Genomic DNA, 61,102 nt, shown 5'->3' with positions numbered 1-61,102 from the left:
CCCAGGTGGGAGGGAGCTGCGGGGTCCTTTGGGGATGGGGAACCCTCTCCCCGTTGCTGCACACGAGCAACAAAACCTCTGATAGAATAATAAAATAATAAATGTTATTAATGTTGTAATTACTAATTATTATTTTCCACTGAAATAATCATCACTTCAGGGGCAACCAAAGAGAAGTCGCTCATTCGCTGCCAGGAGAAAAGATATTTCACAGCCCAGCCTTCAAACCCACACTGCAATCCATACCCCTTCACACCCCCCCTCCAAATTAAAGAATGGGAGAAATGAAGAAAGATGAGACAAAGCGTGAGGATGTCTGTCTATCTATCCCTCTCACCCTCTTTTTGAGCAGCTTTCAGGGGCAACTGGGCTGTTTCACGGGAAATCTGGGCTTTGGGATGATCCATATACAGCAAGATGGATCAGGCAGATAGATCACATGCGAGATGCTTGGCTGCATCACAAACTCCACCGTGGTGTCAGAGCTGGTGGACTGCAGCTACCCGAGGTTGTGCAGTATCTCAGACATCTTTAACAGCAGAGCATGGGGTAACACATTGGAAAGCATCATAATTTAGGGTTCCTGACTTGCAATAGAGATAATCTGCACAAGCTGGATGTCTCTGGTGTTTCCAGTGACCTCACAGGGCAATAGCAGATACCCAAAGCCCAGCCACCTCACTGGATGCTGAAATCTTAGGAGTCATCTCATAAGGGCCAGGTGCTTCCATATGAACTCAACACTGCACAGGCAGCTTGGACATTACAGGCTGAAGCTGCAGCAATAGTTACAGGTCACTCGCCTGTCCTCATGCCGCTCAAGAGACACAGCATCAGGCAAAGACCGTACAGATGCTATAACTGGTGAGCAAAGGAGAGCTGACAAGCGTAGGAGCTCAGCAGAGCATTTTTGGGGTAAACGTGCAAACCACAGTCTCCCTGTGCCATAACTCTTTGCTCCTTCAACTGTGCACTTTCAAGCTCCCACAGCAGGATCTTCAAGCGCTGTTTCCCATTACAGCACCAGCTTCAAACCCTCCCTTCACTCAGGCTTGCCATCAGCTACCCATAAATTTGTCACTTCTCATCTACAGCATCATCTACTTCTCATCTACAGCAGTGAATGATATCTGAGCACAAAAAGGCACTACTTGATTCAAGCATCTTCTCAGCAGCCACACAGGCTACTGCAAACCCTTCCTGCCTCTCCCCCCATCCCCCTTTAATATTGGCTTCTCAGAAAATATAAACTCAGGAAATTCATATCCTCGCCAAACCTTCGTGGAGGTTGAAAATGCTGCATCAAACCCTGGCATGAAGACCACAGTGAAAAGCTCTGCTGATCGAATGCACTAGAGTTTTCTACAACGGGTGAAAAGCCCATCGGATAAAGACAGACAGCTGGCTGGGGAGCGTGGAAGAGGCTCTCTCCCATCAAGAAAGATAAAACCAGATGTCATGTAAACAGCTACCAGCAAGGTACAAGACATTACAGTAAGGGCACTCTAAAAATCTTTACAGAGGAAGCATTTTTGTGCACGACCCATCACGCCCATTGTTCTCTGCACAAGAAACACCCTGAGGAAAACTTCCAGCACCAATGTTTTTCTGTCTAATCTGCATTTTCCAGGGGCTGTAATTACAGTGATGGCAGTCAGGTATCCACCAACACCTCAGAATCTTTCTCCTGGTCTTCTGAACTGTGATGTGAGATGGAGCACGCTGGCCATTTATTTCTGTGGACCGAACGCAGCAGCTGGTCCATGCTAACACCCAAGACCTGCATTCAGCCTTTACCATCAGCAGCTTTGGCAATAGCAGAGCAGAAGACACGCTGCGTTTCCTTCACTTTGTGCTTCCAAGCAGGTCCCAGAGGATCAGAGAAGAAACCTGAAGGATAGGGATCTGCAGGTGGGGGAGTCTGAGTCACCCACGAAATAAAACCCAAGCTGTCACTCGCAGGGTAGGCAGAGAAAACATGCATGGGAAAAGGCTCAGATTTTCACTGGGAATGTGAAACACCCTTTTGCTCTACCAATCTTGGCAAAATCAGATGAAGTAGTAACAAGGAGTAACAAGAACATATATAAATGGACAAGGTTGTGACTAGGACTCACTGTTAACGCTGGACAACAAAACAGCTGCCTGGCCGTTTGTTTTCCCTGAGGATGCTCACTCAAGCGCTCTCAGCCCTCACTGATGGTAACCAAACTGGGGCTGTAACACCAAACCCACCTGCTGAGATCAAGCCTGGAGGATATGGGCGCTTTGAGCAGGAGCCCTAAATGAGTACATGTTCTCATCGAACTCATGAAGATTTGAAATGCAGCTGACCCATTCACTCCTAAGTGTCCTGAACAGAAACAATAAAATGAAAGGTAATTTTGGAAACTAGTCTAGCACTGGAGGCCTCATCCAAAAGCCTCAAAGAGGTATCTTGCTGCTGTTCTTAGCAAATTACTAGGGGCCTTAAGTACAACCCTGGAAGACCTAAGCTGAGACCTGCAGGGAGGACAGAGAGGAAGACAACATCCCTCTTCAAATATGTAAAGGAAGAATAAGCACTAGACAAAGGAAGATTTAGGTTTCAGGCAAGATTTCGATGAGTAAAACAGGGAAGCCCTAGAGCAGATTGCCATGAAGAATCAAGGGAGTTTTCATCACTGTAGGTTTTGTAAGTGGAACACAGACAAATATCCACTAACGCTAACAACTTCCACTTTTTCTGCGTGAAGTTGCTACTTTCTGTGACTTTGTCAGACAAAGAGCAGAGCCTAATAGTTATTTGAGATGGAAGGGCTGATGTCCTCCTACGCTTCAGAACTCCCAACTCCTGAGAGACAGGAGCACCAGGCGATCCTTTCTCTCCACTCTGTAGAGAAGGTCCTGGCAGTGTTAATTTTTGGAGAGTATGGGAGCCTGGAAATTAAAAGCTTGAATGCTTGCAAGGGTGGGTCCACAGCTTCCCTGACCAACATCATGGATCAGCAGAGCAAGCACTGCCTCTGTCAGCAGCATGGAGATTTGGGCTGTTATCCACTAAGAGCAAAGCCTTTTGACCTGACCACATGGAAATGGTTTGCTAAGCTCTTCCAGGATGGCAGCCTGTGTTGGGGAGCCCAACTTCTGCACATAGAAGCTCTGTTATAGACATGGATAGGCATACAAGAGGACATCCTATGGCTTTGAAGGAGGAAGAGAAATAAAATAAAATGTGGATCCTTAATTACACAACTAGAAATAGCCCGTAAGGGAGTTCAGAGGAGTCGATCACGATCATCCACACACAAACAGAAAAGTTCTCTCATTACAGCAGGCTCTTTCTGGGAGTCCATTTGCTAACGTGAGAGCTGCTTGACCCTCTACAAATGGCTCTCAGTAACAACCACAGCATTTTGCAAACAGCAGCCAAAGCAGTGCCTGCAGAGTAATGACTGCTACTCGGTGTTTAGAAGCTCGTGTCATCTTGACTGGCAGGTGCCACATCAGCGCAAACAAGGAATGTAAAAAGCCCTGTGAAAGCATCGTTTTCATCCGAGCTGGTAAAACAATCATTGAAGTTTCACACTGGCAGTACAACTCATGACAGCAACAGTTAAATATCTGAAAACAAACCAATCTATATCCATTGCTGTCAAAGGCAGCATTTTCCTCTGCAGAATCCCCTCTTGCCCAACACGCACAAAATCCATCGTCTTTTCAAGCCTCACTGAGCAAGAATGCACACGGCTCTTTCTGAACAGCCTGCACGAGCAAAGCTACGTGGGAGCTATTTAGTGCTGTTGGAATACACCTGCACACAACACGTCCTGAGGCCAAACCAGACACACACATGTTAGATTTTCCACAAGGCCTGCTCTTTCCCCCTTGCCAACACTTCACAGAATCCCAGAATGTTAGGGATTGGAAGGGACCTCAAAAGCTCATCCAGTCCAATCCCCCTGCCGGAGCAGGAACACCCAGATGAGGTTGCACAGGAAGGCGTCCAGGCGGGTTTTGAATGTCTCCAGAGAAGGAGCCTCCACAACCTCTCTGGGCAGCCTGGTCCAGTGCTCTGTCCCCCTCACTGAGAAGAAGTTTCTTCTCAAATTTAAGTGGACCCTCCTGTGTTCCAGTTTGTGTCCGTTACCCCTTGTCTTATCATTGTTTGTACTGAGCAGAGCCTGGCTCCATCCTCCTGACGCTCACCCTTTAAATATTTATAAACATGAATGAGGTCTCCCCTCAGTCTCCTCTTCTGCAAACTAAAGAGCCCCAGCTCCCTCAGCCGCTCCTCATAAGGGAGATGCTCCACTCCACACTTAGGCCCATCAAATCTTCCACCAAAGTGACTGAGGCACCACTGCTTTGGAGTCTGTCCCTCTGTGGTTTCCTCAGCCATCCCCAGGTTTACAAGCAGATTTCACTTCCTGGTCTCAGCTCCCCAAACATGCAAAGGTATTTCTTTCTCCATGTGCATCACCACTACAAAGGCAGATGGAATCCTGGAGATGTGGAGCACATCTCTCAACCTAAAGCATTCTCTTTTCTCTGCGTTTCCAGTACCCCTCACTTCTGCTCAGAATTATTTCATTGCTGCCTTTTTGGTAGGAAACAACCCCTACTGCGAGTGCCATGCATCACTTCCTAGAGGCACCACCAGCCGCTCTGCAGAGCCACCGAAGGCTCATTGACTCTGCTAGCATCATTACAGGCTTCCCACCCTGACAAAGCCTGTTCACTTTCCCCATCTTCTCTTGCCTATTTTCTCCATTTGGTTTTCTCTATCAGTCTATCACTCTCGACTCCTATCACTCCTAAAGCTGACCCCTCTTCCTTTCTTTATCAGCTTGATGACTGTCATCGACAAATCCAGGTGACAAAGTGAGTATCGACTCCTGCACCCTCTTCCTTCCCTCGCCCATTTTAGTCTCTCCTGCAGTAGGTTGGGGGTAGGTTGTTCTTTTTTATCAAGTTTATTGCATCGGCACCCAGGAAATAACTTCACTTAAGGTTAAACGATTCACTACCCAAAAGGAATCTTTAGAGGTGCTGACACGTACGTGCTTAAACATGTACCAGGACTCCAAAATCTGCTGTACAGAGCTCACTGCAGTCACAGGCGCGCGCGTGTTAACAAATCAATGCACATTCCAAAACGCAGCCCTGTTATACACAAGCAGTGACACTTCAGAAAGCTAGAAGTAGGCAACCAAGGGTTAGAAAATTACTTTTTGTTCAGCAAAGTAGCAGCAGACAGGAGTTTAGTTTATCCCATCTAAAAAAGTACCATTTCCCCATCATTACTGTGATCCTTGAACTGTGAGGGAAGCCAAGCTATTTCGGGTGGTTTTGAGCTGTAGTCAGAGACAAGCTACGGGAGATGGGGAGAAATCTCTTTTATCTGCAGGTATCACTACTGGCTTGACCAACTGGTTCCCAAAGCAAGGCATGTGAAACTGATGTTTCATCACTTCACTTAAAATCCATTTTCAGGGTTCATACAGGAGTCAACCATGCAGCCATTGAGGAAAGGTGGTGGTTTTGGTGATCTCTGCTGCAAGGTTAAGCAGGAGGGCATGGGCACATCTCTAGAAAAACATCTCTCGGGTTCAAAATCCTGCAAGGTGAATCCATTGGTCTTTCCACAGACATTTCTGTTGTAGGGAAAAAAAAAATTCTTAAGTAATTTTTTTTCTTTTTCCCAAAAGGGATGGATATGGGAAAGTAAAAACAGTTTTTCCAAGCCTCTGCTATAAAACAAATCTGGGATAGTTGCATTTACTTGTTCACCCACAGGTATCCAGCATACGCTACCCAAGTTTGGGCCGTTCCATAACGGTGAGTAGAATTTAATGAATCTGTCAAAGCAGCAGAGATGCTGCATCATGGAGAATTGCCTCAGAGAAGTTTCCCGATTACAGCTTCTGCCCAGGATTTCTGTACGTAGATTTATCTGTAGTAACATCTTCATCCAAATCACACATCTGGCTGTGTCACAGACCATGCAGGTATTTCCTCACATTAGGCAAACAATACTTTAAGTTAGGTTCACCTTACACATCACTCTTTAGACAATTAAAACCAGGAATAGCGAATTCTTTTTGGACTATTTATTTTGCCTGACGTGTCATTAATAAAAGTGGCACATTTCAGACTGAGACAAAGGTGAGTGTTAGATCCCTCGCTGGTAGTGAAATAAACAGGAAAAAAAAGTGTTCTCAACAAAAATAATCTTTCAGCTAAGCTATTCAGATTACTGAAAATTATTCTGCAGAGCCCAAGTGCAGACTTTAAATAACCTAATACTATCTCTTCAACATTTTCTAATAAAAAGTTCAATTCTCGCAGGTAAATGGGTGTCCATTTCTGTAAAAGTGTCAGATCTCTCTTTAAAAGCAGTAGGTAATGTCCGCTAATTCACTTGTCAACTTCTGGCCAGTCATTAGAAGGGAAATGAAGAGAAAATTTCCATCCCGTTCTTGTAGCTGCTCCTCCGTAGCGAAGCAGGAAAAGCGTCACACTAAGCTAATAACAGAATCCATTTTTCTCAGCCCAATAAAGTGGTGCAGCTAAATCAAGACTGTAGTGATTCAGAATGAAAAAATAGCAAAAATTAACTCAAAGAGAGCATTACACCTCTAGGAGTCCAGAAAACCACCGTGTCTTGTCTAATGCTTTAGTACATCACAAAACTCCAAAATTTCTGAGACAAACCTTTGGGAAATGAGAATGAGCATCCCCAAAAGTCTCCTTGAGTTCAGCATTGTATGTTTGGAAGCTTCTCAAGAAAGAGTTAGTTACTACAGCTCTCAAAACTTTTCAGAAGTCAAGTAAAAGTTTGTGACACGTGGCATTCACAAACAAACCCCAAAATTCACAGCGTGCTGCCTCACTGTAGCGTGTTTTTCTAGGTCGATCAGCTTGTTAGACAGAACTACCAGACCAGCCATTGTGGCCTAGACCCACCACAGCATTTCAAGTTCACAGGACTTAAGCCTATGCCTTGGTGAACTGGAATCTATCGAGGTAGCTACTGCACCATATGGGTAGGCAAGTCTCACAATATTAGAAGAGAGTATTTCTAAGTCACAAATACTTTGTAATAAAACGCTCCCCTAAAATAAAATAAAGTAAATCTGTAAATTTAAGTATTCTGTTTATCGCATATGAACTCCCCATTCTAAAAATGCATGCATTTTCTGGAATGCTGTAGCCATGTGATGCTAGCTGAAGGACAAAGATGAACTTGTATAGTTGTATTTTGGAATGCTCCAAGCCCAAGGTCTTGAAGGAGATCCTCTCCCTAGAACATAAGGCAAGTTCCTATGGGTTTGTTTTTCGTAAGAACTGAAGCCTCAGCATGGCAGAGCCTCCAGAGATATTCCACATATTGCTCTGTATTGTATTACTACTGTTATACTAGCGGGTGGTATTGTATTACCATCTGCTATAGTGAGAAAACGAACCCATCGACCAGCCAAAGACACTTAAAACAACTACCACCACCCCCTTTGCTCGTGACAGATGAACCCTTCAGTTTATTGCGAAAGCCTTACACCATGGCAAACACCCTGATGGAAGTGAAAAGGCTCTAACTGGTATGGGGCTGGGGGCAAATGATACCCCGATGGCCAATTTGTCTCCAGAGGCTTGCCTTGGAAATAGGTTAGTCCATCAGATAAAACAACTTCTTCTTACACTTTTCCCAATTGAGTTTCTGCCCTCTGAAGTGATTTTCTCCAAGAACTGCTTGAATTCACTGGAACTGCACAAAGCCTTCCAGATTTATGGGGTTTCCCTTCCCTCCCGCCCCCCCGTCTCCTTCCACATGCCATAACCCAAAAATTCCAGAACCCCATAGCTAGTCATAAAAGTAACTACTGCAACAGCCCCTTTCCCAGCTGAAAGCACCTCCTGGATAAAACCATGAGATGTGAACAACTATTTGCAGAACTCACACGCAGAAGTCCCCTCAGAAAATCAGGAAAATTTTCTCACCTAAGCTATTAGCAAAAAGCAGATGTTCCTTTGCGTGGCTCATTTCAGCATCTCTGCCTTTGGAAAATCACTGGCATCAAAACTTCCTTTTTTTTTTGAGAGGAGATGCTTCTGAAGAACGCAAGCCATAAATGTGCTGCTTCAAAATTGTAAAACGTGGCTTTATTCCATCAGAGGTCCAACAACAGCAGTGGTTTTCATGACTTCAGCGCTAACCCTGCTAGGAGAAAGCACTGCTTTAAACAGCAGCAGTGCTAACAGCCACTGCAAGACTAGTGCTACCACAGTGCACTTAGCTAGAAAAGATCCAAATAATCCAAAACCGCAATCCTCCAACATACCGTTCAAATCAACTCTTAAAATCAACCACAAGCTGCACAGTTGAGAGTTACTTCAAGATAAGAGGACTCCTCAACTGAACTATTCAGTTTACTTGCCCACACACTGGAGAGGAGGCTTCGTTTTTTCCTTAGTTTATGCTTTTAGGACACATTCCAGCAGAGAATTGCTGATGCACTCACAGTTAATGCAATTCTGCCGTCTTCAGTGAAGCTGTGTATGTACACTTCATTGGGCAGATCTGGCTGGATGCTGCTGGTGCTGAAGCCAGAGCAATATCTAACTTTCTCATCTGGGTTACCTCTGCAGCAAGGATAGTGATAAGAACGCGCCATCAATTTTACCCAGTTTTAGCATCCAAAAGTGTAAAATTCAGCAGTATTAGGCTTTTTTTTTAACCTGAAACTTGTTTAAGAAACACACCTAGACTATCATACGGAAAACAATTTAATTGTGTGCCCTTTACACACTTTGCAATGTAATTCTGGCGAGGAATTAGAAGACATTGTTGCTTCAAAACATTCAGATATCAAAAAAAGAGCATAATGTGATGTTTATTTGCAGTCTCCATTATCTCCAAACCAACGTTCCCCACTTTTCATACACGAAGTAGCAGAGGTGCTTTCTATACGCACTCTGCCTCAACTGAAAGTATTTACAATTTTATTTATCTAAAGCATTTGATCAACTCTGGCTATCGCTACACAACTATTTACCCAATTCTCTGGCCTCTGTACCAGAAGTGGGAAGAGAAGCACTGAGTGGCCAACTGAAGAGTTATCAAAAACTGCAAGAACCAGAAACTCCTAGGAAACAACCATGGAAAGAGGAGTGTTGGCTGTAAGATCTTTATTTCTTCCATAAAAAAGGAAGGACTACATCATCTAAGCAGAGAGCTTCCGAATTCTATTAAGAAAGATGGCTCAAGCTATATCCATAGTTTTTGGGAGGCAAATAAATAGTCTTGCCCCAAACAGCAACCATAAATACAAGCTCTTGAAAACTGGTCACATTTTCCACTCCTTCAGAAACCAAAAGGAAGGGGGAAAACACAGCAAACCCCCAACTTACTGATGTGCTAGGGCGGAAGTATAAAAATGTCAATTATTTAACCACAGTACTTCTCCAGAGGAACGTGCTCGCAGGAACAAAAGCAATGCCTGTGCAGTAAGTATCTTTTCAATGTCACTTTAAAAGCTATACAATCCTATCTGGATATGCAAAAGCTAATAATGCCAGAGGACAGAGAAAGCAAGTACGCAGCCCACCATTCTGCGGCATTAAAAAGTGATTAAATGAAATTCAGAAACGGCTCAGTGACATTTCTGATAGACTAATCACATAGCAGTGCTCTAAATAAACAGACCCGTTATCAAAATATTCCCTTGAAAATTCCCCTGTATCTCAGCAGGTACTTAATGTATTTATTGTGTGGAGATAATGGCTTCTCACTTCAGATTTAGAAGAACATGGAGGAAAAGAGGGCTTCCCACAGCTGTGTGCACTAGCAAGGACTAGTACAAAACCCATTCTTTAAGTCTCCATGTTTTGGAACAAAGGAAAACCAACTGTTGACCCAGTTTATAAGCTCATCCTAAAATCAGACCGCACTTAAAAAAACCTCTTCTGTTAAATGGCAGAGTATTCACTACAGACATCAACCATTCACTTGAACATTCACTTGAAGCAAAACTTCAATTATTTTCTGACAGGTTGGTTAAAACTGGCCAGGGAAATCAGAGCTGATAGCTCAAATACTCTTCAGAAGCCACATAGAGCAGGATGCATTGCTTCTCACTACTACCCATCCGTTCAGTTCCCTCAGCCTTCAACCTGACCCTGCCAAAATGCGGCTGTTTCTCACCGTGGCTACTGCATTATCAGTACTTTATATAGAAACAATCCAGTGCTAATCAATAGTATTACTTTGCTCATTTTTTAAATTCGGAAAGTTGTCTTCTCCATAGCAGGTGCTCCATTTCAGACAGCCACGCTGATGCAAACAACCCTATATGGCAGATGCCTACAAAATTTTAAAAATTAAAAAAAAAAATAATCAAGCCAACTGGCTCTCAAAACTGCCACAAAACACATTCAGGATATTTCTAGCTAAACACAGTGCATAATTAACAGTCATCTGAGAAAAAGTTAACCTTTATTTGCCCATTTATTTCAGTTCACACTTCCCCCCCCCCCCTTGTCTCAGTATACTACCTGGATCACAAAACAGATTTCTCCATGAACAGTTCAGCCAAGAAGAATCTCTGTGGGCTGGTCATCCACTTTGGAGCTGTATCGTACAACACAGTTGTAAGCAAATTCTAAATTCAAAGCATGGAGTTTTGATATTTGAAAACCACGCTGATACTGTATACAGAAAATGGTGTTCAGCTGTATTGCCTTTTCAAACAGTTTCAACTGCAAACTCATCTATTTTCACAATCAGAACAGTTTTGTCTGAAAAGTTTATTTTAGTTTTCTGAACACTCTAAAGCAACTGTGCTTTTGATGTTACACAAGTGTCCAGATAGGATTAACAAAAATTAAAGTGTTCTAAATTACAAATTTAATTCCTGTAAGAGCTTGAGAAAGGAAACAGAACAGAAAAGCATGACATACACACATTGTGAAGAAACCCCAACTTTTCATGCAATGGCAGGCAAGATGTAAAAAGCCACCCAAATTCACACATTTTTACACCGAATCATCAGAAAAGTACTCTGTAGTAAATCTGTACATCCAAATACATTTGGGATCTACACCTAAGTTACATTATTTAATGTTATATACACTTATTACCCCTTGTATAATGTCTAAAGGAAAATCTTCATTCAAATCCAAACCAAAAAAAAAAGCAAGACTAACTTGGAAAAAAGGAGAATCACTTTAGACATTCAGTTAAAATGTTGGTTTTGTTTTAATCTAGACCTCAAAGTGTTTATTAAAAAACAAACAATCCTCTTCATTTAACATTTTGCTTTCTAACTGTACAGTAAATTGCATTGCAGAGAACACATCCCGTCTTCAGACTGTATTTTCTTTGGATGGATTTAAAATGTAGTTGGATATTACTTTCAAGATAAATAAAGGGAAGTTGGTCCAACTAGAACAATAACTGATATATTACATGCATATGGGTTTTTTATATAGTTTTTAAATTATTTTTTAAACAAATGAGCGTAGGGTATTGTTGGTATCGCAAATAAACCAAAAAGCACCTGGAGTCAAAATACAAAACATACCTCCTATCCTGGCAATGGCAGTAAAAAACAGAAGAGTAATCTTTCTGGAACTGCATTTTTACATAATTTAGAAATGTTAAGTACCAGGAAGACTACTAATCAAGTCGTTTTAGCAGCCAAGTTTCCCTCTTTTTACTGAATGGAACAAATGCTTTAAATAAACCGTTTGTCCTCTTCACTGAAGAGAGCTAGTCTATTCATCTTTAATGAGCTAGGCTTTTTGTTTTTTGTTGGTTTTTTTTTGGGGGGGGGAAGATTAGCCACGTACTGTAGTAATGCCTACTGCATATAATCCAAGCATTTGCTGTGAACAGTTGGAGAAAGCAGTCAGTGAGAACCTAGGATCAATGAAATAGATGTTACTTTAAGCCATCCACAAAATGGAGACCCATATAGTGCCCAGTGTCAAAACCCAAATCTCTTCTCGCGCTTTTGTTGTGCAAGTTCATCCCCACGAAAACAGGAGCTGATCCATAGTTCAATTTTCTTATTTTCTTAGTCAATTTTCACATTAGTGTAGATTTTACGAACAAAGGCACTTGTTCCCATGTAACCAATAGCTCCTGCAAAAGAAACCGAAAACGTCAAACACGTTAGAAAGCTGATCTTCAAAATAAGCCAGCAATATAAAACGCATCAACAGAGAAAGTCACAAAGCATGCACTCCGCACACACAATTATTTACCTGCAATACTTGTTCTCAAGCTCTCATTATCCATGCTCCCAGTGAACGTCTGGCAAGGACTCTCCTAGTCTAGCAATCTAAATCCATTAAGCCATCTTACCAAGAGGCCATGCTCACTTGGCCTTGATAAATATAGCAGGCCCCCTACTGCTGCCAATAACTGGGTCCCTTTTTCTGAACAGAGGGTAAAAACCATACAATCGCCCACTCCGCAGGGAAGGTGGATGGGAGGGCAGGATTTTATTATACATTACATGCCTGCTGGATGAGTGTTTTATTGGCAGATGGCTTTTTCTTTCCCACAAGGCACAAATAATAATAGATCCCCATCTCAGGAGTCTTAAACTCCAAGGAGGTCTGTACAAAGAGATTAAACTAGTAGCAGTGAGTAGTTAAAGGAAATTGCAACCTGTGGTTTTCAAATTCGTAAGAGTCATGAGCAGAGTATGCATTGCCACAGCAGCAATAAGAGATCACTTGGTTTCTGATAAGGGAACAGTTTATGCTAAACCCAAAATACTGCAGGACTAAAACACCTAGAAAAATGAAAGAAATGCACTGGACCGAGACCTCTTCCAAGAAAGAGATTCAGCAACCCACGTGGTCAAACCCAGACACCAGGTTTGCCAGGCTCAGTAAATACTGCTGCCTCAGATATCAGTCAGGAATAGCCCAGTGCTTCTCCTTCACCTCTTCCAAGCAAAATGAGAGTAAATCAGCCCGTGAAAGGCAGCGTGGCTAACTCTCGTGTCAGAAGTGACGTTGAAAAATCAAGTAAGAATTAGAGAACCGCTGGCAGACTGCCAGGATAACACATCATAAAAAATGGGAAGAAAGGGATAGTGAAGTGAGGATCTGTGAGTCAGTACAGAGAAGAGAACCCCTAACATCAAACACTTGGATGCTCAGTAAAGAACGGACTCTAAACAGTTATTTTTGCTTCCCTGAAGCAATGAAACAACATTTTCAGTGATCTGGGATGCACCAGACTTGCGTAAGATGTGTTAAACACAAAAGCCTAACCAACACTAGAAGATTTCTGCCAAAACTTCATTCTTCAATAAAAAGAAAATTGTTTTGCCTTTTGAAATTAAGACCATACAGATCTGCAGCCTGCATTGCTGACCACAGATTTATTAAAAACCTGGAGAGTTCTTTAAAACCTGAGGACTGCTCAAACAATTCGTGAGGGTCAGCCATTAAACTCACACAGAATTTTGGGTTTTAGACCCCTAAAAGCCCAACATTCCTATCTAATCAGGAAATTTGCACAAGGCAAACCTGATGCATCGCTCCAATGTTATCAGAGCAGTAAAGAGCCTGTGGAGTCAGCTTCTGTAGCATTTCAAGCTCTATAAGTATCATGACAACTATTCCACTGGCCAGCAAACAAGGGATTTGTATTACTAACTTGAGCAAAGCAGAGTTTGATTAAAACAAATTACAGCACAGACGAGATCAGGTTGCTGCTTGCAAGAGTTAAGTGTGCTCAGGACATAGCAGGGGCCTCACAGTTCGGGAGAGATCAGTAAAGCATTTGGACAGAGGTTACATGAGCTTGGAGCCACACAGATTCTTCTGTAGCCTGTCAAGAAACCCAACTTCTGTCTTAGACAGCAAATGGACAAACTAATGGCACTGGACTCCTGTTTCAACACTCAGCATGTTTTGCCTGCAAAAGCTGACACTGATCAACAACTGATCCAACATCCGTTTTATTTGCTAAACTCAGATACATCCCAGCACTTGTTCTTTGAGGGTTTCTCTAGCAATGTGATGCCAGACATCACAGAGATTTGGAAGAACAAAGCACTAATTGTGTCTCATTTGGGATCTACAGAATGTGCACATGAGATAGAAGTGAGGGGGAGGAACAGAGAGTAGCAGTCACATGAGACCACAAGCTCTCAAACCCATAAACAAATCATAACCTATTCTGAATCACAGAAGCCTCATCCATGAAGGCCACTAATGGCCAATACCCAAGGCAGGGGTTAAGCCCCAAGGCTACTTCACAGCCACTGAATAAAACATGGAGCGGAGATGGGGAAGCCCTAGACAATGACAACTAAAGAATGTCCTCCTGAAACAAATGCAGGACAGTTGGCTCATTTGAATAAAAAATATCCATAGTAAAGGGCATTATTTTATTTATTTATTATAAATATCATATAAGATGTTTACCTTGATTATGGCCTAGGAGAAATAGATTACAAGCATATTTCAGCAGAACAACAAGCTTTTAAATAAACAGAAAAACCCAAATATTGAGGAAGAACTACTAAAACCAGAAAAAGTTTAATTCCTATCTGTTTCTTTGTAAGCATAGATTTTGTTTCTTTCAGCACCTTCAATCGTATGTACAGTAGACATCTGGATGCTCAAATGTGGTATCGCAAGAGGCCTTTCTATACTATCCAGCTCCTAAGCCATCCACTGAGTTGGGGAATAAGTTTCATTCTTTTCTGTCACTAAGGGGGAAGCATGAGGAGCTCAAAAGGTTTGGAAGTTCTCATGGGTTCCCTATTGTCCAGTCCCAGAACTTAGATACTCCGTAGAGGGCAGACGACTTTGTGGATCAAAGCACCCCACTGCATGTGGGGTTTGAATTCACCAGGCATTGTCAGGGGCACTGAAAACAGAGTCGGATGATAGAAGCCTACAGAGTTGCCCCGTGGCTGCCTTGGACCCTAACTAGTTCATCTCACATGCGACTGTGTGATACTAAACACAGCCATTCGTGTGAGCATCCAAAGTGCAGCTCTACACACTCTTGACAAGAGATGTACAGTCCACAGCACGCACACCGCACCATTCTCTAACACAAATGTCTTTGTTAGACCTCAATGGCAGCAAGTTCCCTCGACAAACGCTTTTTGACAGGGGATCTTTTATCGTCCCTACACATGCTGAAAATGGGAGTTCTCACTAAAAAAGAATCTCACAGCTTCTCTTCTAACACAGCTAAAGACAAAAAGAAATCTCAGTAGAACTGTGGAAAATTTAAGGTGATGAAGTATTTTCTGAGTTTCAATAAATTTGGATTTTACTCTAATATTCCATCAAATAGTATCCTACCAGGGCAAGAAAGCATTTGACAATCTTCTTTTTAATTTAAAAAAACATTTTAATTACAGAAACTGGTGGGCAAGCTTGGCTTCTGCATCATAGATGTTTTAATCAATACCAGCCTGAGCACTTTAAAAAGAAAAGATTAGAGCTGAAAAGTGTAAGCCTATTAAAGAAAAAAAATGGCTTCAAGACTACGAGAACAGCAGGGAAGTCTTGTAATGTGCCAAGAACCTGATGAAGCAAGATGAGATTGCATGAGAGAAAAGAGGAACAGGTACTCAGCAGTTAAGATATTATTTCCCTCTCCTTTTTATAAAGCATTGCAAAATTACCCACCCTCTTGGGATGTCAAGAAATGTATGCTTTACAGAAAGTACATTCCTGTAAGACATCATGTGTCTCAGGTATCTAACTCAAAGAAATCCTAGTCCTAGAAAAAATCCTAGAAAATAGTCCATAGGACTATTCATTCACTAGTAACAAGGAACGTATTAAATAAGGGTAACGCATAAAAAGAAAATAACATCACAGGAAAGGGCAGAAGAACCAAGCACTTTCTGAAAGTCATTTAGCAAAGGATAAAAATAAAAGTAACAGTTGAACGAATATATTTGACTATAAGATGACCCTCATGCCAAGAAACCATGTTTTTCGCTAAACATCTGTCAAAACAGCGTCTTAAAAAGCAATGAAATCCACCTGCACAAAGGAACACTCTGCACTCTCTTCACCTGTGAATCCTCCAATACTTATTTCTCAAATGTTATCCTGAAGTTTCAGTCCTTTCTGTTCTGGTCACTCTCATATATACATGCCATAAGAATACAGATGGTAGTGTCATCAGTATCACGATACCATTGATGCCTCTCAACGGGTGTACCTAGCTCCTTGTCCTGGGGTAACATTAAAAACTCCAGAGCAAAATGCTAGCATAGGCTCAACTCAATCTGGAATTTGTTTTGCAGAATTTCTTGCCCTACAATGAGTCTTTCAAGTTTGCACTGAGGGTGAAATTCTCTGCAATGTACACAAATTATCTTGCTATCAGAAGACACAAGTCACAGAAATGTCCTATGCTGGGTAAGAACCAAGCATAAGCAGGGAACTCTATGATTCTTTTTAAAGACTGTAAGCTTTTTTGAGCATATCTTGCAGGCATACATACTCCACCACCAAAGCCACAGAGCTAAAATCAGAAACATGACAGTCTAAACAATTCTGACAGGAAGCTGTCAATAGATTTGAAACTTACCACACATTATTCCCAAAGCTGTGCTAAATACTGCCATATAACCAAAGTAAAATGATGTTTGAAACAAGCCATACATCCTGAAAAAGAAAGATAGGAATTTATGCTAGGTATTTTCCCCCAGTTTTTCTCAATAAAGTTATTTGGCAATGAAGTAATCTGATATTCAAGCAGGAAAACTGTGACTTACTTTGTCTTGAAAAAGTAGTAGTAAAAGGAGTACATGTAAACATAAATCGCAGTTGATGCCGCAGAAAGAAAGCTTGTCCATTGCCTAAAAGTAAATACACACGTCCATCATTTACCTGTAACCAAGAGGCTTCCCAAGAAGACATACAATGTGCTAAGACTTTACCCTGAAAATGAAGAGTACCGTTTCTAAAGACTTAAACAGAAATCTACACGTTGTCTGCTATGTGACAAAAGCTCCAACCACAACAGCTACCACTGATACCAAGTGATGATCCTTCTTCATATTCCTGTGTGCCTTGACACTTCATCTTTTTTTATACATACACACACAGATGCACATACACACAGAAAGCTCCTGCACAGAAAGTATCCAAGAACTGCCTTTATTCTCTACAACTAAAATCTGGACGTGGGACACTTTGAAGAGACCCATCTGACTGAAGAAACGTTACTATTTTACAAAACTGTCCCGATCTGGTTAACTACGCAAACCATGCAATACTTACCACCTGTAATCCTCTGCGTTTAGCAGGAAATACGTACAAACGATAGTCACACAAACTGTCACAATGCAGAGGATAACCAGAACCAACATCATAAAGCCATAAACATAGTAGATCTTGTAAGCCCAGAATGAAGTAAAAATGAAATACCTGAAGACAGTAAACAAAATATGCAGATGACAGTGTGATTGAACTTAAATTATTACAATTTCTTCATCAAATTGGCAAATAGCTGACATACTCACATTTCAATAAAAATTGATCCAAAAGGGAGGATTCCACCTAGGCAAACAATAACAGCTGGTTCCATGAACCTGAAAGATTAGATTAGATTAAGGTTAGTTTAGGGACAATTTTAGTCTTTCATTTACAAACAGATTAAGACATAACCACGTAATTAATAGAGCACAGAGAATCCTTTAAAAGGCACACTAACAAGAACATTTCTGTGTCATACCAGCGTAATAGAAAGAAGATTCCCCTAAAGATGTCATGTGTATGGACAGAAGGAGGAATTACTCTTGGGGAAAGTTGAAACAAAATGTAAGGCTTATGCCTATCACTTACAGGCATCTAACCAGCCTTAAAGGCAACTGAAAGAATCTCTCTTGCCAAAAAGAGCCTAAGCAACCAAGCCCTGTAACATCCACTACCCTTGAACGAAGGCAGTGAAAATTCAATGCTGTTGATGGCCACAAACACAGCAAAAAAGCACCAAAAAAATTGCAGGGTAATGGTTGTATAATTAAGAATGCTTATTTTTAATGCTATACTGAGTCATGCACATATGGCCAAAAATGAATACTCAGCTACCTGTAGGTGATACTGTCAGTTACTAAAGGTGACCTCTGTGTAGTACTTGCAACAATGTCGTATCTAGCTAGTAACCAGTGATTTAATTTGCAGCTTCTTTCATTATTTATAGGGAGACTTGTCTAAGTTGACAGTGTGCAATTTCATCATCTTCAAGAGAAGTATCTTATTTCTTTTCGTCTGCTGATGCAGAACAAGCCATTAGATTCCCAAGATACAGGTCACAAAATAAATCAAACCCTAGCATCCGAGCTGCACAACCCACCACTAACAAGAGACTAAGGTGCTGCGCTTCCTGGATATCATGGGCATACGCGTTTCCCTGCCCCCTTCACTTTGTCTGTTCCACTCCTCTGAACAGGGAAAGCAAGAAAGATCTATTAGAAAACACTCTGAGGATATTTTCATTTCCATAGCTTGCTGGTTCCATCTCAAAATTAAATTAATAGAAAAAGTGACTGCATTCATAATTTTCCAAAAAAGTTAAGTCTACTTTTTGCGAGTAGGCACGCCCCCTTTACATTCACTTAAAAAATAATAAAGGCTCATTCGCAATTCAAACCATATACCTGAAATATTTTAGGCTCTGTGCCATCACCAAAAGTGCAGAATCTCAGCTTGTACATGGACACTATTAAACAGAACATTCAACCCTCAATTCGTACAAAGCATTAACTAAAGAGGAAGGGTTTCATTTCAAGATACCCATACAAGAACTAGGTTGGGACCATCCCTTTTACAAAACAGACTGAAGAGCACTTCAGACCCAATGTGAATCAGTGGTCCAGGACCATAAAATCTGCTACAACTATTAACCATGGTGTTTTTGTTTAACAGAAAAATCATATTAAGGAAATGCCAGTGGAGGTGTTCACAGAATCGCAGAACGTTAGGGATTGGAAGGGACCTCCAAAGCTCATCCAGTCCAATCCCCCTGCTGGAGCAGGAACACCCAGATGAGGTTACACAGGAAGGCGTCCAGGCGGGTTTTGAATGTCTCCAGAGAAGGAGACTCCACAACCTCTCTGGGCAGCCTGGTCCAGTGCTCTGTCACCCTCACTGAGAAGAAGTTTCTTCTCCAATTTAAGTGGAACCTCCTGTGTTCCAGCTTGTGTCCACTACCCCTTGTCTTATCATTGTTTGTCACCAAAAAGAGCCTGGCTCCATCCTCCTGACGCTCACCCTTTAAATATTTATAAACATTAATGAGGTCTCCCCTCAGTGTCCTCTTCTGCAAACTAAAGAGACCCAGCTCCCTCAGCCTTTCCGCATAAGGGAGATGCTCCACTCCCTTAATCATCTTTGTAGCCCCTTGTTGTTCCTCTAGGCACAACTCCATTTAAATTAAAACAGTTATTCTGGAGAAACTTCTAATGATCACACCTGACAAGTCATTTTAACAATACTGAAACAAATACTTCTAGTTAGCATTCATGCTTGTCTTTACCATTTTTTCTCTGGGATGGGACGAGGCACTGCATTGACACGACATGGAAAATTAGGCTGTCCTGACAGATTGCGGCCAAGAATTGTACCAACGAGATTCAATGGAAGAATGACAAAGAAGCAAATACAGCACACTGCCACCTGTAAGTAGAAAAATAACAATTTACAAAACCAACTATAAGATGATAGAAGAAAACCAATCCATTCTGTATATAACAGTCCTTAGTAGTTACTGCTGTAGAATCATACTCCTAGTTATGAAGCATTAGTCAGCATACATCTATTTTATCAAATGGAAGTATTTATTTACTGACAAACTTCCTAATAATCATTATTAAGTATATTTTCTTGCATCAATTGAGAGAACAGAACCATTACTTGGTTTTTTTTTTTTACTGTTTTCATCTAATCATTATATTCAATGCGTTGGATAGGAAAGAAATGAAAATTTTCATAGCACTTCATCACAGAAAACGTTGTTAGCTTCTCTTAAACTTTTGCAGAGTATGCTATCCCCGGGAGCCAACACCGAGCAGTCAGGCAGTTGCACACAAAACTACAACTGCTGCGTGCAAAATATTTAATCCAATCCAAAAAAGAAACCCAGACAAGAACTGCAAAGTCAAGACAGAACACCACCAGTCAAAATTCTCTGTTCGATTTTCTCCACCGTCCGCCATCCAGGTAATTAAGAGCAAAGACTACTAAAGACAAGTGACCACCGGTATGCACAGGTACGCAATTTAGAAGCACAACGGCCCTACTTACATATAAAGCTTAGGTTTATGCACAGCGCAGCAAAGTCAAGCCAATGTTCCAGTTCCTTCCAACGGCACAGCCTCTCCAAAATTTTACCGTGAATCACCTTTCTTCCCAGTGTAGCTGGGTAGCTCTACTTCTGCTATTCATTGAAGGCAACACAATTTTCTCTTTCAATACAGGAAAATTTAAAGTCTTTAGCAAGACACTCTCATAACTCTTTAGGACCAAATTACTTCGGATTAGACATTTTGTTAACTTTTTGATACTGATAACTGAAGACAGAGCAGTTGCCTGTAATGCAATAACCATAGTTCTGCATAATGGCCCTGTGACCTTCGCTATACAAACATATGAAAAAACTGCCTTTTAAAAGCACTGTTGCCTGAGGCTCTGTGTACACTCTCGTGTCTCCAGAGCAAAGAGGCTATATTCCTCTTTCGCTCCATAAGGACACAAAGTCCATGGCAGAAGATTAATCCAAAACAATGGACAGAGGACCAGGTCTAAGAGCCACACACTGACTTGTTTAAGCAGCAGTTACTCCAGGATAAATAAAGGCTGTCCACATACATTACAGCTACGGAAACCTACTGCAAGCAGCTGAAAAGCAAGAACTGCTAGGCTTCATGAGATGAGCTGCACTACATTAGCTCAATACAAACTTAGCACCGAGTCAACCACACCAGTGTAAGATGACATCTGAAAAAAGTTACAGAGGTTTGACAAAGGTTATCCCCTTTATTATTAACTTGCATATCATTACTAGCCTAGGCCAGATTTGAATGGAAACTGCATGGAGCAAGCCTTTCCGCTTCACAGAAAGGGTACAACAAAAAGGTGGTCAACACACAGAAGCACTGTCCAGACTGCTCTATATCTTTGAGGAGAGACTATTAAAGAATTACACCATGAGCCACTAAAATATGTAGCATCAGTGGTAAATAAAGAAAAATTAAGTAGTATTTATATTTGCCAATAATAAAGCAGATTTTTCACAATTACACAATTTGGTATCCTCCATTTATCTTCTTCCATTAATTGAAAAAACACAGGTAAGCAAGCATAGTGTCTTTGGTAGGACACTGAGGTTGCCTAAGAATAAATCACAAGAGAAGTATACAACTAACTCGCTTAACAGATGGCTCTGCCCTTGAAAACTGCTCAGTCTAAAAGAATGAGCAGATGAGAATTTTAAGAGAACAATGTCCAGGAAGTATCAGAAACATCAAAGGACATAATCTTGAGTGCTAGATTTACTAAAACCCTGACCAAAAAGTCCCAGTTTATTTGAGATGCAGTGGGTCAAAGAGACGTACAAGAATTAAGGCCTGGACAGCATCCAGAGAATTTCTGAGCTGATCATACTGAAACCATTTCCATTTGCAAGAGCTTGCTCTGCTTCCTGCCTGGCAAGGACCTCCGGGTATGTCAGGCATCCCCTGCCCATGGTGCTCTGCAGCGCTCTGGCAGGTTGGCTTCACACCTGGCTGAGGCAGAACGCTCAGACCAAGGCAGCAAGAAAAGGCATCTGTACTGCTCATCCAGTCACAGCTGTCTTACAGTGCAGTTATCAGGATATCTGCAACTCCACTTCTTGATCTCAGAAATTACCCCTGCCTGGGGATGGTGGCAGAAAGTGAATCCACTGCTTTACTGCAGAAAAAAAAAGAAGAGCCTTGGATTCCAAGCTCACCTGTAACAAAACTTGGTGGCTTGTAATTGGTTATCTTGCAGAACACATCCACCATAGGGAATCCACATGGAAAGACTACATAACCTTGGAAAAGGAACCAAGCAAGGAACATCCAGGACTAATTACTGATTAATTGGCAAACTCCTAGATGAAAAAAGGCTGTCAGTCGCATCTTATTCTAGTGACACCAACTGCAGAGCTGAATGGCTTCAGGTGGGCAACGAGAAGGCCCAACTTGTTCCAGTAGGGCTTGGCTGTTGTCTGGGAGACAGACTCGGGCAGCAGCTTTGAAATCTAAAATGTTTATCTGCATAAGATAAGCTGAAATAGATCAAGGTTCTTTGAATAATAGCTTCACCAAGTACTACCAACCTGTCCCCAGTACATTTAGCTTTTCTGAAAGATGCCAATTACAAGTGCTTGTTGTTTCACTATCAGATCAGTCAAACCGTGACTGATAATGTTGTAACACCTTCCATTCTATTAACCATTTGGCTAAAAAATTAAATTATTTCGGACAGAACAGCTAGCATCTTCAGTGAAATCTAGTAAGCAGCATGATGCAAAGTCAACGTTTCGTTAAACAATGAACTGCCTGTCTTACTGCTATGCTATGTTCTGAGGACAGCTGGAAATGAAGCACAATTTTTCCTGGAGCCATTCAGGAGTCTAAAAATTATCTGATACGATTTTGCAGTGCAAAGGAAGCCCAACTAAGCAAGCAAGGATGGACCATAGTACAGGCTCAGGAACGCCTTCCACATCTACCTGTCTCTGATAAGCTGTCCAAGCTGACAATGACGTGAATGTTTTGTCTCCTGAGATAACCCCACCCTGGTGACAGCAACCTGCTGGTCTTAGTAGGTTGACCAACACAACTAGTACTGGTTAGAATCAGCACACACTGTGCTGACCTCAGTAGCATCTTCTTTCTTGCTTTCAACTCACTGTCTGACTCCAAGGTAGTCTGCCTGCCCAGACTGATGCTTGCTGAAAATGAAGTTTTACTCTTGGTAGTAGTAGTCTTCTCTGGATGCAAGAGATGACTGGAGATAGCTGGCTCTTCTAGCTTTTGCCTTTTCAGGCATGTTCCTCTTAATTTCAGATCTCAAGTGAAGACACTGTCTCCCTCCAAAACTGAACAGGTAGTGCCAGTTGCCACAGATGGAAAGGGCAGTGATGATGCACACTTGGTGATGTCTAAACCTAGAGTTTAAATCCAAACTGAAGCAAACACAGGGCACTGGGACACACAAGTGTCTCAACTGAAAGAGAGATGAAGTTACATTATTTCTGCTTTATAGGTTTCAGAGAATGAGATTACGATGGCGAACGCAGCTCAGGCACTTCCTGGCCTCCATGACACCATCACAAATGGTAAGAGGAAAGGAAGGCAGGATCAACACACATACGATCTCTGCCCTCCTACAGAAGCATCTCCCTACAGAGGTAACATACTACAAAAAAACCCAGCCCCACTAATAGCTTCTGCATGACAGGCAGAGATAAGAAAGTTAGGTCTCTGTGAGCTTTTCAAGAGAAGTATTACTGTAACACCAGCCAAGAGAAATTGAGAGAACAGTTTTAACTACCACTTTGGAAAACACAAGTTGCGCAAATGGACAAATCCACGAGCTCTACAAACCCAGTTTTCCATCCGGAAAACGAGCACACGTTCTCCAGAACTCATATAACTCAAGACAAATTATGTGAGTTTTTCTACCAAGCCAATACACTAAAACATACCCATTTCATTTTGACTACTGCATTTTTGTCGTACAAAATCTCGTATTTACACACAAGCATCTGATTTAGTTTGCAGGTTTTGGTTGACACAGAAGAGGCTGTCAGCCTCACCATGCCTGCGTTCTTTCTGTGCACATTTATTTTGTTTTGATGGGGAAAGAATATTCTACTGCCTTTGACTGAACATGCAGAATTACGTTTCCCCTATTTGAAAGGAAACACTGTCAAGACTGATATAACTCATGTTCTAGTGCCGTGTGTTTCATATTTTCTGACAACTGTAGATTAAACTTCATTCAAAGGTGATAATTAAAATTTTTATGAGCATATCTAATATTAAACAGCTACTGGCAGGCTATGGTGCCTTGACTGCTTTAATGCACAAGGGAGCAAAGCAATAAAAATTAACTGTCAAAGCAGCAGCTTGATCTTTCCTGTCAGCTACCAAAACTGCACTCTTGGTCATGACTCTCCCCCCATACAGAGATTACTGAATCCGTACAGTGAAACAATTTTCTGCCCATCATCTGCCGAAGCAGTATACAGAACAAGAAAAGGACAGAAGGCTTCAAAATCAAGTGTTACTAATTTTATTACAACCAAGTGTTAATCCAGGGTGCTGCTTTGGGTTGAACCATTGACAATTTAGGCAGAAGCATTATGCTGTGGGGTTTTTTTTCAGCAAAGATTAGTTTTTTGACCAAGAGTTCCACTTTCAAGCAATCTGAGCAAGCACCCTGCTGAATGTATATAACTAGATTTTTTTCTATTCTTTTAGCCAGGTGTCTTGCCTTATCTGGCTCAAGACATGAAAATCTTTGGTGCTACCAGGTCCTCCTTTTCAGTGGCAGCCGATACTCGTATCGACTTAAAGCTGTCAGAGATGGCTGCAGCCTGGATTAAGCTGTTAGAGGAAACACTTTTTTCTAGTTTAAACAAGGTATAGAAGATGCAAACACCGGGGTCTCGATTCCAAGAGAAATTCAGTGTGCGTAACCTTATTTAATTAAACCATTAAAAATGCATACTGGAAACGTAAGTCACACAGGAACCTACTGCTCAAACAACACACAACCAGCACATCTTAAACAGTTTAATAGGGGCTGCATGGATTCTGCAGTAAGAATATTACATTTGTCATCGTAGACTTAATGGCAATCTTTAAATTATGTATCACACTCAGAACATAAGCAGTCACGACTTACAAAATGCCAGAATTAAGACGGTCCCTTTAAATTTAATCATGCTGCACTCCATAGAAACTCTGCATTACTCAGTATTTCTGCACAGAACCACCAACACTCTCCTCAAACACATACGGAGACGTCACTTCATTTACCATTATTTAATATTAAACTTTTAATTGTTCCATGCTCCATTCTTTGCGTGTAATTAAAGCATAACAAATTAGAAAGACACTTGATAAACACTCTGAAAAGACTGACAAACATCAGCATAACGTAAGTCAAGGTGCATAACGCCTTCAGAACTCCTCTGTTTTCACCAGGAACAGGATATAGTAAGCAAAATATCCCAAAAATCAAATTTGGGCTCCAAAAGAACAAAGAATTGAACAGTACCCACTGCAATTCTACCAAGATGAAAAGATGAGATGAAAAAACCCTACTTTTGTATCTCCTTCATATGCTTAGGAAGTTAAAAGTGTTAAACCATTAAGTTTTAAAAAGCTCTCACATCTGAATAAAATCTGTCACGTTCTTTATTGCATTTTTGAAGGGAAGTTGAAAGATATCCCAGGGAAGAGATTCTTTGTTCCGGCTGATGGTGTATTTCACTACAGAAGGTTTGTCACAGTACAGGTAAGATGCCTTGCATGTATATCTAAAAAGTCTAAAGGCAGAGTCCCAAGACTTAAGAATTTCTTCAGAAACAAGTTCTGGATCTTCCCAGGCCCTGCCACACCTCTGAGGAGGTCCCAGGCATCAAGAATGAGTTATACAAGGTGAAGAAAGCTTTGAAGTTCAAAACAAACCGCAATGACAGCGAGGTGTATGAAGGTCCTGAAGAGCCAAATCAATTGGAGCATTTCAAGACAAAGTGTAGAAGCGCAGACAGATACCAGGGAGATCAAAGATGCAGCAACTGTGCATTAGCTGGGATGTCTTGGGTTTGACACGACCAGCTGCCCCAGGCTGCATTCCATAAAAAAATAAAATAAAAGTATCTGTCTGCAGGGAGGAATTAAGTCACAGGAAGAGAATACCTAGCAGTTCACTGGGAAGCCGCAATGTGAAACAGGCAAAGCACAGGATGCCATATTTAAGCACAGTCTCTTAGCAACCTTCTAGCTCAGAGACATTTTTCAGCAATTCGGTTTCTGCTTTTTCGAGATTTACAGTAGTCAAGAAGAGGTGGTAATTCTTGCCAGCAATTTCAATGAAGGAGAGTGGTTTCAAGACATGCCAGGATAAAGGAAGTAATTTCTGTGTTCTAGGACATTTAGATGGCAGAGGTTTTATTTCCCCAAGAAAGCAGCAGCAGCAGCAACTTTACAATAGAGAATTCTGGAAGCTTCTCTACATTGAAAACAAAGGTGGAAAGACACAAAGGTATCTTATCCATAAAGCCAGAAGGCTTTCCAGGGACTGCAACCTGAAGCATAACACAGTAATTTCAAGCAATTTTCATTTCCTTCTACAAACTTCATTAGTTGATTTGAAGTCACTAGAGCGTTGCATATTCTGATGAAGTTTCCAATTCATAACCTGCTCCTACTGAAGTCTGCTAACTCCACTGAAGTTTTATTGCCACAGTCATAATGATTCAAACACGTTCATAAAACCTTGAGATCATTAAAATCACTGCGTAAAAAGGGTCCTAACATCCTGATTAAGCGACCCCTGAAGATTTATATTCCCATTTGTTTTAGCATGTACACGTTTCCATGATCTTAAAATACAAATCAGTTGAACAGATTTACAAAACAAACTTCAGCACAGGTGGAATTCCCTTCCCTCAGCATTCCTGACCTCCAAATGGGAATACAAGTGAGAAATGTGATAGCATAACTGCTTGTTCAGCAGTAAAACAGAGCCTCTTTGCACATATCAAAGTTCAACGTTGTAAACTTTTGTGACAGTATTGTATATGGCTACTAGATTAGAAAGGAAAGCTAATACACTACTCCTCTGGGGCACTGACCAACTAATACAAACATCCCCAAAGACAGAACTTGTGAAACTAAGCTTCATTTTGTGGTAAACGAAGAAGAAATCCAAGGCTCCTTAAACACCTCTGAATAGACTGAACAATTTAATGTATCACAAAAACCGATATGCCAAGAAGGGAGCTGTAAACACATGTTAAGTCCCAAGATTTGCTACAGATACTGAAAACATGCCTTGCTGTACTAAGATATTTTTTAGGTTACCAGTGCTACTGCATAAAAGTAGAAGTAGTAATTTTATTATGCATGTTTCAAACAATTCTGCTCTCAAATAATACCCCTTGCGAGCTCAAACAGAGGTTCTGCCAAAGTGCCAAGTTATTGTATTTTCTACATTGTATTCACGGGGTTATTTGAGGTTACTTGAAAGGGCCATGACAACAAACAAAATCCTGGCAAAAGCCACAAGAAACAAGAAAAGCTGTCATGATTAAATGAGAAAGTAATCCAACCAGCATTGTTTTTCAAGTGACATGGTTAATACACAGACAACAAGACCATAACTGGGTACTAAATACCACTTCACAAAGTGAAAACAGTGATTCATTTTTGTAAAGCCAGATCTCCTCAGGACTTTTGATCTCATCTTGTTGGCTGATCTTTTATTTTTATTTTTTTTCTGCTTGACTGCAATGATTTGGAAGTAGCTTTCACCTGGAATCCTTTTGTATTGCATTTTAGCTTATAACCAGTTTTAAATGGCCATCCAGAAGAAAAATGAGGTTGCTAACTTCCCACGTTGTTATAACACTAAGCTTGAATACAAAGCAGAAGTGCCATGTTAAGCAGAAAGTAGACCATTGTTGGCATCCAGCAGCTGTTGCTACTGTGATTAAAACGAATTATACTTGAAGCACCTTAAAAACCTCCCAGAATAAATTTCTAACTAGGAAGCTAAAGCTATGATTCATAATTCTATTTAGACTAAAAGGCAGTTTTCCTGTGTCTACACTGGTGTTTAAATTCCCCAGTAAAATGACTCACCATGGTTCCAAAGGGTATAGCTCTTGAAGCATGGTAATAGATGGCAATGAAGTTAATGAAGAAGGCAGTTCCGCACACCATTGCTGGAATAAGGAAGGCTCCGATGAACATCTGCTTAATCCATCGCCTTCCTGTAAGAAAAGGTATTCCAATGGGACCGGTGAGATAACTTTTTAAACAAAATACAGTGGATCAGCAAGCTCTCCAGAATTTAGGTGCTTGAATTCTCCCCCAAAAAAAGGTAAAAGAAAGAAGTAACAACATACTACATCGATACAAGAGCCAAGAGTCAACTAGCAGTTTCATTTGACTCCTGGCAACTCACAAGATGGAACACATTAATCAATTTATTAGGCCAGGTGAAAAGACAGGAAAAGGGACCCAGCGTGAGAACATTCTGGCTGAAGAACAGCATATGCTGACTAAGCTGGCCAAAGAAACCAGGGTATGAACCGTAAGTGTGTATGTAAGCTGTAGATCAGTAGAGACAGGGAGAGCAGTGCTGGCCCTCTGTGGAGCCTGCTCACAGCCTGAGTGCACGTGAGAGCTCAGCACTGCTCCTGGGACAACTCTGCACTACAGCTGCTTGCAGGCAGCACCTGCTCCGGGTTGTCTTGACCCAGCTAAGCTGACTCCAGACATTCAGGATGCATTACGGAACTGGCTATCCCTGGTATAAAGCAAAATGTCACAACAGTAAATATACAGCAAACTGAACTCAGACATCTTCAACAGCAGCAAAGGTAGAAGGAAATCCATTTCTAAACCCCAGGCATAACGGGGGAACAGCAACACTTGTTAGCAGTTATTACCAAGTTTAGAGCTCCTTGGGGAGCACAAAAAAACCCCTCCTGGGCAATAATGTACTGTCTATATTTAAATTTAATATGCCACAGATGCATCTGTAACATGCACTAAAAAAAACAGTCAGGAAACTAGCAGATGCTTTTCAAGACCATCATGAACAAACACAAGTCAGGGGTTGATACATGTTTGACATGTAGGAAAAAAAAATTAAATCTGGCTCAACTCTACAGAATGGTACTTTACAGAATAGCAACCCTCATTTACCTTGATCTGTTTTTCTAAAAGATACATGAAAAGAAACATCTGACCTCCAAACTCAGAGTAGATCAGAGTGCAGTTGAGACTGACTACTACCAAGTATGCCATGCTAAAAAGATACAAATTTTCTTTTGCATACTTAACAGAATTATTTTCTCCTAAAGCACTGTAGAAGATAACAGATATTGATAACTTTTTTATTGCAGCATAGGGAATGGATGAAGCTAGTGGGCTGCAAGGATGTACTCTGTCACAACTCAGAGGCATAGTGGGCAGCACTTGAATGCAGCGTGTCCAAATCTGTTATGCCAATTTTTTTCGGGCTTCTGCTCTCTACTGATACTACTTTTGAATTTGCTAGGTATAAAGCAGAGCACACACTGAAAAGTAGAATAACCTTCTTTAAAAGATACTATAAACAGTTTTCCCCATGTACAATTAACGGTCTAATAAGCAGCATTAGTAAACATAACCCCCAGTGCCTATAGAGGAGAATTACGTAGGAGTCACCTGGAGAGGATGACACGAGCTGTTTAACAGCGTGTTACAGAAGAGGGAGAGACTATTATACTCTCTGGATGTCATGAGCCAAACAATTATATATGAGTGTGTAACAAGCAATTCGTAAGACACAACTGTTAACAGTTCTTTAGCTCGTATTACTTTCAAATTAACCGAGGACTTCAGCTATCTTTAGCTAGAATATGCAGCCAACACCAAATAGGAAATAATATGAATGTTAAACATACTAAAAGTATTTTCCAATAATTTAATGGATTCCATCTGAAGGACCTGACTTCGTAAGGACACTTCTATATTGGTGAAAATCAGAAGATAATAATATCTCCATTTAGTAATGTAATGAAAATACTGAAAAATGAAAACAATTTACCTCCTTGTCTAGCATAAAGGCTTCCTCCAAAATATCCATTCACTGGTGATGTTGCAGCATAAACAAATATAGCTGTACTAAGCATTGATCCTCTCCTACAAGAAATTATTTTTTTATAAATGAAACAGAAAACCAAACAGTATTACAGGAAAAGTTCACTGTGAATATGTACACTTAGCAGAAGTAATTATTTAATATTTTTAGATAATGTAGACATTTTGAAGTGCTTAAATTGTAAAATCTGCTTACGAGTGAGAACTGTTTGTACCCAAAGCTTTTGGCCACGTCTACTTTAATCAAGGAAAAAGAGCTCCGACATACTACGTTCTTTTCTGACACGCATTGATTTTCACCGGAGTACAAAAATCTCCCCTCTGATCAAAATACTCTGACATCTGCATATCTGTACCTTGTACATAAAGAACTAAACTACTTACATGACATGCATTAAGTGTAAGGTTTAACTATTGCCGATAAAAGCTACTCTTTGCTTAATATAAAGGCAATTATTAACAAAAATATATTAAGGTTGTGAATTATGTTTCTGCCATCTCAGAAATTAACTTTTAAGATCAAAAGTGTTCATCTTACAGAAAATGAGAAAACCTGATTTAGAAACTATAATGAAGCCACAAATCAGCATGGAGTAGTCCAACCAGAAGAGTTTAGCAATTTTAAAATTATGACCTCATTAAACATTGGAGTACTCATTTTGGCATAATTTTTCTGAAATTTTACAGGCAAAGCTAATAATTTTAAATCACAAAAGCCATACATTTTTAAAAATCACATCTAAGAATAGCAAGGTATAAACGTGATCCATAAATATAGCTGCTTCCCCATGTCTCTGCTACTCTTCGATAGCAAAAAGCAGCAGGAGGTTTTCAGCCAGTTTGCTGTACTACCTTCAACTCAGCTGTTCTGAAAGAGCCCAGACTTTTCGTGTTGAGGCTTTTGATGAAGCTCTATTGGATGCCTGCCTACTCAAAGAAGTAATCTGTGGTAAAATTGGCTCCCACGACTGGATGGACTGAACTAAGCAAATACACCTGCTGGTCACACACACTAGAAGAACATTATGCTAACATTTGCTTCTTAATTTAAAACAAAACAGAACAAGAACCTCACAAACCCCAAGCAACAGTTCCATTTTAGAAAGGTACTTGTTAGACAGAATCAATTTGAACAGTTGCCCTAACTTAAGCCAATTTGGAAACACATGCAACACCCTAGAAAACCACACACAACCTGAAGTGACCCATGTAAATCCAGGCTGCCTGTGAAGTGACCGGCAAATGTTCATCTAAAATTATCTCAAAATTTCTTATTCTTGAACTTACTCACCTATGCTTCAAATATTCTGACGGAAAAGCTTCTCAAAAAACAAACCAGCATTAATCAATTAATAGCTGACATGACCAAATTTCACTGAGAAATTTTCAGTTGGCATCAGCTACATGAACCCCAAGAGTTTTAAGAGACCTGAAGATCACTGACAGGAAATCATTCTTACAATGCTGGTTTACAGCATTTTTCACTCACATCACTTTTTTCCTAAAACACAGATTTTTCTGCACCACATTTGGTCAACTGTTCTGTTACACCTCGAAAATGACATAAAAGCCCATTGCAATAAGAAGCTAAGTGCACATGTATCTTTTAAAACTACTGTTCTGACACAGTTTACAATTGCTTTTACTTACAGCCTCCCTACAGTGCACAAACATTCTGAAATGGTTTCATTCCTTCCCTTAAAGGGCTGACCATACTATACAATTAAAAATGTGTACGTAAGTCTGCCCAGAAATTTAACCATAGGGCATAATGAGGAAATAACACCATATGAAAAATGAAAACATGCCAAGATACTGGTGCTACAGAGGGGCTTTTTAAACACACCATTTAAAGGCAGCTAAATTAAAAACCAAGAGTTCTCTCTAGTGGCACATTAGAAGTACTACAACTTGTTAAAAATCAAGGGATTTTTAATAGCATTTAATAATATGCAAGGGAAAATAGAGCAGGGATTTGAAATTTTAATCATTGCTTAAAACAATGGACTTGTGGGGAAAAAGACATTCCACCAGTACAGTATCCAAAATGCAGTCACTACAGAAACAGATGAAGCCCATCCAGGCCATCAAAAACCTCAAACAGATCAAAGGTAAGGAAAAGAACTACATAAACCACAAGCGGGGTGTTAAATTTAAACTCAAGCACTATTTGTTATAAATTAATTCTCTCCAGTCAAGTCCGCAGCCCACCCATCCCTGGAGGTTTTACATCCAATGCCTGCTAAGCAGTATCTGTGTAAAAGAACTTGAAAAATTAAATCTCCAGTCCTGAGAAGACTTGTGAATACGATTGGCTTAATGCACTGCCAGCAGTAAACAGGACTGTTCACAATACAGTGCACTCCTAGTTCAGTCTTTATAAGGGGAGGAAAAAAGGGAAGAAATTCAGTAAAGCCTTGTCACTCCAGATGAAACCAGGAGTGAAGTTTCTACCTTTTAACTGGGGAAAAAGGAAACTCTATAAAGATTTGTAACACCACAATTAACTAGTTAATGAAGTAATAGTAAATTTGCTTCTTCTGTAACTTTTATTTCTGAGAATTAAAGTGCATGGATATTAAGTAGGGCCTTGTTTCATGGCAGTTAGATTTCATAGTGCATGAGAAACCATTCTGTCTTTAATTTAAACTTTCATGGTGTCTAACTTTTCACTTGAGCCTGCTTAGAATCAGTGCTCTTTTTCAACAGTGAAGTTAAAGAAGACCAACTCACATGCTAGAAGTAGGACAAAGTTTCATTACAACTTAAAAGAATTCCTCTGAATATTACATCTGATCATTTCCTAAAGACTCTCACACACTTCTTTTCAGGCCAGTTAGAACATTCATTTTGGTCATTATTTTGATCATTTAAGCATTTATACATGGGATGCATGGCACAAATACACTTACTCTGTGTATAAATCTTCTATCATTGCAACAACAATGACTATAAGAGACACAGCAAAAATCTGACAACCAGAACCAATAAGCGATGAAAATATTAAAGGATGACTGGATGGTCTAAAAACATCTCCATGGACCTGCTTCCATCCGTACTCATCACCCAGATCTCTGTCCTAGGAACAACAACAAAAAAATTTAAGCCTAGTCACAACAACTAATGACAAACACACAACCAAGGCATAAGTTAAAGGTTTTCTTTATTAAAGCAGCTTCAAGCGCAAGTGTGTCTTCTCTCCTGAATGAATCAAATCTAGGAGAAAAGTTTACTTTTCAGATGTTTATGAAGACAAAAATTACTACCTCAGTGCATGATGCAGTAAAACGTAGCAGATTCCTCCCCATTCCTAAAATCCTCTGAAGTGCTTAGGAGTACACGAAGGCTTCTATCACACACCTAGAGTGGACCCCATTTAACCAAAGTGTGGATGTGAACATCAACACTAGAGACAATTCTCGGTTGCAACCCAGGTGCATGTTATAAAGAACAACAGTTACACTTTCAAGACACACATAGCGCAGTTTTCTGTCCAACTGAAGAAAGCCATCCAGAGCTGCTAACACAATGAACAGAGAAAGAAAAACAAGAAGCCTTAAAAAAGAGATTTAAAAAAAGCAGAAATGCAGATCTTACCATATCATCCATTTCTTCCTCCTTGCTATATCTCGCATAATCTTTTCGCAAAGTTCTCATTAATATCATAGACACTAGGCCAACCAGAAAGATCACCATCATAAAAGAATTGAAAATTGAAAACCAGTGAATCTACAAAAAGAAAACACATTCCTAAGGTTTAGAACTGTAAATGTGTTTCAAATTGTTCCAATAACAATAAACCGTTGCCTACCAGAACAGCACGTCAGCACCAGCTACGTAACAAGGGATGCATATTGTAAGTAACACAACATTTGTAGAAAGTCCCACTAAAACGGGCCTATGAAAGACCATACATAAAGCTTTTCAACAGCCAAGCTTGCTCACAACGAAGTTATCACAGCTTAGTTAATCATCAGCAAAATTCAAACTGGCCGTGTGTGCTCCCTTGGTAACGGCAAGGCAACACGAGGTACTGCTGCCTTCCTAAAGGAGAGTAAGTAGTAAGATGCTCACAGTCAAAAAGCCAAAGGAACCATTGCTTTGCACAGGACTAAAATGGGCAGCACTATTTTGCCTCTGACAAACACATCTGGTTTTCACTGAGCTCCAAACAGAATTCAAAATGTCTAATTTCGGGAAGAAGTCTAACTCAGTATACTACTCTTCAGGAGGTTACAACCACAGGTTTAAACCATCACATCTGACATCACCAACTGTTCTGGGCTAAAGCTTTTCACTTCGCATTTACTTCAGTAAAAGTGTATGGATGACCAACTGCAGTTATTCAGCTTACAAGTCGCACAGTTGTGTCCCTGAAATTTGATTGCTTCCAATCATGTGAATATATTTCCTTGAACTGCCTTGTATTTGCTGCAGGCTTGAAGCTTGCCTGGAGCCATCCAATTTAAGGAACAGAACTGTAACTTAAAACCTACAGTCCTAGACCTGCCTATCTCGTTGTCCCAAAACAGCTGGGACATCCAAAAATTCAAAGATGTAACCCAGAAATTCCATGACATCTTCTGAACTAAAGCAACCATTCTGAATGGCTATTTTGTAAGGCTGTCTTAGAATAACACATACTCTGTGTTGAAAGAAAGATGGGTCAAGATACTTGTCAAATCGGTCTTCAAATTTCACATCTGATTTCTTCCATTTCACCTGGAGAGAGAAAAGTTTACACATGAAAAAGCTCATTATAATATGTTTAGCTATACTAATGTGCAGAAACCCAAAATACGTTTTAAAAATCATCCACTTCAGATGTTTTCTTGCAGATGAATCGAGGTTTTGGGAAAAAACAATGGACTGATGTTTTTAAAGACTGATATCTACAGGTGATACATAGAATGGACATCAGGCACCTTGCCTCATGGATCCGATTTTGTCTATGCTTACATTTATGAACGAGGAAGAATCTGTCTTGCACCACCTCAGCTCAGTGTCTCTGCAAGACTTAACCAAAGATGCAAACTTGTAGCTGTCAAATACAACAAACTCTTTTGATGATTATAGAAGAAGCCCATAAAAATACTCACACTGAAGATGTCAAAACCAAAATCCATCAAATAACCCTATTCTTCAGTATTGTCAAACTTAAAATCATGAGGTTTTTTTCATAGTACATAATGGTAAACCAATGAATTTTCTTGAAACACTTTTGGGCAATACCTTTGAAAAATCGTCTCAAATTTGCCCAAGATTTCAGCACAAAGGTTAGAGAAAGCAAGCATGTTTAAATATGTTTAAGAATGACGGGCTAGAAAGCAGTGAAATTTTCCCAGAGATTTCTTTTTGCTTACAGCACACTTATTTTTCCTCAATATTTCCATGTTCTGCATTGGATAAAAAGAGGCTCGTGGAGAACATTACCAGTGTTCACTGAGCAACGACAACACCCTCTACTTCTGCTCCCCCGACAGCAGCTGAGATCTGCTTTGCTGCCATGCACTGAGGATGGCATCATCTGCACCTGAACTCTCTGAGTACTGCGCCCAAGAAAAAAGGCAGTCTAGCAGAAGTGAAGGAAATCAGACAGTAGAACAACAAAACAGATGGCAATAGGAAAGAAACGGGCATAAACTGAGATTCAAGCTGTCTGGAAGTGAACTGAATAAAAGGGATCAAGCTGGACCCTAAAAGCCAAACTTTAAAGCTACACACTAAAAGCTGCTGCCTAAAATCAGTATGACCACAGGATTCTGCAATCTAGACACTTCAATTGCCAATAACTAACTCTGAAACCAACTGGAAAAGCATGCAACTCTGACCATACAATCATAAGGTAGCAGCGTATTACTGTGATCAGTTACTACATTAGCTGCACAGAGAACTGCTCTGCATCCGGAAGATTTAATTGGACTAATGAACTATACGGTGTTAATATGGTAGCACAACGTACTTTTCAGGATTTTTGCAAGACTGTTTTCATCTTAATTTTTAAATACAATTCTAGAAATTAAACACAAATCTATACTATTTTTTTTTTCAAAAGCATGCCAAGATTAGGAAATACCAGGATTTTTACTGATCTTGAAACAAGTGCGGTCCCCCTGTGCACACCTTTTGTACAATACATGACAAGGAAATATCCTTTCCAGCAGAAGTTCTTACTCATTACAGAAGAAAGCGTATAAATGTAGACTGAACATCTCACTCACCACAGTCCTGAGACAGATTAAAAACCCCAAGACTCAAGTACTACTCACTTTGAGGAATGACATTAATACTCCTCAGTTCAAATTACAGTCTTGTTCAACATCGGTAGCTGGAAACATTAATAGCTTTCACCATTGTTTTAAGCAGATACATTTCTCGGTAGAGCATCTGCCACTAACAAGCACTGCCTAGAACAAGTCTGTCAGAGACAATTTGTGAATGAAACACCACACACACGCCAGCCCAGCAGTAGCCCAGTGGTGCCAGCAGAACTGGATAAAGCCCTCTTGAAAAGTCTTGAGCTCTGTAAACTAAAAGGATTGTAAGGGAACATCTGATGTTATTGTCTTTATTGGCAGATACTCAGCGCTGTCCTCAAAATTCACAGAGCAAATGGACTTCACAATGCTGGTAGAATTTGAAATAGAAAATTTCAACATTTCTACTAACAATTTTGCAGTAAAAATAGGGAGGTTAGTGTAAACATAATTAGAAAGCACAGATGAAAACCAATTATCTGCACGTCAAACTATACAACTTACTGAGCATAAGAGAAGTGTGACAGTGGCAAGAATGTCCTTTCAAATAAAATCTTATGCTGACACCTACTGCCAACACACTGTAGAAAAGCAATGCATTAAGAACTAGTTTCAGTGTACAAATGTGGTGCATGTGAGAAACGAGCCATTACAGAGTTAAGTAACGTCAAATAAATAAGGAGGAAAATTGAAAAATTTAAGTTATCTCAGATCAGCAAACATCTTTTGTTCATTACACCACAAGAACTCAATGTAATAGCAGAGGGCTTCAGAAAAAACCTTACTAATAAGGTTATGCAAGCAAGACAAATTTCTACTGGAATTGCAAAACCAAAATAAGCTTTGATACTGACGGCCTGCGAGGTATGAAGGCTTACAGTGGGTTTTGGTTCTAGCTCAGCAGCTGCTTCAAATCTATGACGCAAATGTCAGAACTCCAAACATTAAGAAAATGCAAACCTACTGGGGGGTCTTCTAAACTTTGAGGCTCCAGACCTGTTAGGATATCTTCCTTTCCCACAGAAACATTTTTTTCCTGCAGATTATAGAAGCTTCAGTTTGTTTGAAGTGTTTCAAAAATCATAACTTTATATTTATTCTTAATAAACCTATCGGAGTGTTTCAGTAATAAAAAAACCCAACAACAGCATTTGAAGGAGTGAAGATGCAGCTTCTTCTAATGTAGTCTGATGCATTAATACACAGTAGTAGGTATACAAGGACACATTTTGAGGTATTTCACCGTGTAGAGTTTCTTATTACAGATGCATCACCAAATTACTTACTGAGTATGACATCTGGATTTTTGTGTTTGGTACCAATTTCACCTTTCCTTCACTGGTGAGGTTGACATCTACAATCCTATTTCCATTGTAACCAATTTCAAGTTTTTTGTAAGTCCAGAGGTAATAATCTTCTCCGTTTTCATCTGCTTCTCCAACAATACCTGCAAAGGAAACACGTGTAAGCATCTATTACAGGTAAGCTTTTCAAATATTCTCTAATTTTTTTTTTAAATATGCATTACAAATGTTCTGTCAGCTAAAAAAAGCCACATAAGTACAGTGAAGAGAACAAAGCAGATCTTACGCCGGATATGGAACAGGTTATAATGAAGCAGCAGGTATATGAAGGAATGGCACTTGTGCATTACCTGTGCTTTATGATTGTCAAGGTGGTATTTTTCTGTCATGTTTTCTACTCACACTCATCTGTCAGCACTGCCTTGTAGACGCCATTCACATGAAACACGTGCCCGTTTGTGCCTATGTCACACAGCCTAGCACCTGGCACACCGTCTGTTCCCATAGTAATATCCAAAACCACGACAGTACAGACCTCTAAACTACTCAAAAGGACATTCTGATCAATCACTACCTGAAGGAGTGAACTAACACAGCGCTTCGAACACTTAGGGAGATGTCCTGAAACGAAGACTATCAAGCCTGGCTGCTCCACCGTGGGACAGCAATTGAGGAAAAAATAGGAAACGGACTTGTTTTATCAGAACATACTCAGAAAGATCTGGTTGCCTCTGTAAGCTCAGAAAACTGTGTAAACCTTCCAAAGTGCTCAAACAGGAATTTTAACTCATTATCTTTAGTTATCAGCAGTTAAGAAAAGTTATTTTATGCCCAGTCTTTACTGGAAATAGAGTACTCCTTACTGGATACTTTGAGGACGTCCTAAGGAGAATTTCAGATATTAATGGTTGTGTGCATGGTTGTGTGCATGACTGTTACATCAGCAAGTCTCACCAACGTGGGAAACCATGAACACAAAACATGAACTTAACTAAAGTTTGCCAGGAGACAGGAGGAATGCCACAAACCCATCTGGATGAGCCCACAGAAGTGAGCAGTCTGCTTTAAGAACAGAATTAAACAGAAGTTGCCTAGAATTCTCAGCAAACATGAACACCATCTCAATCCCTTCCTTTTAAACTCTTCAGAGAACACTTCCTTTCGGTGGCACTAAAAAAAGGACACTAGCCACTTACATTTAGGGAACAAAATGTTGGTTTAATCCAGCTACAAGACACAAATCAACAACGAGAAGAACAGTGGACTGGATGATACAGCACATACAATACACGCTAGCTAGGAGGGTTGTCAGGAAAGGTAACCCAAACAAAGTGGATCAACATGACAGCCTACAAAGAGTAACAAAAAAGCCACTGCAGCACAAGATATATTTAATGCTAGCTGAGGGTAACCAGTTCTGGACACTACTTTAATAAAACAAACAAAAAAAAAACCTTCTCGGTATTTAGAGTATTTCAGAGATGCCTTCATAATTCCACTCCTTTCTCAGCCCCCCCATCAAGAACTGATCAATTTTCTGCAATAAAAGCCAAGGCAATATTGACAGAACAATCTGCAGTCCTGCTAGTTTTACCTAGCCCTCAGGAGACAGAGCAAAATCTTCAGCACTGCTTGCTTTCACACCTGATGCCAGACTGTATCCTTGCATAACATTACCAGTACCTACAATGCTGCAGTCATCTACTGAGCAGCACAAGTTGAGGTTCTGGTTCCAACCAACAAGTATCAAGACCAGCTTCTTGATGTCATACAAAGATGACACTTAGATCCTGCATATTTGTCAGCTGTAGCATTACGAATGACTTCATGTGCACACAAAGCATACTACTGAAGAACACTAAAAACACTGTAATCACAGGAAAACAGATTGTTCAGTTAAGAGCATAGAATTCAGCTAGGGTATACAAGATTTACTATGTTTATTTGTTCTTCAGTATTTGCAGTGAGAAAAAATGTTCCCAAATAAGATCAGCAAAACCAGTTCGAAAAAAGAAAGTCTCCAAGACTCATTAGCCACACAGGATCCTAAAGAAGTCACCTTACCCTCCGCCATCCTTGGGCACTCTAGAGCCTACGCAGCTCCCACCAGTCTAGGAAAATCATTCATTGATCTTTTGCTGAAATGCCAAAGCATAACAAGTACTGTAGCAACAACTGTCACTCATGGATGATTTTTAAAAGCCTCCCAGCAATTGTACAAGAAGTACAGTAAAGGCCACACAGACTAATTAGGGTCTGCTCCAAGCCCTGCCAGAGAGACGTTACACACACTAAGCAAACCAGCTGAGAAGAAAGAATACAATATATGATACTACTACTGTTGGTCATTATAATGTTACCTCTTAAAAACAGATACACTAAAAAAAGCGACCTTCCTGACAGATAAATAATAAATATACAAATAAATAAATAAAGCGCTAGCATTTCTGGCTGGGGCTCAGTTCATCAGAGAGCTACTTTCTAAAATCAATTAAAATGATACGAAAGGGTTAAAAAACCCACTCTGAATGAATGAATGATGGGTAGCATTATTCAGCATATTACCTATTGCAGAACTCTGTCATGCAGCTTGAACTGTACTCTTGTAGGTGTTGTGGGGTTTTGTTTATTTTGCCCAATTTTAACTGTTTCATGGAACACAGAGGCAACAAAGACCTTACCTTAACGAACTGGTTTTTGGTGCTTTTCATTTCCCTTCACTTTACATCTGCAACAGGGAGATGAGGGGCTTGGGGTTTGGTTGACTGTTACCAATGCAAAGTGCAATCTGCAGAGCACTCTTCACTAGGTACGTGATCGCAGATTACAAGGGAGTAACAAACACCAGAGATCTTAAGAGACAATGGCAATAAGGACGCAAATTTTGATTCAAGACACAAGCACTTGCAAATCCAGATTAATAATACTCAGGAAGAGCAATTTTAAAAACTGTAGACGAACTGTCCTGGTTTGAGCTAAACAGAACTCATTTTCTATTTAGTGATTTTACTTTTCAGCTCAGTCTCTTTTAAGTGACTGAACTTGCTGAAAACTGGCAGCATGTTTTTCCCAAACAGCGCTGCTAGAAGATAAGCTCAAGGTCAGTAGTCTCACCATGGGTGCCGTGTCTGTGTCTACAGGGGAGGAAGCGGACCCAAAACTGACCAATGAGGTATTCCATCCCACATACGTCATACTCAGTATAAAGCTGAGGGATCACGAGGGTCTCATTCCCTTTCCACCCTTCTTCCATCTTGGAGCCCTTCCATCTCAGACCCTTCCATCCGTCTCAATCCTGCAGAGGCCAAGGCCTGAGCAGACCCTGCTGGTTCATCTGCCACTGATCCTGATTTGTGTGTTCCTGCATCAGCTCCCACTGCTGCTGAGTTTGGTCTGGGACTTTTCCAGTGCCCGGCTCCGCAGAGCCTCTGGTGACGTATTCATCATTGGGAGGAGGGCGGGGGAAGGATTTTATATTGGTTTAGTATATATTTGTACATATCTGTATATATATTCCATTATTTTCCTATTTACAATATTATCTGTAGTATCAGTATTATTGTTTCATTAAATCTGTCAGTTTTATTTTCCAACCTGTAAAGTCTCTCTCCCTTATTCTCTTTTCTCTTCCCTTCTGGGGAGGGGAGAGGGGTTAATAGAGAGCATCTGTCCAGGATTTAGTGGCCGGCTCAGCCTTAAACCACAACAACAAACAAATGAAACTCCTTCATATATCCACAGACTCCACATACAAAACTGTTAAAAGCTAATAAATTACCATAAGAGTAAATCAAACAGCTCTTGCATTATTAACACACAAGAACGAGCAAAATAAAGTTTAAACACCAAAACAGTTTTAAGAAAGTTATTCATGAGCACATTAACACAGACCTTATATCTGATCTATCTGATTACCACTCACGTGAACATTTAAAATAACTTAATCTTAAGAAATTGGCATTATTAAATCAGTGCTTGAGGAACAGAACAGCTTTTCACTGTTCTTGTAATTCACTAGTACAGGCCATCCTACTGTTCTTTCAATGCAATAATCCTTCAACTTATTTGCATTATTTGGTTACATAAGTCCTACACACTTCTGAGATTCTTGTAATGAAGCTTAGTCATTAAATGACCCCATGAAACCCACTAGCACAGGCCCCCTGCGGGTGTAATCAAGTTGTTTAAGCACGGTATCACTCACCCCATATCGGCAAGTCATCAATATACATCTGGTACCAGTAGTGATTTTTGATAGCGTACACAAACGCATCTCTTCTGCCTTTGTCCAAGTCAATCTCACAGTAAGTAGTCTGCATTACATCCTCTGCAAAAAATTAAAGCACAATTAATGAAGTATTAATGAGCTGCCTCAAAGCAAAGGCAAAATAAGCAAACAGAGGAATGGCCATTGGGGGGGTCTTGAACCCCTCCTGGCTCTCCTCCTCAAGTAGGTAACAAGCAAGGACATTTAAAAAGCAACCATTAAAGCAATGACATGATTGGTCTTGCAGTTCTACCCTTCCACCAGCAGAAGCTTCCCACAGACAAGATAAGGAAAAGGTTTCAAAGTATCCTTTTGCTACTTCACTCACACTAAATTAAGATTCGTTTGCTGTTGGCAGCTTTACCTGGACATACCATGGGAACTCTTTAGAGGTATGAAATTAATAACAAATACCTAAAACCAGCTATGATATTCTCTCTCCATTTCAGTATAATCAGGCTCATCAAGAACACTGTTTGTAAACACAAACTTTTTAAAGTTCTCAGCAATTTTCAAGAAACCACCAGAAGAGAAGAAACAAAGCAATCAAGGTAAAGGTAGAGAAAAAGGACAGGAGACAAAACCAGGAATAACACAAGGAATGCACAAGAAGCTGCATTGGGAAATAAAATAAATCCACCTCCTCAAGCCAGAAAGCTAATTTTCCTCATCTACAATTCATAAGTAATGCAGTTAGCAGCCTTTTTTTTCCTTTACATCCCAATTTTCTTCCCAAATGTTTCTATTTCAAGTGAAACAAAACCAAAGGGCTCATATTTACAAGAATTCAGACAGCAACAGATTCAGAGACAAAAAAACCCTCATCCACTTCTCAGTGAACATTTTCACTTCGCAAGTAGTGAAACAAAGTGAATGTAAGTAATTCCAGCTCCCCCTCCCTGCTCTTTCTGTCATCACTGGAACAGAAGACACAATTCTAGTAATAAAATTAATTTGTGCCCCAAGTACAGCTCTCATCTCTATCACAATTCAGCTTTTTTGTATACACTAACTGCGATATAAAGCTTAAAAAGAAACACAAATCACTTACACAGAAAACACATCAGCAAGCAGAGTATTTCCAACACAAAACACGACTTCTCTGATAATGACAATTTGTCAAAATAAAAACATGCACAGTATGTCTGGTCAAGGAAAAGCGAAGCAAAGGCTGGTGAAGCAGGACAGTAAGAGCCAGCCAGCAGCAGTCCTGCAGAGCTGCACTCATTTCCTGTAGCCCTGGAGAGAACAGTGCCCCTGGCAATTCTGGAATGGACCCATCTTTTTCTCCTGTTTCTTATGAAAACTGAAATATTTTCTATTTTTGTTTCTTCCAAAACCTCATGAATGCACTCGAAGCTTCATTTTTTCAGTGAAAAAAAAAATCATCATTTCTCAGACTGACATAGCAGGCAATAAACCTTTTGCTGGAAAAAACCAACCAACCAACCAAAACCAAACCAAAACCACTCCATTCAACAACTGTCCCAAGAAGCCTTTTCAACCATGGTTACATCTTGAGGACCCAGACATTCAGGAGAGAGAAGTCATTAAAGCTGGCACCACAGCTGAAACACAGACTTACAAATTCAGGCCTCAGTTTGCACTTATGCCTCTGCTGAGCTGGAACCTATACTTCTTTGGACTATGTTCCCTCCAATAAAAGCCTCTGCTTGGCACTTCACTTTAACAGTCTTTTTTTTTTTTTGAGTCATCTTGAAATTAATTAAAAGAAAAAAAATCAGAATCCCCATCTTCTGGATTTGTTGCTAAGTAGGGATTAATTCTTTCTAAAATACTTAGCACTTTATAGTCACTCTCCAGCCATTTCATACTATACTCAAATAAAGGATAATGGCTTTCTAATTTTAAATTAACTCACAAAGGATTTTTCAACACACAAAGGTCAAATGAAAATGCACCATGAATTAAAATAAGGGTAAAAAAACCCAAAACTTGTTAAAGGCTGTTCAATGAAGCATTACCTAGCACCAGGGCATGGAAGCCTGAGTGGGGAAGTGCTACAGGCAGCAGGCTGGTGTTAGGTGGTTCTCCTCAGACTGCTTCAGCCACACACACAGGAGTGCCACATGGCAATGGGAGCAAGTGCTACTACTGAAATAGCAGTAGCAGGATGACCATGAGCCAGCAATGTGCCCTTGTGGCCAAGAAGGCCAATGGCATCCTGGGGTGTATCAGGAGGGGGGTGGTGAGTAGGTCGAGAGAGGTTCTCCTCCCCCTCTACTCTGCCCTGGTGAGACCGCATCTGGAATATTGTGTTCAGTTCTGGGCCCCTCAGTTCAAGAAGGACAGGGAACTGCTGGAGAGAGTCCAGCGTAGGGCTACAAAGATGATCAAGGGAGTGGAGCATCTCCCTTATGAGGAGCGGCTGAGGGAGCTGGGGCTCTTTAGTTTGCAGAAGAGGAGACTGAGGGGAGACCTCATTCATGTTTATAAATATTTAAAGGGTGAGTGTCACGAGGATGGAGCCAGGCTCTTCTCAGTGACAAACAATGATAGGACAAGGGGTAATGGGCACAAGCTGGAACACAGGAGGTTCCACTTAAATTTGAGAAGAAACTTCTTCTCAGTGAGGGTGACAGAGCACTGGCCCAGGCTGCCCAGAGAGGTTGTGGAGTCTCCTTCTCTGCAGACATTCAAAACCCGCCTGGACGCCTTCCTGTGCAACCTCATCTGGGTGTTCCTGCTCCGGCAGGGGGATTGGACTGGGTGAGCTTTTGAGGTCCCTTCCAATCCCTAACGTTCTGGGATTCTGTGATTCTGTGAAATAAAGATCACACGAACCGAAAGTGCTCTTTTGAGAGACCTTTCCCATTTTATAGCCTGGATACAGCAGCTTTTGTTTGCAGCTATTAACCAAAACAGATTACAACCTAATACCAAGTTACTCCCTGAGCTTTCAGACCCATGGAATTTGGCACTAAACTAACTGAAATGAGCCATTCTGTATCTACTGCTCTAGGATGTGAACGGTAGTTTTTGCTGCAGTAAAACAAACAAACAAACATACTTCGAAGTATCATCTGGAGTGAAATGACCGCACTGACATCTGACCAGGCCGCAGACAGCAGCATGCCACCAAAAAACACTTTTAAACCATTTTAACGGATTTTACTCATGGTATTCAGAACACCAAAAAACATCACAGCAACACTAAAATCAACTGCAAAAAAGCCCCAACCCAGCAGAATCCTTAGAAACATGACTTTACGTATAGTGTATGATTTCCCCTCAGCCATACCAGCTCCCCTCCTGTCCCCCTAAAACAACCGAATGAAAGCAAGAGGAACGAAGGTAAGGGTGCCTTTCTCCAGCCACTGAGATGGCTGAAGCTGTCATTTAGTTAGAGTGCAGGATTAGATGGCTGAGTTCACAGTCCTCTGTGCTAAATGAAAGTGCCTTAGAAGAGCATTCAGTGGCTGGGGAAGCTGAAGTCTACTTCAGCACAGCTTTACCAGGCCTAGTGTCTGGTACACCTGGTAACTATCTATGTTAGATAGTTCTTATCCAAGTTATATTGTGTGTATATCCAAGAGGAGTGTGAAGTTAGAGGTATGTTCTGTGTCATGTCCACATCAGGGATGTCAAAGAGGTAACATCTGCTGAATAATGCACCTTCAGTAATGTCAGTAGCACATTAGGCAAATTTTAAAAGAGCAAGACTCATTCCAAAAGCAGGTGTGCTTATGGCAGGTTTCAAATTTTCTACGAACAATTGGATCAACTGGGGTTTATTCAAACATACAACCCACATAAAACCTCGTTATATCTGACCATCTCTTAGTACAACACTGAGCATCACCCTCAACGGCTGTCACATTTTCTAGAGGTGTTATAAAAGGAAGTCTTGGGTAACAAGTTCTCACCTTAGAAGTACGGTCATTTAATAACATTTCTACGTAAGCACAAAATTTAAGTATGTTAAAAAAATTCTTTTCCCCTTTAAATTCATTTTCTCATTAACTGTACGGCAATGTGAAAAATTAATTTTCTAATTGAAGTCACTATGATCCCAATGCTCAATACATTAAATAATTCACTGGGTCTCAGGTGTAACGTAGAGGATGTAAATTCAGATGCTTGAATAAAGAACTTGACATATTACATAAAAAGCATTATTACTGTAGACTTAGCTTGACCAGAGAATTAAGCCAACTGGAAACCTAAAATCATATTCTAAATGTATGTTAATAATTCATTACTTTCTTCACGAAGATATTTATATAGATTTGAGACCTGTGATATAAGTGACATATTTGAACCAAAATCCAGCTATCCTGTAAAGTCACAAGTATCCTTTCACATGACACATTTTAACTGTAAGAAGAAACATTACTTCATGGATTCTTGAGCACAGAGATTTGTCCCACCAGCCACCACCACAAGCATCCAAGTATCAACCTCCATTCTCAGCAGAACACATTTCTGCAGAGCCACAGTCGTCTTATTCTATTTCAACAATACAGGGAAGGTCCATCGATTCAACTGACAGCTTTACTTACGCAGTCTATGATACCTGTGTTACCGACAGCTGCAGCCTAAATAATTCGTTGAATATGCTGAAAATCATGCAGCTTCACATGTATCTGCTATTGCTGTCCAGTGTTTACTTACGCAGTCTATGATACCTGTGTTACTGACAGCCGCAGCCTAAATAATTCGTTGAATACGCTGAAAATCATGCAGCTTCACACGTATCTGCTATTGCTGTCCAGTCAGTACGTTGAGAAAGGAATTGTTCTTTTACTGCAGAAGCTGATTTATTAGAACAATTCTAATTCCCCTTTACTCACTCCAGAGGATAAAAAACCAAAACTATAAAATCCAAATCTAGTTTAATTTTTTAAACTCTTACAGTACTCCTTTAAAGAGGAAAAATACCTGTGACTTAGTCTTGCCGTAACCCCAAACACACACGAGGAAAAACATGATTACCTGTTAACTTAAAACTTAGATCAGATTAGAGGTTGTGGAGTCTCCTTCTCTGCAGACATTCAAACCCCGCCTGGACGCCTTCCTGTGCAACCTCACCTGGGTGTTCCTGCTCCGGCAGGGGGATTGGACTGGATGAGCTTTTGAGGTCCCTTCCAATCCCTAACGGTCTGGGATTCACATCGTTGTGAAGAAAATCTGTACCCATCTTTCAGACGGTCGTGCCAACATTTTAAAAAGTAGGTCCCTACAGTTACGTATTTAGATGCATATTCAAGCATCTAAATGATTACTGAAAGGTACTTGAGCAGCTCTCAATTGTTTCAGCCATAGATGTTGGATACTCAACACTGCCTGAAGACACATTTTTTTACTTAAGAACATATGAATCATATTGGCACCAAAATATAAGCTTCTATTTGTTAAAAAAAGATAATAAAAGAATAATAATCACAAAACCCCCAGAAATCACCAATGACTGTTTCACTTTCATTGCAGCAGCAACAATAAAAATCAATTTCACTGATACATTCCAGTTCCAATTACTTATTATTAAAAAAGGAATTCACATTTCAGTCAAAAACAAGATGACCATCACAGAGTCACCAAAAAACTGAGCTACCATCACACTTCAACAAACAAATTAGAAAGGAATTCTTTATACAAATGCTAAATTTTACAGACTAGTCTATGAATTTTAAGTTTTCCTACAGGTATTGGATATAAATTGTATGAGTTTTATGACAGCTTTTCAGTCTGTAAAAAATTAATCTCAATTAGCAATCTTTTCTTCTGGGTTTTTACTTTAAAAGCCTGGATATCAAGCAGGTTTGGAGTTCAACAAATTCTACATCATTCTGTATTGAATAAGTAGTAATAATTACTGTTAAAACTACTGTTAAAGTTAATTTTTACTTCTTACTCTGAAATTCAGAACAAAATGATGTTTTAATACTTTACATGGCAGATTAAATACAGTAAAATAACGTTATTCCCATGCAGATCTCACTTCATGGATCCAGCTAGAAATACTAAAGCACCTCCTGACAGAAGCTGCTGGATGCCAGCTAACAGCAAAGAGATTATTGTCTTCATCTTTTATTCAGAGGACACAGATTGAAAGGGAAAAAACTAGAAGTGCACACAGACAGCTTCCCAGATCACGTACACAGTCACCAACCAGCTACCATCTGCTTTATAGGAAACATCCGACCTGCAGTTACTTTGGTTAGGAGCTAAATTCTCTGCAGGTTCAATACAGAGTAGCAATCTACATAGAGCACCAACGTGTTCCTAATAATAGATACATTTTATAAAAGCAACAAGGGACATGGATGAAGAGGAATTCCCCACCTGCTACAAAATGGACCAGCACATCAATCACTTGTGCTTACAAGCCATAAACACCTGATTCCTTTTGAAAGCTCTACTCTTCCATACCCATTCAAAGCCAGGTTTATATGACATCATGCTCACACTGTCTGGAAGAATATACCCCAATATAGCAACTACAGACCTGGTATGCACTGGTAATGCAATCAGAGGTGCAAAAAGGTAGCTGAGAAAAATATAGTAACAGTGGAAGACTGGACTTTAAACCACGAAGAAACTGCACCCGATTTTTCACAGTAAATAATACTCACAATACAGAAAATCTAAAGCTTTCTGTGTCAAAACATCAGCACAAGCAGTTGTGAATCAGAATGTGACACTCATAACCTGAAAGCAAAATAAGACTTAAGGAAAACAGCTTTACCTGTTGTGAAGAAACAAGACAGACAACAGATACACTAATCTGTCAGGGCCATAATCAAAACCAAAACAATCACAAAGTACAAAAAACACAGCACTTTTCCATCATTTTGAATCCGTTAGTACAGGATGACTTTGGCTCCTGGTAGTCCTGAACTCCAAAAGACTTGTCTTAATCAATAGGAATGGTACCAACTTCTATGTATCGATGAGCCGGAGATTCAGTGTTACTCAAGTTGTACTTATTTTTGTTTGAGAAAACAGATGCCAAGTTTAGGGTTTTTTAAGTGTTAAAGAATTACCAAAACTGAAACTCACTGATTTCTCCATTATTAAAATATTTTACAGAAGTATTTAAGAGTGTATTCGCAGAAGAATGGATTCGTCCAATCCTCTGTCTCTGCATATTTCCCTTAGAAATGGCAGAAACTAATCTGGAAAGCTAACTACATCTGACTACAGACTATAAAGTGATCGTATGAGGAGACAAAAGATAAACTGAAAGTTTCAACGATCTCATCTGTTATTTCAGGGAAAAGACAACGAACATGCTTTACAAATGTAAACCAGCCTGACTAGTGCATGTACTTCCGGTACAACAGAGGCTTTAGCGCTTCTGGACCCCCTAAAGATGAAAATTTTTTCAAGCATTTAAGCAGTTCTTGATGTTGAGCCAGTCCATTTCCTTCCCTTAATATCACCTCAACGCTTCCGCTATAAAAAGAGATCTCCAGGTCAATACAGAAAAGGACAGGTCCAGGACAGAGGTGCTGAAAAGTGAGCTACATACAGAACAGCACAAGCTGCTCAGTACTCCCACTCACAAGACTTGATGCAGCAAAAACTGACAGGTGAATAAATGAACTTCAGATAATCTTCAGAAAATAAATGTGGAAACAGGACACTTCCTAAAAGTAAACATTAATTCACAAACCTTTCAGTCTTTTCAATTTGATGCTGCATCTAGAGTACACTTGTCACTGGAGTAACACAATCCCTTTGCAAAGATGGGGCAATTAAAGGAAGTAAAAATTACACATATAACTGGCTGTAAAAATAAATACTCATCATGTTCTGATAATAAAGTTTTACTTGATCTTCAGAGCCATGCTGAATTGCTGCCAGTTGCCTTCTCTGTTCTCTCCATTTCGCATTTCTGCACATATTCTCTCAGGTTTGTCAGGAAAAGTATTTCTCCCATACTGAATAAGGTTTTCAGTATGCGACAATTCTCACAAACCAGTAACAGGACTGTTCTCCAGTATCTGTGCAGGTACAGTACCTTTCTTAAAAGGAAAGACTCAAACCCAAATTCCTTTAATGCAGAGATGCTATCCCCTATGCAACGTAAAAATTTACGAAGAATTTACGGTTTCAACAAACTTTTAATCTTTTATTCCACTTATCCTATGTATAACAAAAACACCATCAAGTCTCTTATTTTCCGGAGGTCCAGTTTGGGATAAAACTTTTGTTACTTACAGAAAGTAAGTAATCAGAAGTCCCATCTGATTGCAAATGCTCAGACAAGACACACTATGCTTACGTTCTCCATCCAGTTAAGCACTGGTGATGCAGTGAAGTGTAGCCCTCTAGGGGAAAAAACCACGTACACACAGAAACCCAAATTGGATTCAATCAATAAATGTTAAAATTCAATACAGACAAAAGAATCTGTTATTATTTGAAGCTCTGCAACTACCAGTTACAGATATCTGAAAGGCCTCTGGGTACCAAAGCACACACAGAGAAAATACGTGATTGAAAGCTCAGCCCCTAGCACCATTTGCAAAAGAAGTTAAATGTCATTTCCAGAACAGTATGGAGAGACTGCAGGAAACGACAGGGAAAAACCAGCTCCATCCTGACTGGAATACGATGAGTTAGAACCAAGTACGTGTCAAAGGTGCTTTAAACTGACAGTAACCAGGAGGATACAATAATTAACTTTGTGTTAAGGTAAAACTTTGCAGTGCTCAGCCCTTGCTACTCCTTTCCAACTGCAGAGAGTTTGCAAGTATTTAACACCATATACTTTTAATCATTCATACGCAGAAAGCTTAGTTTTACTTTATAAAATGTAATCGGTCACTTCAGAAGAACATATCTGCTGCAAACATCTTCTTTAAAGGGCACACAGATGAAAACTTTACTGTAAACTGAAAAGCCAGTAGGAGCAGACAATCTTGCATGGCATTTCAAGCAACACCACAAAATATGCTTCGTTGCTAGCAGCAGCAAACTTTCAATTCTTCTAGTTTAAAAATCCATTTTTAAGAGTTTGTGGGTTAAGTGACTAAGCACACTTTCAATTGCTTACCTTTAAATTTGATGTCAAGACCACTAAATTCCAATTCAACTCCTTGAAGTGCTTCTCCTAGGGTTTCATGGTAATGGCTGATGCTTTTTTTTGATCCCACACAGAAAGGAAGAGAGAAGTATTTGTACGTTTCCTGGCGATTGTGGTAGGGTCCTACTGTATTCATCCATAAAACAACTTCTTCTTTATCTTGGTACTGAAAGATAAAGTTATTGAGTTAGATGAGAAGCTCAGCAGAATTAAAAACAAAACCGAAATTCTCTCGTTCTATTACTTAGCAAGGCAGGATTGCTCAACCACAGGCAACAGGTACAGTTAAAGTCGGTCGAGTATTTTTGTCTTTTGCGCAGCAGAGATTCTAGGACAAGTTTTCCAGCCTCCTTTCCTACAGAAAAAGATTTAGTTGATCATACAGTTCCTTAGAGCCTATCACTGAAGTACCACAAAAGGAGGATTCATACGAATTTAACAAAGAAGCAGAAATTGCAGAGAGGAGAGGTGGAGAAAAGCAGAAGTCTCAAAAACAAACAAATAAATTTTGTGGAAACGCATCAGTTAAGAGCAAAACTCTACTTATCTTCACTGAGACAAGGGAAGTACCAGACTAAGGTCTTGTTAAATCAAATCTTAGCAAATAAATCGGGCAATCCACCTATGGTGACAGGTATACTGTATTTTCCTAAAATGCAGTTCCTTTTCATTTTTATAACGGTACGAATTACATGCAAAATTTCCAGAGCAGCGCAACACCTCACAGGAAACACTAAAAGTAAACTGTGGCATACCTACAGTAGCCAAGATACAGAAACAGTCAGACGGAAGGACTGCATTTTGATGCATTTCCAAAGTTCTCACCGTGGAAAAACAGATCAGCAAGGAGTCTGGTGGCTACCGCAAAATTCTTTCTGGAAACATCCACCCGTCACTGTCCACAGCTACTGTCAGCCAGCACAACTTACTCCTTGGCTAGGAGACAGTTGGGTTTTTTCCAAGCCTTTACAACTTTTCAGCAATAAAAAAGTTCTTAAAGCCATTCATCTATCAGTATTCAAACACTGCATGAACCACAGAATCACAGAATCACTTGGCTGGAAAAGACCTCTGAGATCATCACGTCCAACCGTTCCTGTCTACCCCCTAAACCATATCCCTAAGTACCTCGTCTACCCATTCTTTAAACACATCCAGGGATGGTGACTTGACCATCTCCCTGGGCAGCCTGTTCCAGCTTCTGACGACCCTCTCAGTAAAGAACTTCCTCCTTATCTCTAACCTGAACCTCCCTTGGCACAGCTTGGTGCCGTTTCCCCTTGTTCTGTCCCCCATCACCTGGGAGAAGAGACCAGCACCCACCTCTCTACAACCTCCAAGAAGAACTAAGTGATTTTAAATCATTACTTGCTCAGTACCTGAATGCAGCTGGAGGAGGTATCAGGTTTGCTGGTAACTACAAAGCCTCTGATCCAACACAACTCCTTCACCTACTATAACTTCAGATTAAGAGGGACAGTGATCTAAATTTTAAGGCAGGCCAAAACCCTACTTATAACCTGCACACACAAACACCATATGGATCCTGATTTTTTTAAGAGTAAAGTACAAATAAAGTACAATTTTAAGACCATGACACAAACACAGAATACACTGGAGAGGAAAATAAAGTCAAATGTTAATCAGCCCTACTTCATAGAGCACGGCCGAAATACTGAATACAGTTCTGCATCTCACTTTTTAACCAATGAACAAAGTTTCTTCAAGTCTATTTACACTGAATAACCAGAGTCATATTGACAGGTTAACTCAGAAATAAATAGCTACGCGTGGAATGCAATAAATTCTTCAGATGATGCATTTAAAAGTTAAACTGGGGATTTAAACTAACATGCTTTGGGAAATAATTTAATCCCTCTACCCCAACATGTCATCTCAATTACAAGCCTCATATTTTTTGCTTACTAAGATGCACAAGGCTCATTCCAGCTTCTTACGCGAGTGCTCTTCACCAAAAAACTTCAAATATCTTACTAATTTCATTCTGAGCCGCAGCAGAGACCAAACACTTACCAATTTCACAAGCCTGCCCATTTGCAGAGCACACACTTCAGAACAATTCTGACAGGCAAAGATTTGTCAGTGATGGAGCAGAGTAAACAAGACAGCAAGAGAAAGCAGACATTCCTCCTCTCTGCCAGCCACCACAAAGGTTATACCCGTGCAGCACGGCTGTCCAACTTCAAAGAAATGTGGGAAAGAAGAAAAAAAAGAAAGAAAAATCACAGTTCCAACCCCCTCAGCAGCAGAAGCAGACAGTGAAATCTGCACTACGATACCACCTCTAGCTCTTGCCAACGTAGCACGCGACAAGTTGGTCCATATCTCTTTCTGTTCTGTTATGCCTAGCACAACTCCTGTTTCTTCCTCCATCAGCTGCAGCACACATTTGCAGTCCTTTCTGAAAATGGTCTTTACCTGTCAAGAGCCCAGTTTAGCATTATTCCTCGTAATGCAACAGCTCACACGTGAACCAAGCTAAGTCTCTGTAAAGCCTTCAGTAATAGAATATGAAAACATCCTTAGGTCTGCGAGTTCAACGTCATCAGTGCCTGAATAAAGCAAGCATTGACCACTGCTTTACTTAGATTCTTTTTTCTGACTTGCTTCACATCGAGTTGGGGTCTCTGCATTTTTTGAACTATACCAGATGACCTTCAATGGACAGAAATTACCTTCTTAAGAACATATAATTCAAAATCTAGTTACATTTTCTGATCTAATAATATAAGTACATTGCAATTACAACACCTACAATCAAAAATTTGGTCTTTGCTTGTCATTTATCTGCATGATGCTCAGCCCTCCTTCAGGGCCTACAAGCTTTTCCCCCACTGACTCCAAGACGCTATCAGTCTGCTCTGGAAAGAAAAGGGACCAAACCAAGCATAAGCAAAGAATTCAGCCTACATATGGTACTTCCTCCTTTCTCTCAACAACCCCAAAACAGCACAAAAGCAAGCTGTTCAGGACTGCTACATCAATGGACACAGCACCTCAGCCATCCCAGGCTACACCTCAGCAAGTCCTTACTTACAGCAATTTGCAGTCCATCAGGTGCTCCCAGTGCCCTCCCAAATTAAAAGGGATGTAGTAAGAAATCCAGCACACACAACTTCAGCTTGAATTTGGAGGTGGTGGTGGTGTCTAGCAGAATCTCAAACCGATTTCCTTCTCCCTACATTTGTTGGGCTTTGCTTATTCTCAATTATAAAGATGAGCTTTCACATTTCAGTATGTTTCCCTGTCATAACATATCTCATCTTTATAATCTTATCCAAGTGGTAGGGTGATTTGGTAGTAAGAACTCAGGACTACCAAAGAGTTCAAGTTTGTGGTGGTTTGGGTTTTTTCTTTTTCATTACTACCTTTTGGGGGGGTTGGGTTTTTTCTTTTTCATTACTACCCTTACAGTAACAAAGCATCTACAACAAAGAACAGTGGCAACACACTTAAGAAAAAAATTCTTATTTAGGCAAGACAAAGTACGAGTACCTTGTAGGACTGTTCTGTCACCTCTATAGGAGGATTTCTAGGTTCAGTGAAGGCTAACATACAACGTATCTTCCAGCAAAAACGTCACATTATGAAAGATACAACATAAAATAACTCGCTGAAGAAAGCCCTGGTTCCAAGCGAGCCGCAGCACTCGGGTATGCTGCATCAGTACCACTCAGATTTCAGCCAGCACATTCACTGTCAGTCTTCCAGTAGTTTCAACTACTGTTGTGCGCTTTCACATCTTCTACAGAAGAAACTTCAATTCTTATTTGTACTGTTCCGATATTGACTTATGAGCAACTGCTCAACTGTACCCCCTGAGCTTTGAACACACCAGAGCAAATCAATACCCTGCTGCCTTCTGCTAACCTTAGCAGGCAAGTCAGCAGTAACCCATAGTCAAAATCAACAAAGAATAAGACAGGATGTGATGAGTCTCTTTCAAAATTTGTTATACAGCAATATAAAGCTTGCATGACCAACTGTAAAGGTGAGAGTTTCCTTATCTTCTGCTACATAATCAGCAAGCAAAACATCTTGACTCATTGAGATTCCACCCGTCCCCAGAAAACATGGAAAAAGTATCAAGAACTCCCTATCAATACAGGTAAGCAACAAACAAAAGTGGAAGTCAGCTACAATGTGCAAGAACATCCATGTCACACATCCAGCAAGTTAAACTCACCAAGAACAGCTGTCATCGTAAGAGTTCTAAATAAAAATGTCTTGTTCTCATTCTACATACAATAAGGGTCCTGAGTACCTATTTGACCTATGACTGCTATAGGACTTCTAGAAAAGAAACCAACATACTCCTATTACAGCTGTATCTACACTACTGAGGCTTGCAACAGGGGCAAGTAGTAATGAAATAACACTTTGGCATGGTTTAACCCAGCAAGCAGCTAAACGTCACGCAGTTCTACTCCTATTACAGCTGTATCTACACTACTGAAGCTCGCAACAGGGGCAAGTAGTAATGAAATAACACGTTGGCATGGTTCAACCCAGCAAGCAGCTAAACGTCACGCAGTTTGTTCGCTTGCCCTCCCCGCTCCCTGGTGGGATGTGGGAGAGAACTGGGAGAGTAAAAGCAAAGAACTCATCAGTTGAGATAAAGGCTATTTAATAATTAAAATAAATTAAACTAGAATAACAGCAATGAACTGCAACAAGAATAGAAACAATGATAATAAAGCAGTCAAAGTTCTACTCGACTCACAAACAGCAGCCACTGGCCGTATGCTAACAAAAAATGCAACCAGGGAGGCAGGAGCTTCAGGAACCGAGACGGGCACCATCACAGACGAGAAGAGAAAGGATTGAAGGCGCAAAGAGGAAGGAGGAAGGGGTCGTCCCTTGCAAGCGCCCCAATTTATAGTGAGTGTGACGTTTATGGGATAGAATACATCTTCATTGGTCAGCTTGGATCATACGCACATCATCCGTCCTCCGTGACCTATCCCTGAGAGTCCCAGGCCTTTGCTTCCCTCTATTTCTCTTGTGCTGTGATTAAGAGAAAACAACAACACAAGAAATTTGCTCTTCTCAGTGATGTCCAATGACAGGACAAGGGGCAATGGGAGCAAGCTGGAGCATAGGAGGTTCAACCTGAACATAAGAAAACACTTTTACACTGTGAGGGTTATGGAGCACTGAACAGGCTGCCCAGAGAGGTTGTGGAGTCTCCTTCTCTGGAGACATTCAAAACCCGCCTGGACGTGTTCCTGTGTGACCTGGTCTGGGTGATCCTGCTCTGGCAGGGGTTGGACTGGATGAGCTTTCAAGGACCCTTCCAACTCCTAACATTCTGTGATTCTGAAAAATAAAACAAACCCAAAATAATAACCACAGGTGCAGGTGAAACCTTGAAAAACAGAAATATCTGCTGGCAAGAACAAAAACAATAACCTTATCAGCAAACACTGTACTCTTCTCAGAAATCCAGCTCTGCTGAGACATTAAAAGGGAATTCTACAATTCAATCCCAGCAAAACCAGCATACGTGTCAAACGGTAAAATAATATGAAGTAAAATTAACGATCTGCAGAGTAGACTCCAGATAATTTGAGTGTCACAAATCTAATATCTAGAGTCACACTTACACGTCAATGCAATCTTATCTTTATCCCTTACGAAAATCAGTACCAAACATCTTCCTAATATGAAGGACTTATTTTGCTGTACCAAGGTACTGCTATTTCAGAAATTCTTTTTTGTTCTTCATTCTCTTTCCTGGCTTGTTGCACAGAATTAGACGGTGGAAAGGCAGCTTTCTACACGCCAGAAGATGGACATCAGTGTCCTGTTAAGAATATAGCTACTGACACGGCAACAGAACAGATGCCACTAAGTCAAAAAGGGTCAACAAATAAGATGCTGCTATGTCTAGCCTGGTGCATCTCAGCAAGCTCTTCTGGGTTTGGTTCATATCAATATACTGCATACAGCTCACAGATCCTAATTGCATTCACAGACAAAAGCATTTAATAACTTGGTAATAGTTCCAGCATACCGGGGTTGAACTTGAGTTCACTGCTTCCAAACGTGAGACAAGACTACAAAACGCAATTTTAAATACCTTTTATTTATCGTAATCTATGAAAAACGTAGTACTCATTCTGTAAGCATAGCAAGTTGGGCTTTGCATCTTTTCTCGCACCAAGTTTAATTTCAGCTCAGTGATTTCAGTCACTCTATGGAGTACATAACGATCTATTTCAACTGTGCAAAACCACAGTGGCAGCCTGAACAAGTCTCAGCACCAACAAAAGTTCCCGACCATATGCTGGTACAATCTGATTAACGGGAGGTAAACCTCCAGAAACTTTTTTCCGCAATTGCCACTCAGGTGGTGAAGGGCCCATCTGCGCCTCGAGTGCAACCACGTATCGGCTACAACTCTCATCACAGCTGGGGACATGTGCTCCAAGGCAGTGCAACATGGCCATACTGCCTGTTCAGAGCGCTGGGCTATAGAGACGTGCACGTGTGAGCTAAAATCACATGAAACCCATCCAAACTGGCAAAAAGGCAACACTGCCATCCCACCTGGCCAAACATGGACTTCTTCCATAACAACTACTGAAAACTCTGGTCTGTGTGCCACTTTAAGGCTTAATGCAAAGACAATTTCCATGCATCTGTATGGTTTTAAAATTATCCTAGCATAGCAATAGTGAGACTATCTTCAGTAGAGTACACGTATCTTTCTTTCCTGTTACCCAATAGGGCACTTGTGATGCAGAAAGCAACTTAACGTTCTCTTTGCACAACAGTAGAAACTAGCATGGTAGCCCTAGACTAAGCTATTGATTCTGTAAAACAATTAAGGCTTGATTAAGTCAGTATATGAAAGGCTGCAGAAAAGGGTATGAGACTGGCAGGTTTTTGATACTCTTTTTTTAAATTATGAAAAACACTTTGCAAAAGATGACGGAGGCACAGAGAGGATTACAACTACCAAGGCTGATGAGGAAAAAGAGCCAACATTATCTGCCACAGGCACAGCAAAGCTGCAGAAGCAGGACAGGAAATGAGAGGCAGCAAGTGAGACTCAACCGGCAAGAAAGATCCCAGGCTGCTGGTGCTCAGAATCTTACAGACACTGTAGCTATCAAGCACTGTGATGACCCTCAATGCTTGCAGCTCACAACCACAGTCCATTAGAGTGTGGATTTCAGCCTCATGCTCTCCTTCAGACAGAGCAGGTTATTTCTCATAACATCTCTTCATTTCTCTCTGCATTTCAGGCTTTACCAAACCGTGGCTAGGACTGTACCGGCAGCACAGTCTGAACTGCTGTACAAGCCGTCCTCTGCTGTTACACTTCCTCGATGCGGGAGGCTGCTCAGGCACACCACGTCCTGCTTCTGTGACATTTGTTTCACCTCTTGAAAATGGAACCACAGCAACTTCAAGAAGGAATCAGGCTGCTCCTCTGCACACAACTTTGCATGCAAGGAGGTATCTCACACGCACCGAAATGTTTTCCGCAGTGCTTCTCCAAATGACAGTTTAAAGATATGACACAATTTTTTTAAATTTTATGTATTAATTTTAAACAGGCTTTACAGACTCAGGGCTTTAACACACTTAATCAGGCTAAAAGACAAACAGAAATGCTTTTCTCAATCATTACAAATTAAGACTTTTGCTACGCAGTATAGGCTACGTTTTGTTTCTTTTTCAATGCTTATCGTGTATTTCCACGCTTATGGAGCACTGGTAATTAAACTGAAGAAGTGATAAAATTAAAAAGCTACCTACTCCCTAGACCATTCCCCCACAAGAAAAATCCCTGGGTATTTAAGAACATTTCTATGGTTTGTCAATTTTATCATCAACACCAGAAAGTTTAACAATGGAGTAAGTGAAAGCCAAGGCTTTCCTTCTGCAGGATCAGCACATATTGTGGCAAGACCACCAACATCTCATCTATACTATCACTTCCACGAGTAAAAAGGCAACTGTCAAAAAATGGTGCAATTATCAGAATACAGGCAAAAAGCACATACATGACGTTTTCTGAAGCACAGAAATAAGTTAAAGAATCAGCAGAGAAGTTTTCATTTAGTTTCCGACAACTTGTTCTGTTGTGGTCTGAAGCAATGCTGCTGCGCTACCTTTTGATAACGGAGATTTTAAACGCTGTGTCAAATCTCAATTTCTTTTTGTTTACTATTGATTTTAAATACTCCAATTTTTACACTATGATTGTATTTATACTATTCTCCCCCAAAAGAAATGCAAATGCTATTTTTAAAGACTAAGTAAAATTTAAGATAAAGGATGCTTTTGGAATATTTTAGCTGTTAATCCAATTAAGCTATCCATACTTAGTATCTCCAGAACTAAGTATACTTAGTATCTCCAGACTTATCATCCATACTTAGTATCTCCAGAACTACTAATACTTCTACTCCTAGAGCTTCATGTGGAGTCCTCTCACCATTACCTTATCATACACACACACACAGAATCGCTCGGTTGGAAAAGACCTCCAAGATCATCACGTCCAACCGCTCCTGTCTACCCCCTAAACCATATCCCTAAGTACCTCATCTACCCGCTCTTTAAACACATCCAGGGATGGTGACTCCACCACCTCCCTGGGCAGCCTGTTCCAGCTTCTGACGACCCTCTCAGTAAAGAACTTCCTCCTTATCTCTAACCTGAACCTCCCTTGGCACAGCTTGGTGCCGTTTCCCCTTGTTCTATCCTCCATCACCTGGGAGAAGAGACCAGCACCCACCTCTCTACAACCTCCCTTTAGGAGGAGCAAGCAGAGCCTCCAAAATGTAATAAAGCACTTTAGTTACAGGAAGATTAACCTTCCAACTGCAACCGCATTCAAAACTGGAATTCATTAAAAAGCAGTAGTTACGGAAAATTTCCTTCACGTTCTTAATCTCAAAATCAGTGCACTGCTACAAAACCCTGTTCGTGTTTCATTCATGCTAAGAATGCTTCCACTTCAATCTCCTGTACAGTATTAAATTAGCAAGTTATCTAAACAAGGAGACAGCCTTCCAAAAAAAGGTACCCACCTTCCTAGACCAGCTATTCCTAACCTATCACATGATGTTACTAAACTGGACATCCTGTGAACAAGAATAACAAACCAAAAGACGGAGTTATAATCTCGAAGAGCTGAGAAATTTATATGAAAAAATTACAAGTCTTCAAAAGGACTTTGTGATTTCCATTGGTAATTGTTTAGGTTATCACTCAGTAAACATAAAAACCATCAGAATTCACTTTTGAAAAGAGAGCTCAAAAATAAATAAATTTAACAACAGCTTTACAAAATATTTCTTTCCCCAGAAGACAACCAATATTAAATGAATAATCAGGAATCCCTTAAGTCAAGCAGCCTTTAAAATACACACAATGTTATGCTGAAAATCATCTCACCTCAGCAGAAACCTAACCCTAAAAACAAAGGTTCAGCAACAAAACTGGGACCTAAGCTAGTCCAAAGAATACCTGCTCCTTGAAAGTACTTGGTATTAGCTTAACTTTTCTGTCATTAACCACAGCACTGATAAATCCCATTAGCTTTTAAAAAAATAAAGACAATCCTAAACAGGTTTCAAGTCTCACAAATGCATGGAATTAGGCAATTAATTAACTACTGCGTATACAAAAACTATCGATATTTTGTTAAAAACACTTATTAAGTTTACCATACCACACTCAGAAAACGTCAAGGAACTGAGCAAGTGTTCACCAGCCAGGCTGCTCAAGGGCACTGAAGTCTGGACAGACAGACAGACACTGTGTCCAATCTCTGCCACGCTCCAATCCCCTCCACTTGTGAGGAAACAGGAATGGTTTTCAGCGAAGTCTCATTCCAAAATCACAGCTCAGCTCACCGTGCAGACTTCCACCCTCCCACACCACAAGCCAAGGGAAACAACACTCCCGTGCAACACCACAAACTGATGGAGCTACAAGGGAGTACACCAGTACTTACTCCCTAGAGACTCTTTTTGGGTGGCACCTCAAACGCTTGTAACAAAACCATCCCCCTACCAACAGGTGAGTGTTCAGGCCAGCAGTATTTTACGCACCCGTTTTCCTTAGAGGTCCATGCCAGCGTTCCGAGTCCGAGAGCCCCCTGTCCTGCTCTCACTCCTCAGCCCAGCCCCCCGCCGTACCCTGTGCCCCCAGCAGCGAGCTGCCCCCTGCGGCACCGTGCTCCCACACGGCTGGCACCGCACTCCGCCTTGGACTTTCCCTCTGAAGCAAATGCAAACATCCTCCCGGAAGGAGCGGCAGCTCCGTCGGAG

At 40.4% G+C, this 61,102-nt stretch overlaps 1 protein-coding gene across 1 annotated transcript; it reads right to left on the bottom strand.

The window, feature by feature from the left end:
• Positions 1–10,770: 10,770 nt before the first annotated feature.
• On the bottom strand, positions 10,771–50,946 carry TM9SF3 (transmembrane 9 superfamily member 3). Its single transcript, XM_010190867.1, has 14 exons — positions 50,757–50,946; positions 41,669–41,791; positions 37,447–37,607; positions 34,548–34,625; positions 33,501–33,632; positions 32,816–32,982; positions 29,851–29,945; positions 27,894–28,024; positions 19,523–19,662; positions 17,508–17,576; positions 17,266–17,412; positions 16,758–16,841; positions 16,571–16,647; positions 10,771–12,124 (listed from the first exon to the last, which is right to left on the bottom strand). The coding sequence occupies exons 1-14, from the start codon at positions 50,920–50,922 to the stop codon at positions 12,057–12,059; spliced, it is 1,638 nt and encodes a 545-aa protein (XP_010189169.1). The 5' UTR covers positions 50,923–50,946; the 3' UTR covers positions 10,771–12,056.
• Between the last annotated feature and the right edge of the window lie 10,156 nt (positions 50,947–61,102).

Source organism: Mesitornis unicolor, unplaced genomic scaffold (genome assembly GCF_000695765.1).
Source record: "Mesitornis unicolor isolate BGI_N332 unplaced genomic scaffold, ASM69576v1 scaffold5868, whole genome shotgun sequence".
NCBI classification, from domain to species: Eukaryota; Metazoa; Chordata; class Aves; order Mesitornithiformes; family Mesitornithidae; genus Mesitornis; species Mesitornis unicolor.
The sequence above is the reverse complement of the archived record's forward strand: the minus strand, read 5'-3'. Positions and strand labels throughout refer to the sequence as shown.

Coding starts and splice junctions, on each gene's coding strand:
- TM9SF3 (XM_010190867.1), bottom strand. CDS start 50,922: ATGAATACAGTAGGACCCTACCACAATCGCCAGGAAACGTACAAATAC. Junction 29,946..32,815: donor ATAGAAGATTTATACACAGA/GTAAGTGTATTT, acceptor AATTTCTTGTAG/GAGAGGATCAATGCTTAGTA. Junction 28,025..29,850: donor CCTTTATGCTAGACAAGGAG/GTAAATTGTTTT, acceptor CTTTTCTTACAG/GAAGGCGATGGATTAAGCAG.